The 72,089-nt window shown below is 38.0% G+C and overlaps 4 protein-coding genes and 1 pseudogene across 4 annotated transcripts in view; 3 read left to right on the plus strand and 2 right to left on the minus strand.

The window, feature by feature from the left end:
* The window catches only part of LOC104245561 (uncharacterized), a 6,574-nt gene extending 752 nt beyond the window's left edge, over positions 1-5,822 (plus strand). The window contains exon 2 of the mRNA XM_009801184.2: positions 5,006-5,822. Coding sequence (XP_009799486.1) covers positions 5,006-5,747 — 742 coding nt within the window. The 3' untranslated portion in view covers positions 5,748-5,822. The remainder of the gene's footprint in view (positions 1-5,005) is intronic.
* Positions 5,823-9,274: 3,452 nt separating this feature from the next.
* LOC104245569 (small ribosomal subunit protein mL104 (rPPR9)-like) lies at positions 9,275-11,158 on the plus strand. Its single transcript, XM_009801192.2, has one exon. The coding sequence runs from the start codon at positions 9,361-9,363 to the stop codon at positions 10,930-10,932; it is 1,572 nt and encodes a 523-aa protein (XP_009799494.1). The 5' UTR covers positions 9,275-9,360; the 3' UTR covers positions 10,933-11,158.
* Positions 11,159-11,827: 669 nt separating this feature from the next.
* LOC104245576 (COBRA-like protein 4) lies at positions 11,828-30,819 on the minus strand (annotated as a pseudogene).
* Positions 30,820-34,947: 4,128 nt separating this feature from the next.
* LOC138876341 (uncharacterized) lies at positions 34,948-36,843 on the plus strand. Its single transcript, XM_070155254.1, has 4 exons — positions 34,948-35,126; positions 35,235-35,484; positions 35,530-35,857; positions 36,839-36,843. Exons 1-4 carry the CDS (start codon positions 34,948-34,950, stop codon positions 36,841-36,843), a joined length of 762 nt encoding a protein of 253 aa, XP_070011355.1.
* Positions 36,844-37,012: 169 nt separating this feature from the next.
* On the minus strand, positions 37,013-37,420 carry LOC138876342 (uncharacterized). The gene has a single exon (XM_070155255.1). The coding sequence runs from the start codon at positions 37,418-37,420 to the stop codon at positions 37,013-37,015; it is 408 nt and encodes a 135-aa protein (XP_070011356.1).
* Positions 37,421-72,089: the final 34,669 nt, after the last annotated feature.

A 72,089-nucleotide genomic window follows, 5' to 3' on the forward strand; every position in this document is an offset into this window, starting at 1 on the left:
AGCTGGTTCCAAACCAACAACAACCACCCAGTATAATCACACAAGTGGGGTTGGGGAGGTTAGGTAGTGGGCGACCTTACCCCTAAAGTGAATGAAGAGGGGAGGTTAGGTAGTGGGCGACCTTACCCCTAAAGTGAATGAAGAGAGGTTGATTCCAGTAGAGGGCCCTCTGCACGAGTAAAAATGAGAAAAGATCAGTAGCAACATAGCTGGTTCCAAACCCAATGAAAACAAAACAAGGTTGCAGTAGGTTGACGGCTAGTGGGAAGATAGTTTTTAGTATGATGATCTATAGATATTGAATTAGCCTGAATAAAGAAAATTAGATAGGAGATTGAGATTCATACAACGGACTCCGTCTAGTTTGGTATTGAGGCATAGTTGATTGATGTTGAATTAAATAGATTAGTAACTGACCTCGATTGCTGTTTGTTATTGTAGTAACTATCTTCTCAATCAGAGAGATAATCAGTTTGATTTTTGACTTTATAAGTAACGATTTGGCTTTTCCTGTGAAGAGTTGGTTATAAATATTTCAACTATGTTAGTTTCGGGACTTGCTATTCTGGTTGATTTATTTGTTGGCTGTTTGGTGTCCCTGATGATACTTTAGAGTCCCTTTATCTTCTCTCAAAAGGGTCACTTGACAAGGGTACCTATGGGGTCTAGACCCATACCAGTTGTCGAAACATTTCTAAATATAAGGAACGTGCTGTGTTGCAGAAATGTCCTGATTCCTGAAGTCTAGAACTATTTGGTTCCGTATAATATATCTGGTTATTGAACTTCAGCTTGGTACTTGTAGTTATGTGACAAAATACATAGATAAATGATTCTTTCATGTCAGTCACATCTTTCTCCAGAGATTGCTCTTGTATGACTTGAAACAGGATAGACGATTCTTTCAACAAAGGTTTCAAAGAAAGTGAAAGAAGCAAAGTGGAATAAAGTAGGAACTGACTGTAATAACCCAAGATTTTTAATAAATGTACCTTTAAGTTAACTTCTTAAGTTTATAGTGTTTTACTTTGGATGTTCATGTAGTGGAAGTAAACTTTAGAAGAAAAAAAAAAGTTTCTAAAAAAGTTGCCCATCACTCGTACGCTTCTCTAGGAGTTAGGTCAACAATGAGATCGACCTATACTCTCCTTTTCTTTTATCTTGCACTTTCAGTGTAGGATATATACGCGGATGAATGTTGATAACCTGTTTAAAATTGGAGTCTGGATGATAAATCGATAGGATTTGCTTCATCGTTGACAGGTTTTCCCTAACTTGTATTCTTTCACACATTTCAATTTTCTTCAGTGTCGAATTTTCTGTATAATCTCAACAATACATAACGTTTCATGAAAATTTGAATATATATGTTTTAGTTTGTTCATGTTTCATTGAATTTTAGCTTGCAATCGAGCCATAAGGACGTCTATGTATTTTCTTCCCACATGCATGCTGATATTTATGTTGGGCTTTTGATTCAAGGACAGATTGATTGATGATGAGGCTTAATTGTTTAGTAATTTGTGTAGTTGTGTTAGTAACCCGTGAAACTATGATTATGTTGCTCGAATTCTTCAAAAATGCCATCTGGGTGTGTGTCTGATTTATAGAAATGAGGAGTAATCAGTCAAGGAACTTCTGAATATTATAATATAAATGGAAAGGAAGTATAGAAGATAAATGAAGGAAATGATGAAGTAATGACCTTCATTGTTAATGTCGTGTCCTTCTTGGGTAGGTACAGGTACTATATACTAGATAAGAATATGAAGTATGATGATATGTCCCTTAGAAGAACTTTTATGGGAATGATGAGTGATTTGTGAGATTGTGTAAATTGTTACCTTATTTTGTTTATCATGTACCATCCTTTATATTATTAGATGCCTTTGCCATGGAGGTCCAAACATTGTTGAGGGGAATCTTCTAGAGTCGTCTCAATTGACAAGGGTCCCTCTTACGTCTGCCATACCCCTGTTTTCATGTATTATATTCTACAACATGTACTCCTGCACTAATTGTTGAACCTGCGCGTTCTTGCAAGCCACTGAGTCTTGTTAAACCTAGAGCGCCAGGAAATGATAAGTGAGCTATGATGAATTAACAGAGTTGTACTTATTTTATTAAGCCTGTTCGAGTGAATAATAAGTGTTTGAATTAGATATAATCCAAGTGTTTCTTATCTTCTTGGGAAGTGGCAATCTCTTTATTTGAGATAGGGGTTGGAGGAGGGGTTAATTTAGGACATCTAAGATGATAATTGAGCCTTTAGCTTGGAACCTACCTTTTGAGTGCTTCTGCATTGAACATTATGTTAAATTGGATTGGAACTAGTAGCTAATTTTTCAGTTGTTGCACAAATCCTAATGGGAGATTTATACTAGTAATTTCAGGAACTTTCTGACTTCAATTTATCTGTATCATTTAGGAGGAGCCTTTTGTTGGATGCCCTTGACTTTCTGGTTTCATATGAATTCCATAGTACTGCGGGAGAGCCTTAACTTGAATGTTATTCACTTTCTACTTCTCAGAATCAGTAATAGTGAATTGACTGGTTATATTTCCTTCGTAGAGGATCTTAATAATCAAGCGTCTATAGCTTTTGGGAGAACAACTCGAACAAGTGACTTTCACATTCTGTGTGTCTTAACTCAGATTGCTCAATAAGCCAGCCATATTTACTACACTGCCAAAATGTCAATCTCTGTACATGGTCAACATATGCAGCACACGAACACTAGGCCATTAATCCTAACATGTACAATTATGGACTTGTTATGAGGTTCCTGTATTAGTTACTACCCTGAATGAACATTCAGAAGTGATGATCAATGGTCGCAAATATTTAACATTTTTGCTGAGTCAAGCTAGTGAAAGCTCATGCTTGGTCAGTTCCTTAGTTTCTAGATACCTTTGGTGCTTGAAGCCTCAACCTTCTAGTGGATCCTATTGTTGAGGTGAGCCGCCGCATTATTCGTGGAGGCCGCCGTTTCAGCTCTACCTATCTTATGTCTATTATTTCTTTCGGGTTTGCATGCCCGTCACTTAAACTTCTATTACTCCGTTAGATGCTCCACGGTCTTAGTATGGAATCTGGATTAGAGACTTATTATTTGAGTGTTCTTTAGATTTATAAATAAATTATGATTTTAGTCGAATAATTATTTCCTTTTTAGTAATATTTAATGCATTTGGACTTGTACGTATTTCTCTCAGTGCTTATATAAAAGGTTAAGAGTACAGGAATTGGTTCGCCTGGCGAGTGGTATTAGCTGGGTGCCAGTCACGTCTTGGGGTAGTTTGGGATGTGACATTGACTTCCTATATTATTTTTCTTGAGGAGGAAACAATCAATTTTATTAATGACAAAGACCAAGTCCAAGATAATGCTAGGATGATAAAGAAGATATGAGTGCTTTCCCGAGCCGAGGGTCTCTCCGAATCAGCCTCTCTACCTGCACAAGGTAGGGATAAGGTCTGCGTACTCACTACCCTCCCCAAACCTCACTTGTGGGAATAGGGTATGTCGTTGTCGTTGTTGATAAAGAAGATATACCAATGTCATCCCCTGTCTATTCTTGTAAAGATGATAGGAATTGTATCTATGTATGTGTTCCATATTCTAGATATTCTTGTAGCTAATTGACTTTCTATGTCATTTGGTTATTCTATGATTGAGCTTAAAGTGTAATAAAATGTATGGACCAACTTTTCTGCATATTTTCCCATTAGATTTCTACATATTCATATGATGGCTAACATTAAGCTTATCCAGAAAATCAAAAAAGAAAAAAACAAGGTCAGCATTCTGTTGACCTTCTCTATCTGTGAACTGATTTAAGAATTTTACACGGGTTTGGGAAACAGAGAAATAATAGATTTTTTTGAAAAATAAAAAATAAAAAATAAATCTGATTATTTCTCTGTTTACCAGATTCCCACAGAATCCTTGATTGTTACTTATGTCTTGGCCTTTAATGACTTTTATCCTCTTCTACAAAGGTGGCATAATTGAGACACATTAGAATGATAGTTTGGACTAGATTTGTTCATCCAGATCCTTAACTGGTTTGTGTATATGCTCTCTCACTTTGCTCAATAACTTTTCTTTTATCACTGTATGTTTAAATTCTTGCCACACTTTGACATCGTTTTTTTAATGAAGTAGTTTGACATCATTAATTATAATATTATGTTCTTTATCTAATATGGATGGAGACTTGTTAATTCTCAAGATGCTGCGAGAATGTGTAAATAAAATTTAGAAGAGCTAGAAATTTTATTTGTTATGCCTTTTAATTTCTGGGATAGGACAAGAATTGATGGATGAGGAAGAATACAAATGCGGTGGACATCTCCCAACAGTAATAAGTTTTTATGTTACACTATATCCTGTCAGGCAGTTTATTGGACTATATAATTCCGTCTATCCACGGTGTAAACACTGATAGGAACTGCATACCTTATAGCAATGCCTTTCTGTAATCCCTTTGCATGCATCATCTTGTTACTTTATAATCCATTTTGGTAAAGCAAGTGTTTGCTAATAGATACTGTGGCGTGGTATCAATCCCTTTCTATCAAAATAACTTTTTTGCTTAGTACCTAGGAGTGTCGCCAAGCGGTTAATGAAGTGAGCAAAACCAATGGAGACAAAAGACACTAGGTGATTTCTTCACATCCGCCTGAGTCTTGGTGGCCAAGGTCAACCGCTTGTACAGATGGGAGGTAGCGTAGCAGGTACCTGGTGAAATAATCAAGATACGCAAAAGCTGGCCCTGACGCCACTTTTATAATTATTTTTGTTTTGATTTCTCTAAAAGTTGGTTATGTTTTGAGTTCAAGATGCAATATGGGCATTTTTTTACGATAACTGTCTGCATCATATACTTGTTTAGGGGACAATGTTCCCAATAGTCATGTTTGAATGAGCCATTGCCGACCACCCCCTTTTGTTATGAGAAAATTGAGGCTTGCATACTAACTTGTATTTGCTATTCTACAGGTGTGAATCTATCCTTCAGTCTGGCTATAATTGTTCAGTACGGATCGAGAAGAACAAAAGAAAGGGACGAAATAGACGCAAGAAACCTGGTATTCCCCAGAAGAACTATGTTGTCTATGAGTGCCATTTCTGTTCACATCGTAATCTTAAGAGAGGAACCCCGGGTGGCTATATGAAAGACCTATATCCTGCCAAAACAACAACTTCAAGAGTAGGCCCTACTAAATCAGCAACCCGAAAGTCTGAACAGTTGGATACAGTAGTGTCTAGTATCGATAAGGCAAGAGTTGACCCTACTGAATCAGCAACGCAAAAATCTGAACAGTTGGATACGTTAGAGGCTAATATCGATGAGACAAGAGTTGACCTTACTGAATCAGCAACCCAAAAGTCTGAACAGTTTGTTACTTCAGTGGCTAGTACCAATAGAGATAATTATAATGCAGATGTAACGGTTTCATCTGAAATAGTTGGAGATGATCCTACCGCTAGTCCTGCAACTCCATTGTCGACAGTAACAGTTACTTCTTTGTTGGATTCTAAGAGGAAGAAAAGAAACAGAACAGGGTTCAAGAAGAAAGTTGAACCTCAGGTTGGTTCGTCCGCGACAGATGCTGAGAAAACTGTCTCAATATCCAGTAAGCGAAAGAGGAAGTCTTGGACTAGTTTGAAGGAAATTTCTGAAAGTGAGGGTAGCAGTAGCAGAAAGTTCTCCAACATATCTGTACCATTTGTTCTTTGATTGTAATAACTATATTACTGTTTCTTGAGAACCCCTTTGGTGTTGATATATTAAAGTTTCAACTCTTCTTTTAAACCCGATATATCTATTTCAATTGACATGCATAAATTTCCATTTCTTTTTTTCACGAAGCTGAGTACTTTTCTGCTATTTCTTATAATTTCAAACATTTTTAACATGCTAAAGTTTTTAGGGACTTGAAGCTAATGCCTCATTAACTTTGTTTGGCCTTCAACTGCCCTTGCACAAATTTTTATCTTCACATTCACCAACAACTTGCTGGGCGAGGGTAAAAAAATAAAGAAATAGTTAAAGCAAAACCAATATCATAGAGAACATTATAGCCATCAAGTTGTAATAAAAGGATCCATCCTTGTTGTGTGACAGGCGAAATCCCTTGGCAACTGAGCCATATCAAAGAAATGTGTGATAGATACATCACAACTCACTCCTTTAAGGTTAAGGCACTGACTGCAGTAGGACTTTTACATGATAGATGTTGGTGTCTGATAAGCGATCAGCAATAAAGGGGTAATTAATTGAATGCAAGAATCTGATCGATGATGACACTTAATTCAAGCTCAAAGACCTCAACCAACTCAGTTTATGGATACAAAGGTGTTAATATATTATTACTAAGGTTTGTCCAGAATTTAGTTCAGCTCACTTTTCTTCATCATTAATAAATTGGAAGTAGATTCCTTTTAGGACAACAGGCTCAAGGGAATCAAATTACTAACTATTGTACTAAGCAATCCTGCTTTGGCCAGCATATATAAGACTATGCACTCAGGCAGGTAAAGAAGTTTACAGACGTATATTCTTCCTTCACTTTATATCCTTTAATTAATTAATATTACAAACCGTGGAAGACTGTTTATCATAAAACTAAAGATATCTTGCGACTGAATTTTGAAGCTTAATGCTCAAACACATTAACCTCTGTTTATGCTTGAGACTTTAGCTAATCAAATTTATTTATATGACATTCCATTGAGGCTGACATCGATCGACACAATCAGTGCTACTGCTCGTGTGTTTCTATATATGCACTTAACTTAGAAATTATTAGTCGAAATATGAGATGAGGATTATGAATGACGGTTGGTTTCAAATGGGGCAATTCAACAAGTACATCTCCCATAAACTCACTAGTGAGTATAGTGTAATTAATTAATAGTACTAAATAAACTCCGGCAGCTCCCTTCTCAAAATTACCTGCGTCTTTGCCATATCATGCAAAAAATATCCACCCAATATTCTGGCGTAAAAGGTTCAAATATATCCATCCTTAAAGAATTATAAAATCCAAATATATACCCTAGCATTTGTAATTTGACTTATATAATGCCATTCAATTCATTAAGGTTAACACCTTATTTATTTTAAATAAATACCATTTTAAAAAATTATATTCTATAGATACCTTTTAAGGTTATAACAAAATATTTAATTTTGGTTACCTCCTAGCCCTAAGCCACTAAAAATGCTAATCAGTTACACTATTTTCTTTCTCTCTCTACTTTGATACATCTCATTCTCTTCCCCCATCCCATTAAAATTTCCGATCTTCTCCTTCTTCCACCGAATTTGTGCAAAGCCCACTTCAGAGATGCTGATTTCGACCATGAAATTTCAGGGGATCTCAGGCTTCCTGATCGAGTCTTCCCCAGGCAAAAATCCATTCGCAATCTATCAAAACTCAATTATGAGTCTTTAGCGTCGTTAAGCAATGAATCAATTTCGAAAATTCTGGATTCGGTTGCAACGATTGGGTGCTTTGAGGTAGGTAACCATGGAATTTCACGGGATCTTCCCATTGAGCTCTTTTCTCTTTGGTTACTCTCTTGTATTGACACAACAACCCTTGCTGTTTGTCTCCGAATCCAAGTAAACAAAGAAAAAATGAATTCAAAGATTTGCCACCAGAACGTACTTATGCAGATTTTGTTTTCTGCAATTTAGTGCTTCATTTGGTGATCATGAATTTCCTTGGACAGATTAACGTTCCTAATTTTGAGAGAATGTTGCTTACCCAAATACTCTTGGCTATAAGGATGTTGTTAAGGCAATGAATGAGGGACTTACCGTCACTTTAGCAACAAAAAAAAAACAGGACCTTCAAATGTTGCTACGACGGATTCGCCGGAAATTAGGGTTTGTTCTTGAACAAAGACGACTAAGTTTGGGGCTGAGCAACTTGATTTTCTGTTAATATATTTCAATGTATTTTCATGTATTTCATTGTATTCATTGTCTTTTTTCATTGTATTTAATGTATCTCGTTGTATTCCATGTATTTTATTGTATTCATTGTCTTTTTTTTTCATTGTATTTCAATGTATCCTGCTGTATTCTATGTATTTTATCGTATTCACTGTCTCGCTATATGCCATGAATGTATTCATATATATTTTTTTAATTAATATAATTTATGTACTCAGATGTATTATATAATTTCTCTGAAGATTGCTATATTTTTGGGGTATTTTTCGGTTGAGAATCTTTTTTATAACTGAAAATACAATTTTTGTGTATTATAATTGAGTTTGTTGAGTTATATTAGGAGACTATTATGTTAATTGATTCGCTTTCCATTTTAAAAACAGTGTAATCCCCTATTTTACGCCGTGAATACAGTCGAGTACAATAATCTGTCCAGCTGTAATCCCATGTTTGAGTCAATGAATACAGTCGAATACACTCGAATACAACAACTGATTAGCTGGATTTCTCTCATTCACGCCTATTTTTGCTACTGCATTCATGATTACAATAGCTTAAATACATCAAATACATCTTATAACCACAGAAAAGATATCTATAATCTGTAATATAGCAAATGATATATATAGATGGCTAATTACTACTAAAAGATAGTGCTTTATGAAAATTTCCGAAAAATTAGTCAAAATAGCACGGTATAGCCAGTTTTCGGACTGGTCAATCAAAAATAGCCACCGTTTACGAAGTCAATGAAAAATAGCCACTATTTTGCTGCAACAGAGACCGGTACCGTATAATATATGGGAGTTTGGTGCATCTGTGTATGAACTCCAGCATATTATGCTGGACCAGTATATTTTGCTGACTCCTGTATAATATAAGGGAGACTAGAGCACCGATGCTCCAAACTCCAGTATATTATACTGGACATTTATACTTGCTGGAACTCCCGTATATTATGCTGGAGTTCTAGTGTACTTATGCTGGAACTCCAACATATTATGCTGGAGTTCCAGCATAGTTATCCTGGAACTCCCGTATAATATGCCGGAGTTCAAGCATACTTATGCTGGAACTCCAGTATAATATACGAGCGTATTTTTTGGGTTTTGAACAGTGTTTTCGCTCATATTTATCTTTACATGAAAAGTGGCAAAATTTCAATTACTTTTGAAACTGTGGCTATTTTTGAATGACCAGTTGTAAATCTGGCTATTTTTAAATTTCTCCCGAAAAATTATGGTCACACTGGTACCAATAGGCCCACAAAACTCATAAGAGAAAGCCCAAAACCACCAGCTTAGCTCAGCAGTAGCAGTAGCAGACTCCGCCATAGCCGCCTCCCTTTCTCTTTCTCTTTCTCTCTCACTCACTGCACACAGTGAAAATGCGTAGATTCACGTCCCCGTTAACACGCCTCCACCTTCGAACACTGCTCCGCCGCTCGGCGACTAATCAATCCCACCACCTTCCCTGTTCCCAATTCTCCCTTTCCAAAACCCACCTTTTCACTTCATCACTGCCCCATGACCCATTTCCGTTTTCACTATATTGCACCAGTTTTAAACCCTTTTCATCCCAATCTGAAGATCCTGTAAAGGATCAAGAAGAAGAAACAATTGCTCAGTCTGTATCGTCTGAGCTTGTCAAAGAACTGGACGCCGAATCTCTCTCCATTCCGGAAAGACTCCATCTTTCTTTCTCCCACTTAACTTTAACGCCTTCCCTGATCCTTACCACACTCAATCTTTCCCCAGATGCTGGCAGAACTGTTCTAGGGTTTTTCAAATGGGTTAAATCCGAAGAAAGTTTCAAACTTGATGATGAAATTGTGTCTTTCTTTGTGGATTATTTTGGGAGGAGAAAGGATTTTAAAGCTGCAAATGATGTGCTTACTGATAGCAAAGGGGTAACGGGTTCTAAGACATTTGAGTCCATGATTGATAGACTTGTACGGGCCGGGAGGCCCACTCAGGCAGTGGCATTCTTTGAAAATATGGAGAAAGATTATGGGTTAGTTAGGGATTTGAATTCTTTGAAGTTGCTTGTTTCTAGGTTGTGTGAGCATGGTTTTGCTAGTTATGCTGAGAAAATGGTGAAGAATTTAGCTAATGAATTTTTCCCTGATGAATATGTATGTGATATGTTGATAAGGGGTTGGTGTGTTGATGGGAAACTTGATGAGGCGCAGAGGTTAGCTGGGGAGATGTATAGAGGAGGGTTTGAAATTGGTACTGCAGCATATAATGCAATTCTTGATTGTGTTTGTAAGCTTTGTAGGAAAAAGGATCCATTTCGGCTTCAATCCGAGGCAGAGAATGTGTTGGTGGAAATGGAAGAGAAGGGTGTTCCTAGAGATGTAGAAACCTTTAATGTGTTGATCACTAACTTGTGTAAGATCAGGAAAACAGAGGATGCTATGAATCTGTTTTATAGGATGGGGGAATGGGGTTGTTCTCCAGACGAGACAACGTATCTTACACTTATTAAGAGCTTATACCAGGCTGCAAGGATTGGAGAGGGCGACGAAATGATTGATAGAATGAAATCTGCAGGTTTTGGGGATGCACTTAATAAGAAGGCTTATTATGAACTTTTGAAAATATTATGCGGGATTGAGAGAACTGATCATGCTATGACTGTCTTTGCAAAAATGAAAGAGGATGGTCGCAAACCGGGGTTAAAGACTTATGATTTGTTGATGGGAAAGCTGGTTGCTCATAATCGTGTTGACAAAGCAAATGCCCTTTATAAGGAAGCCGAGAGCAATGGGTTGCCAGTTGAGCCAAAGGCCTATATGGTGCATCCTAGATATGCAAAGAAGAAACCGACATCTGTGAAGAAGGAGAAGAAGCGGGAGACACTGCCGGAGAAAATGGCTAGAAAGAGGAGAAAGCTAAAGAAAATTCGCCTGAGTTTTGTGAAGAAACCTAGGAAAATGCAGCGCCGAGCATATTGATCCCTTCTGTATCTGATCATTTTGAGAGAGTTTTTCAAGTGGTATGCTGAAAGGTTTTTTCCCCCTTTGTTCTGATATAACTAGAGAACATTAGAAATAAAAATTTTGATTCCCAGCAGTGCACGCTCCTTCTTCTTATTTTGCTTTTAGAATTGTAACTGATGAACCAATTTATATTTTTGTATCTCATGAATCCATTTTCAACTAAAAATCCAACTTGCTGTCATATCTCCTTTTGTGTAACAAACAGTAGTGTCATTCTTCTATGCTTCAGATGGACTGGAGTATATATATATTCTCTTGTGACAGATAAATCTAATTTACTTGTGACTAGATTAATTGGCAGTCATTGGTGTTGAATTCGTTGTGCATTTGTCTGTATAGGCGCACATAAATAAGGATTGTCATTGCTTCCAAAAGAGAGAATTTTCTACCCTTGTTTATATCAACCTGGATGCCTTCAGTAAATTTAAAGGCATCAATTTTGCAACTTCATTCCAAGGTTCCCAAATGTGAAGGTGTACTTGTGATTTTGTAGATGCAACTATTGGCTTGCTGTGTTCCAGTTCAATTGCATTGAGATTTAACAGATGAATTGTATATCTTTGAGAATTGTAACCCTTTATGATAATGCATCAGTGCCCTACATCTTGAAAATTTTGATGTACACTATTGAATGATGTTGAGAAAGATTTGGCAGAAAGCAAGAATCTTATACATAAGTGAAATGAAATGCTATCTCCAGATATACGACAAAAATAGACGAGGTGCAATCTCACTGTTCTTTCTACATGTATGCAATATAAAACAACCTAATCAAGCTCTTTCATTGATGGAATACAGTCTAATATTATCAGAAGGGCCAGCAGATTCCGTTGTTGCTTCTGTTCTAGAAATGTTTTTGCCATTACCAGGTTAGGAAAATCATCAAAATCATGCAAATTACAGTGCTTGAAAATGAAAATGGTCGTTTCACAGTAGAGTTGGGCAAAGTTGGGTATGAATCCGGAGGAGGGAGTTTGCATTCAGCTCCATTGAAGTAGACTCTGCGGGGAAATCCCCATCCAGACTTTAGTGTAAATTACTCCTTATCTTTTTGCGTAAGCACCTCAGACTGAACATTCCCTGCAGGTCCAGCTTCCATCAAGAGATCATTGTAAAATTTCATGCCATAGAACATGCCAGTATCATCTGTTTATCAAGCATGACCGTTAAGTTCAGTTCAATTTTTTTTCTGCACGAAATTAAGAATGAGAAAAAAAATATATACTAAATTCACATTTATATGCACTCACTAACGGATTGGTATGGCACGAGAGGCTTGTAATTGAAGCTGAAAACTTGAGTCACATTGTTGAGATTAGGATGCTGTGCCACAAGTGTCCATTGTGTATAGTTCAATCTGTAGTTGAAGTTAGTTATAGCAATCTTGACTCGCCAATAATCCTTGTAATTGATCTTAACGTGCCAATGCACGCGTATTGGGCACATGTGGTGGTTGCATTGCAGCAATGGCTCATTATCCTTTCTTGGAGTGTTTATTCCCTTCCTTTTCAGTTTCTCGGAGTCGCTCTTGCATCATCAGAATCCCAGTAGACTGATTAGCAACTGTTAGTGGAAAATCTCAAAGTTTGCAATTACAAAACTTCAAGATTTGAGAAACAAAATTTATGCATTTCGATTTCAAGTATCTGTACAGTTCCACTGAAAGGGATACCTACATGATGCAGTTGTGTTTATGACTGCAACCACAAGCACAGGTTGGGCAAGGAGTGATGGTGTCGTTGTAGAAAGTTGAGAAAGAAACACAACAACTCGGGTACTTGGACGCCAGAAACTGAGAATAGGTGCATGTTACATTCCAGGTCACTGCAAGTAATTTTTTCATCAACCTGATTGTTTATTTGTTTAACTTCTCCAACTGACACAAAAACAGAGAAAAAAAGGGGAAACTTGCTCAATGCTTGAGTTTTTCGCCTGTGATCTGTAGTGAGGAAAACAGTGGATGGAACTATCTTAGCAGGGCCACAAGTGTAGCCTGGACCTGAAATTCTTGGTCAGTTTCACCGTCTTGTTTGATGTTCCAGCAAGTCCAACACTAAGCTGAAAGGAAGAAACTGACTCGGAAGGATCTTCGCCCCAAGATGCCATAACACCACCTTTGCAGCAATTGCTGAATTGTTGGTTGTAAGTGTAAGCACGTGATTTTTGCCCTATATGAGAATTACTCACAAAAAGTTCAAAAATAAAATGATTTTTTTTGGTGTGCAATTTTGTGATATTTTGGAATAATTATTTGTATTTGTCTGTGCATGTTTATTTGTTAAATTAATAAAAATACAAAAATATGTCGCATTTTGCATGTAGGAGTTAATTCTACAATTGTTAGTAATTAAGTTTGCTTTACAAAAAATGAAAATTACAAAAATAGACATCTTTTGCAATTTTTAGCATTTAATGTCCAATTGTACAATTTTATGCTTAATTATTACTTAATTATGCGTTAATTGTTATTGGGAGTTAATTTGCGCTTTTATAACTTAATTTAGTTCTTAATAATAATTTAAGGATTTTTATAATTTAGTTCTAGAAAAATAAAAGAAGAAAAGAGAGCAAAAATACAAATGTCCAATTGTACAATTTTATGCTTAATTATTACTTAATTATGCGTTAATTATTATTGGGAGTTAATTTGCGCTTTTATAACTTAATTTAGTTCTTAATAATAATTTAAGGATTTTTATAATTTAGTTCTAGAAAAATAAAAGAAGAAAAGAGAGCAAAAATACAAAGAAAAATCGGATTGAGACACTTCTTCAAATTTCAACCCCAGGCCCAAACGATTGTCCAACCTTCCCCACGACCCGGGCCATTTCAAACCGGGTCGACCCAATCCATAACCCAACACCCCCTATCTTGCATTTCAAAAACAAAACAAAACAAAACAAAAAAAAACCCCTAAAACTCATCCCCCCCTCTTGCTCTCTTCTCCTTCTTCTCCAAAAAGAGCTCAAAGCCCCTCCCATGGCTGCCCCTCTCCCGTTCCCTTCATCCCCACGCCACACACACAACCACGTCGACAACACACACACACACAACCACGGCAAAGTAACACACACACACGCGCGGCTTCACCAACATGAACGACCATCCATGAACGACCACGACCTCGTCGCCTTTGCTCCAAAGCCAAGCGGCTTCTGCTGCTCCTGCTGCATCTAGCATGGTCGAGTAGTTGGTTCGAAAAACCGACCCCGTCACTCCAAACGACCAGCCCGTCGTTGCTGCTCCATTCCAGCTACCTCGTCGAGCTGCTACTGCTTCACTGCTCCAGCAGTGTTACTGCTGCTTGCTCCGTCGAGCTCCACCATGAAAACCCACTCTGCTGTTGCTTCATCTTCCCCAGCTCCTCCGTGCTGCTGCTGCTGCTCACGTTTCTGCTTCTGCTCCCCGCTGGTTCTGCTGTTGCTTCATCTTCTTCGTTTCGTCGAGCTCAAGTTGAGTGGTCGAGCTCCCGAGCTCCAGCCATGGACGTGAGGCTTCGCTTCATTTGTCTCCATCCAAATGACCAGCTGCTACTGCTTCTTATTCACTACATACCCCATCGTTGTTGCTTCACGTTTGCTTTACCTCCTTCAGTTGCTTCCTAGGATCGTCTTCATCGTCGTTTGTGCGAGTTTTGGTTGGGGTCGTCAAAACAGTCCATACGAGTTCGTCGTTGGTCAATCATTGTTCGTCGTTTCGATCCGGTTAGTGGGTTTTGAGTTTTATTTTTGTTCGTATTTTGTTTTGATATTCTCGAATCTAAAATCGGTAAATTTTTGTTTTGTTCGTGTTCATTGTTTTGTTAATTTTTCAGTTGTTCATGTGAAATTGTTATTTTAATGTTTGTTAGATTCAAATTGAAATTTAATTAATTATTTCTTCAATTTGTTTCATGTGTTTTATGTATTTTTCAGAAATTGTTAATATTGTTAGATTCAAGTTTAAGTTCATAATTGTTTCTTCTTCGATCTTGTTATTTGTCTAAAAGAATTTAGTTGTAATAGGGAAATATGTTGGTTTAATCATGTGAATCCGTCATGTTTTATTGTTTAAAATAGATTTAATTCATGTTCATCTTTGTTTGAAGTTCATTTTTAATCCAGTGATTTAATGTGAGTTTATGTTTTTGATTTGTTGATTTAGTTTGAATCATGTGTTGTGTTGTTAATATTGTTGTTTCCTTGCTCATCCATTGTTGGTATAAGTTAACCAGGATTGGTTCCTAATATGGTTAATTCATTCACATTAATTTGATGTTGTTCATCATTTAGTTTGAATTGTTGTTGAATTTGTTTAGAAATTGGTCATATTGGCTATATTTTGGTTGAGATTGATTAGGTGAATTGATTATAGCTGATGGGGGGTAGTTTGGTAAAATGCAGTACGTTCAGGGGTAAAATGGTAATTGCAATAAGGTCGGAGGGGTTGTTTGGGAATTGAACATTTTTAATAATTCTTTATGTTAAGCATGGGGGCAAAATATAATGGGGTGTGAGTGATATAATTGTTTAATATAATGGGAGACAAGACATAATGTAGTGGGGGGAATATTGTAATTGTTTATAGTAGGCATGGGGGACAAGATGTAATGAGTTGGATTGATATATTTGTTTAATGTAGTGGGGGATGAGTGGGAAGATAGTGGGTTTGGTAGGAGAAAGTGATGGTTTTATTAATTGATTAAAGTGTTTGGGATGAGATATAAATAGAAAGACTTGAATCAGATTTTAAAAAAGACAGATAATAAGGGAAAGAATACAGAAGAAAATTTGAAGAGAGAGGAAATTCCGAAAAATACTAAGACTTTAGAAAATAAAAAGAAAAACATTCTGGAAATTTAAAAGAAGAATAGTATACACCTGATATACAATCCAAATATTCTGATATACAAATTCAGAAATTAAGGGTTAAACACTAACTAGTCTTTCAAAATCTGAAAAGATTCTCTTTGCTTCTGTCCGTTGTTTGTTGTTGGTGTTTCTGGATTTTGGTCTTGATTTTAAAATCTGTCACTAAGTTTCTCGTTGCTGTTGTTACTGGTTGCTGTGGTTGCTGTTGTTGTATGCTACTAAATTTCTGCTGATCTCCCTTTTCTTTGCTTCCAATATCAGGTACACAACTGACACGCTGATTATTGTAAACTGAAACAGGAAGCATGAATACAAAAACTGAAGAGTTGAAGTTCTAAATTTATTTTAATTATATTCTGAATTTTATTTGTATATATAAATTATTTAGCTTACAAAAATCAGAATCATGTAGCTATTTAATATATATAGTGGAACATCTGACGATAGCTTAACGGATGAACTATCTATATATATTGCCTAAAAATAAATGAATGGTGTAGTAACTCCGTCTAGCTAAAAATCAAACGAATAGACCATTTCGGAACTTATAGGAATATTGTTTAGTTAAATAATATTGGTTAATTTCAGCATGTAAATGGTTTAGGATTAAAATTAGATTGCTAAGTTTTTTTTTAATTCGACAAACTGAGAACATGCCTAGTATAATGTAACTAGGTAGTAACATGTGAATAAGACGGCCCAGATCTAGTTTTATGTCATACACGTTGGGCCTGGGCCCGCATTGGCGACGGACTGCCCTGTTTGTATCATTTTCAGAATTTATGAATCATATTCGAAACCCAACTATAACAACTCAAGCATGTAAATAAATTAAGACCTTTTCTCTTCCATTTCTTAGAGACGAACATAATAGAAAAATATAGTCATCGTAGGCTTATCCTTTCATAAAATGAGATGAGCTTCGCCAAATAAAACAATGAAAATTGCGGGGCCCTCAATAATTGGTCACAAATAAAATACTTAGAATTTAGGAGGGACTGTTTAGTGAATTTCACTGCCTTCCCCAAAGATAATAACGCGTTAGGCTCTTTAGGCGCGACTTAACTAAATTACATTCTTAAATTCGGGTGCGCATTTATGTGACCCAAATTCAAATCTCAACGGAGTCGAAATGTGTTAACAACTACGAGTGCATTGATTGTGACGTGGTTCGAGATACATTTTCGCGACGTTGCAATTCTATAAAAAATAAATGATAATAATAAAAACGGTTTAAACTTAATAAAACACACAAGTCACAACATGTATTTAAATCAGATCTTCAGCCATTATAACAATTTAAGCGACCGTGCTTGAACCACGGGATTCGAGGGTGCCTAACACCTTCCCTCGGGTCAACAAAATTCCTTACTTAGAATTTCTGGTTCGCAGACTTCATTTGGAAAGTCGAAAATTTCCTCGATTTGGGATTCAAGATAAACCGGTGACTTGGGACACCAAAAGCCAAACCTTTCCCAAGTGGCGACTCTGAATTAAATAAATAATCCCATTTCGAATATTGTCACTTAAATTGGAAAAACTCCCTCGCGCATTTTTACCCTTCGGGGCGGGCGCGCAAAAAAGAGGTGTGACAGCTCTGACGACTCTGCAGGGGAATTAACCCAGAACCTTTGGTTCAGGATTCAAGAATTCGAGCTTAGAATAATTGTTATATTGGCTTTATTATCTGATATTTATTACATGTTTTGGCATAACGTGCTAAATGTTGTCTTTTACCGCTTTGATATTATCTGAACTGTATATAAACTGTGCCGAAACCCTTCTCTCTTCACCTCTGGGGATGTGCTTACTGGTTGAGACTCCCTATTCTGTTAGTGTCATACCCTGAAATAAAAAGGAGGCTCGGACAAGTTACGAAGCCGGATGGCCTTTTGGTTCCCGGTAAGTTGCCCCCTCCTCGACTTGAGTTGTCCGCTCGGGTACACAGTTTAGAACATATACCCAGGTTATAAACCTAGTATAACGAAACGTCATGCCGTATCCCTAGTAGGAACGCTTATTTGCATCATGTTGCATTTGACATAGAGGACTCAACATAGGGGTTGGGTCCGTCTAGGACAGGCAACCTGGAATGAAAAGACCATCCTGCTGCATCCCGTTTGTTTTGCGCATTTATTTGCTTCAGATCTGCATGTTGACCGGTTTCTAAAAAAAAAACTTTAAAAAAATAGCAGCGTAGGAGGATAATTACTTATTTTGGAAAAATAAAACCAATGTCCAAGTAGTGTCAAAACCTCGCCGAAATTTTCTTAAAGAAAAAAAAAATGAAAACAAAATTTGTCTTTTAGTTTGATCTATTAAAAAAAAACATATAAAAAAAATTCCTTTTAATCACTTTCAAAATACAAAAAAAAAATATATATTTATTTAAAAGTAAAAAAAAAAAGAAGGGAAAATTCAAAATTCAAAAAAAAAAATGTTGTTTCTTTTGTAGTATCTCTTGTGTAAATTCAGACTAATAGTCCAAATACTTCCTTAAAAGATTTTTCGAAATTTTAAAAAAAAAGGGTAAAAAAAAGGGGTTCAAAGAAAAAATATTTCTTTAGTCTTCATCTCTTTTCAAAAAATAACTAAAAAACAAAACAAAACAAAAATATAAAATATAGAAATCCAAAAAAAAAATAAAATATTTTTCTCCTTTTTCTTAAAAGATTGTATTCAAAAAAAGGGGTTTAGTTTATTTCCCTATTCCTGATCGGACCGAACTACGCGGGTTTGATTCTCACCGGATGTGAGATACGTAGGCAAACCTCATCGGTTCCAACCCCAATTTTCAAAAAATCCAAAAAAAATATTTTTTATTAGTTCCTTCGTTAGAAATCTTTCCTTAGAAAATTCAATAAAGAAGAAGAAGTTTTCAAAACTCAAAAAAAAGGTAGTTTCCTTCTTTCTGAAGTATTTCATACGGAAAAAGAAATAAAAGAAAAAAATAATAAAATCTAAAAGAAAAAATCAAAATCCAAAATACGGGTTCCTTTATTTTGAAGTATTTTTCCCAAAAAAAAAAATCAGAAAAAAGAGAATCATAGAATTAAAAATTAAAAGTCTAAAAATATTTTCATTTTTTCTTCGGAAGTACTTTTGTAAATTCAAAAACAAAACTCGAAAATCCAAAAAAGAGAGAACAAATGAAAATTCAAACAAAAATATTTTTTTTTACTTCTAAAATTATCAAAGTTCCAATCAAAAGAAAAGGAATTTTTAGAAGTCTTTCTTTCAAAAATAAAAATTGAGTCAAATTCAAAAATTCAAAAAAAATAAATATCCTTTTCTTCTTTTAAAGCATTTTTTTTAGAAAAATCCAAAAGAAACAAAAATCCAAAAAAAAAACCTTTATTCTTTTTAAGCATTTTTTTTAAAAAAAAATTCCAAAAAGAAAAAAAAGAGTTTACTTACTCTATTCACGATCGCCCGAACTACGCCGGTTTGATTCTCACCGGGTATGAGATACGTAGGCAACCCTCATCGGGTCCAACCTCCCCTTTTTCATAAATAGCCAAAATGTTAGAGTTTTAATTTCGTCATGAATGAATCGGGTGATGCCGTTTTGTCAAGGATAGCCAAATGTTCCCGAAAGGGACGCCGGAAGGTTGACTTTGCACAAACGGCCATTATTGGTCATTTTCATTTTTCCGACCAAATTGCCCAATGGCCTTAGGATCCTCGTCCCCGAGGCTCTGTGAGTCCGTGTTCCCCATGTTGGTTCATTACTAAAAAAAGAGTCATAAATAAATCAAGTGATTGTTTTTGTCAAAAATAGCCAAATGTTCCCGAAAGGGACGGTGGAAGGCTGGTTTCGGTCATCCTGTAGAGTCTGGATCGATTTGACCCTCACAGCCTTAAAATCTTCATCCCCGAAGTGCTGAAAGGCCGTGTTCGAAAATTGGATCTTTCTTTCTAAAATATAGTCAAATCATTTTTGAGTCAAATCATTTTCGCTTAAATCACCTTAATAAATGTGCAGGATGAGCACAATGCAAAATGAACACTGTTTCTTTATTTTTGCACTTATTTGTCCCGAACTACGAAAGATCTGATTCATGCGGGGTCATGATACGTAGGCAATCTCTATCGGATTCGATCATAGCTATAAAATAAATTGAGTGAAAAAATAAACTGAAAGAAAAGGAGAAAGAAAATTGAGTGAAAAAAAGAAGAAAAATAGTGAAAAAAGAGAGTGACAAAATATATATATATAAAAAAAAGTACAAAAAATAAAAGAGCGGCAAAAACAAGATCAAGAGTGGTTAAAGAGAGGCAGGAATAAAAGAAAAGAGGTACATAGTGAAGAGAGCTAGTTTAAGGCCGGGATGAAACATGCAACCCGTTCAAACACATGGTAGAAATGTTTAACTGTTTAGGTGCATTGCATCCCAACGGTCGATTTCCTATATGTTAAATGTCTCAAAACTAATAAAGTTGAGTGTGTGAGTAAATTAGTCAGGTTCTGTTCAGGTGATTGGTTTTGTTGGCATGCGGTGATGAATATGCAGCCTTGCACGCGGCCACAACATTATACACAAAACTGAGCTCTACCTCCCAGAAATGTCCATCCTTACCAAGCTCCATATAGTCCCCAATCAAATGTTCCTCAGCACAATCCTCACCCAAGAGAGTCTTTCAAAAGGAATCAGTTCACCCCTATTGGTGAATCATACTCAGGTTTGTCCCAAAAGCTAGTCAGGCGAAGTCTGCTGCAGCCAGTGGCCCTAAATCGGCCAAACACCGAGTCCCCCCTCCCCGCATCGATCTGATACTAGATGTGAATACCACTCTAGAGCAGTGGGACACGGTACAAAGGACTGTTGGCCATTGGACCCTCAAAAAGCAGTTGAAGACTTGATTGAAGCTGAAAGAATCGTTCTCCGGGACGAAAAGGTTCCTAATATGATGAACATTCCCCTGCCTACTCTCACAAACGGGCCAATAGACGGAATGATCTGTGAAGCTGAGGAATTTGATCCAGCACTGAAGGCTATTGCAGCCATTGCCGAGATAGAAGAAAAGCCAAAAAAAAACAATTGCCAAAGCCTGAAAGTTCCCCATCAGACGGGAGTTTCGGTAGCCAGTCTTGCTATCCATTCTGCATCTGGATTGTCTCAGGGTGTGATCCAGATGTTTTACTTTATTGTCTTACTTTCCGATATAAACCCTTTTATCTTCAAAAATTAAAAAAAAACAAAACAAAATTAAAAAAAAATCAAATGAAATTGATATTTCATTTTCCCGGAATGTCTCTTTTCTTAAATCTTGTCAATTTTCTCATTCTCTTTTAGTTCTGTTAAATGCAGATTTCAATAATATGACATGCTTGCGGACTTCATGCCCGGATCTTAAAACTCTGTCAGACCTCGAAATAATGAATCAAGAATTGGGTCGCAATGAAGAATAGCTTAAGGAAACAAGACAAAGAGTTGGAACAACTGAAGGAAAATTGGTTCCCGAATGGAAAGGTCCATACATTACAACAAAAGTACTGCCAAAAAGAGTGCGTTGTACTTGGGACACATCGAAGGAAATGTCCTTGAAATAACTGTCAATGCAAATGCAGTCAAAAGGTACTATGTTGGATCCTTTATATAATAAAATCTTTTCCGGTTGAGATGACGAAGGCTTTCATTCTCGCTACCCAAACACTATCAACCCTTTGCAAACCCATTTGAGCTGGTTACTCTTCTTTGATTACCCTCTTTGGAACCTGAAAGTATTATTGAAAATAAAATGAAAAAAAAGAAATTGAAATGAAAAAGAAAAATGAAAAAAAGAAGAAGAAAGAATTGGAAAAATAAGAAAATATATATACAAAAAAAAAGGGAAGAAAATGAAAAAAAAGGAAGGGAAGTGAAAAAAAAAAGCAAATCAGAAAAACGAAAAAAAAAACCAAAAACAAAAGAGCCTGAACTACGTCTGACTTGATTCCGAAAGGATACGTAGGCAACCTCTCCTTGGGGTTCAGTCACACCAAAACAAAAGTCCAAAGTCCCCCAAAAGTGAAATTGGGGCAGAAGTTATAACGGTTCAGCAATGATCCCGCCTAAAAGGTTCCAAAGTTGTAGTTCAATCCAAATTCTTTTCACCCCAAACCTTGTTCAAGTCCTTCTGATCAATCGGCAAAGCGGTTCAAAATGGGAGGATGAAGTTATTTGGGTCTGATACAACAAAATGAGAGGAATAAAATGAGAGAGCCTTATTGGTGAAAACCCACACGGGCATGTAAGGCGACGGTAAGTAGAGGAAATCAAATGAGAGTCTTTTTAGTGAAAACCCACACGGGCACTATAAGGAGATGGTAAGAAATGAGATAAAAAATGCCCGCTCGTGAAAACCCACAAAGGGCGCCCATGATCGAAAATAAGATCCTCACAGCCATCAGCATCAACAAAGTCCTGGCAAGGTTCCTTGGTATTCAAGGCAAAGTGGTGATGAATTTTTGAGAGTCGGACGGTTTACACAGATCAGGCATCTAGTCCAAAAGGCATGTCATGTTCATTGAAGTCCGCATGTACTCCAGATAAGTCCTTCTCTACTTTCCCCGAAAGGGACACTTCTAGTTTTAAACTCATTCTCCATTCAATTATTTGTTTCTCTTTGAATCCTTTTTGGTCTAACACTCTTCCAAAACTAAGACAAAGAAAGGATGGCAAGACTGATTTACAGGGCTTTCATTTGATACACGCTAATGTGCAAAAGGCACCCAGCCTCAGCAGGTGCATCAAGTCGACCCCGACTGGCCATGGCGGCCGATGCTCAGGAATCAACACTCTTGGAAGGAGAAGATAAAATTAAAGCACTTATAAAGGCAATTGAAGTTGAAAGGGTTGAGTTTCACATGGCTAATCGCCTCAGCAAAGTCAAAGAAACCAAGGTACCCCCAAATGCTCTTAAATTGAAGTTGGAAGAAAGAAGACAGAAAAGAAAGGCCTACAAAGAAAAAAAATAATAAAGTTGGAAAGGTTAAGTCCCACGCGATGAGCCATTGCAGTTAGGTTTGAGGATCAAAAAATCCCTGATGCTCCGAAAAAAAAAGAAAAAAAAGAAAAAAAAACAAACAAAATGATTGTCCTGAACTACGTTTGACTTGATTCCGAAAGGATACGTAGGCAGCCTCTCTATGGGGTTCAGTCACACCAAAACAAAAATCCAGTTTTCCCCAAAAAGTTAAACTAGGGCAAACGTTATAATAATTCGGCGATAATCCCGCCTGGACGGTTCCAAAGTTGTAATTCGATCCAAGTTCTTTTGACCCCAAACCTATTGCAAGTCCTTCCGATCAATCGGCAAAAGTTTCTACAAAATCAAAGGACGCAGTTGCTCGGATCCGATGCAGTCAGGATGAGAGAAATAAAATGAGAGAGTCTTATTGGTGAAAACCTACATGCACCATAAGGCGATGGCAAGCAGAGAAATCAAAATGAGAGAGTCTTGTTAGTGAAAACTCATGACGAGCACTATAAGGCGACGGTAAGAAGAGAAATGAGAGAGGTCGGCTAGCGAAAACTCACAAAGGGCGCTGTCGGCCGAAAAGAGGAATTCACCACAGAAGGTTCTGGTAAGGTTCCCTGGTTTGGAAACATAGATCTGTTTGGTTCGTGAGAAAATGTAGGTTCATGAGAGTCAGACATCCAGTCCAAAAAGCAGGTCATGTCAATTCAAAGCCAGCATGCACCTCAGATAAGTCTTTCCTTTCACCGAAAAGGACGATTCTCTATTAAATTCATTTCCTCGCTCTTTGTTTACCTTTCTTTGGATTCCTTTTCGGTTTAACCCTAAGCCCCAAAACATGCTAGAAAGAAAAGGTGGCAGGACCGGTTTCACAGGGCTCTGTCTGGCAAGAGGTGGAGAACATACCCGGCCTCAGTGATGCGTCAGTCCAATCCCGACTGATCGTGACGTTTGATTACCTCAAAATCCCCAAGTAGAGTTTGAGACGGAAGAAACAGAGCCTTACACGCGCAAATCATCGTGAAATCCTGAAATATTGAGTCTTATCAGTTTGAAAAGAGGTCGCCTTGGAAGCCAATCAATGGCGAATTTTCTCAACATAAATGAGGCTTGGGACCAAGAAAAACAATGAAAGCCACAAAACCGACCACAATTTCAAACTAACAATTTTCCTTTGTTTGAAGTTGAAGCAGTTGCAATACAAAACGAACTAAGCAGGAAGCAGGTACAACCCTGCGAGAGGCAGGTGCAGCCAAAAGGAAATGCGCAAGGATTAGAAATGGCTATGTTGCAATAATCAACCCAAAAGGGAAGTCTCCTCCCAATTCTTTCCTACATTTTTTTTTCTTCCTAACCCGATGAATCTTCCCGACATAACCCGTGGACTTTTCCGGCATAACCCGATGATTTCCCCGGCATAACCCGAAGACTCTCTCCCTTTTCCGGCATAACCCGATGACTTCCCCGGCATAACCCGAGGACTTTTTCCCTTTTCCGGCATAACCCGATGACTTCCCCGGCATAACCCGAGGACTTTTTCCCTTTTCCGGCATAACCCGATGACTTCCCCGGCATAACCCGAGGACTTTTTCCGCATAACCCGAGGACCTCTTTCCCTTTTCCGGCATAAACCGATGACTTCCCCGGCATAACCCGAGGACTCTTTCCCTTTCCCAGCATAACCCGTGGACCTCCCTAGCATAACCCAGGGACCTCTTTCCCTTTTCCGGCATAACCCGATGACTTCCCCGGCATAACCCGAGGACTTTTTCCCTTTTTCGGCATAACCCGATGACTTCCCCGGCATAACCCGAGGACTCTTTCCCTTTCCCGGCATAACCCGTGGACCTCCCTGGCATAACCCAGGGACCTCTTTCCCTTTTCCGGCATAACCCGATGACTTCTCCGGCATAACCCGGTGAATCTTCCCGGCATAACCCGATGACTTCCCCGGTATAACCCGATGAATCTTCCCGGCATAACCCGTGGACTTTTTCCGGCATAACCCGATGACTTTCCCGGCATAACCCGTGGACCTCCCTGGCATAACCCAGGGACCTCTTTCCCTCTTCCGGCATAACCCGATGACTTCCCCGGCATAACCCGAGGACCTCTTTCCCTTTTCCGACATAACCCGATGACTTCCCCGGCATAACCCGAGGACTCTTTTCCTTTTCCGGCATAACCCGATAACTTCCCCGGCATAACCCGTGGACTTCCCTGGCATAACCCAGGGTCCTCTTTTCGTGGCATAACCCAGGGACCTCTTTCCCTTTTCCGGCATAACCCGATGACTTCTCCGACATAACCCGATGAATCTTCCCGGCATAACCCGTGGACCTTTTCCGGCATAACCTGATGAATCTTCCCGGCATAACCCGATGAATCTTCCCGGCATAACCCGTGGACCCTTTCCAGCATAACCTGGCAATCCTCCCAATTTAGGGCTCCGATCCCTAAGTTGAGCAAGTTTCCATTTAGCCAGCATTAGAGCTCCACTCCCTGAACTGAGCGTTCTTCTGTTTAGCCAGCCTTAGGGCTTCAATCCCTAAACTGAGTGTTTTTCTGTTAAGCCGACATTAGGGCTCCAATCCCTAAGTTGTGCATTTTTACCTTTTGCGACATTAGGGCTCCAATCCCTGAGTTGCGCTTCGTAGACTAGGGTTTTTTCCAATCCTCGCATCAGTGCTGTAGATTATTACGGCAATTAACTCACGAAATTTTCCTAGTGAAATTGGGGCAGAAAAATTTCGTTCGTTTGTTTTGTTTGTCTCAGCAGGTTTGACCTCGAGGCGCATTGATCGAGATGACCTACGGGATGAGTCTCAATCTTGAATAAAGAAAATAAGAAAAGGACAAAAGGAGAAGATGTCCCCAAATACTGGAACAAACAAACAGCGGGTCGCTCCAAAATTTGATCAAAGTCCCGAGTTCCGCCAATCCCGTCTCATTCAATACCGCAGAAATAAACAGGCGCCTACAGCTTGCGAGCATCAAGATTCGGATCGAAGTCTACAAGCAGAATCAGCTAAGACCCAAGATCAAGTTGCAATGGAATTATAGATAAGGATCTTGTAACTAGCAATTGACACGCATAAGTAGTTAGTTCAATTTCAATTTTCCTTTGGTTGTAATAAGGCGATCAGTAAAGCAACACCAACAACAACAGCAATAACAGCAAGCATCGCAATCCCAGGGTAGTCCCAGCTACCAAAGTTTCCCAAACTACATTGACCTGATTCCTGTTTAGCCCATGATATGTAGGAAACCTTTGAAGCAAAGGTTCGGTTAAATCTTTTTCAAAAAATGCTTCACGCGGAGTACTCGGATGGGCAAAAATTGCTCGCTTTATCTTTGCACGAAAACCCTTCGTGTCTTCGGGCAAAGAGGGGTAGCTGTAAGCACGTGATTTTTGCCTTATATGAGAATTACTCCCAAAAAATTCAAAAATAAAATGATTTTCCTTGGTGTGCAATTTTGTGATATTTTGGAATAATTATTTGTATTTGTCTGTGCATGTTTATTTGTTAAATTAATAAAAATACAAAAATATGTCGCATTTTGCATGTAAGAGTTAATTCTACAATTGTTAGTAATTAAGTTTTCTATACAAAAAATAAAAATTACAAAAATAGGCATCTTTTGCATTGTTAGCATTTAATGTCCAATTGTACAATTTTATGCTTAATTATTACTTAATTATGAGTTAATTGTTATTGGGAGTTAATTTGCGCTTTTATAACTTAATTTAGTTCTTAATAATAATTTAAGGATTTTTATAATTTAGTTCTAGAAAAATAAAAGAAGAAAAGAGAGCAAAAATACAAAGAAATATCGGATTGGGCCACTTCTTCAAATTTCAACCCCAGACCCAAACGATTGTCCAACCTTCCCCACGACCCGGTCCATTTCAAACTGGGTCGACCCAATCCATAACCCAACACCCCCTATCTTCCATTTCAAAAACAAAACAAAACAAAACAAAAAAAAAACCCTAAAAAACCCTAAAACTCATCCCCCCTCTTGCTCTCTTCTCATTCTTCTCCAAAAAGAGCTCAAAGCCCCTCCCATGGCTGCCCCTCTCCCGTTCCCTTCATCCTCACGCCACACATACAACCACGTCAACAACACACACACACACAACCACGACGAAGTAACACACACACACACCCGCGACTTCACCAACATGAACGATCATCCATGAACGACCACGGCCTCGTCGCCTTTGCTCCAAAGCCAAACGACTTCTGCTGCTCCTGCTGCATCTAGCATGGTCGAGTAGTTGGTTCGAAAAACCGACCCCGTCACTCCAAACGACCAGCCCGTCGTTGCTGCTCCATTCCAGCTGCCTCGTCGAGCTGCTACTGCTTCACTGCTCCAGCAGTGTTACTGCTGCTTGCTCCGTCGAGCTCCACCATGAAAACCCACTCTGCTGTTGCTTCATCTTCCCCAGCTCCTCCGTGCTGCTGCTGCTGCTCACGTTTCTGCTTCTGCTCCCCGCTGCTTCTGCTGTTGCTTCATCTTCTTCGTTTCGTCGAGCTCAAGTTGAGTGGTCGAGCTCCCGAGCTCCAGCCATGGGCGTGAGGCTTCGCTTCATTTGTCTCCATCCAAATGACCAGCTGCTACTGCTTCTTATTCACTACATACCCCATCGTTGTTGCTTCACGTTTGCTTCACCTCCTTCAGTTGCTTCCTAGGATCGTCTTCATCGTCGTTTGTGCGAGTTTTGGTTGGGGTCGTCAAAACAGTCCATACGAGTTCGTCGTTGGTCAATCATTGTTCGTCGTTTCGATCCGGTTAGTGGGTTTTGAGTTTTATTTTTGTCCGTATTTCGTTTTGATATTCTCGAATCTAAAATCGGTAAATTTTTGTTTTGTTCGTGTTCATTGTTTTGTTAATTTTTCAGTTGTTCATGTGAAATTGTTAGTTTAATGTTTGTTAGATTCAAATTGAAATTTAATTAATTATTTCTTCAATTTGTTTCATGTGTTTTATGTATTTTTCAGAAATTGTTAATATTGTTAGATTCAAGTTTAAGTTCATAATTGTTTCTTCTTCGATCTTGTTATTTGTCTAAAAGAATTTAGTTGTAATAGGGAAATATGTTAGTTTAATCATGTGAATCCGTCATGTTTTGTTGTTTAAAATAGATTTAATTCATGTTCATCTTTGTTTGAAGTTCATTTTTAATCCAGTGATTTAATGTGAGTTTATGTTTTTGATTTGTTGATTTAGTTTGAATCATGTGTTGTGTTGTTAATATTGTTGTTTCCTTGCTCATCCATTGTTGGTCTAAGTTAACCAGAATTGGTTCCCAATATGGTTAATTCATTCACATTAATTTGATGTTGTTCATCATTTAGTTTGAATTGTTGTTGAATTTGTTTAGAAATTGGTCATATTGGCTATATTTTGGTTGAGATTGATTAGGTGAATTGATTATAGCTGATGGAGGGTAGTTTGGTAAAATGCAGTACGTTCAGGGGTAAAATGGTAATTGCAATAAGGTCGGAGGGATAGTTTGGGAATTGAACATTTTTAATAATTCTTTATGTTAAGCATGGGGGCAAAATATAATGGGGTGTGAGTGATATAATTGTTTAATATAATGGGAGACAAGACATAATGTAGTGGGGGGAATATTGTAATTGTTTATAGTAGGCATGGGGGACAAGATGTAATGAGTTGGATTGATATATTTGTTTAATGTAGTGGGGGATGAGTGGGAAGATAGTGGGTTTGGTAGGAGAAAGTGATGGTTTTATTAATTGATTAAAGTGTTTGGGATGAGATATAAGTAGAAAGACTTGAATCAGATTTTAAAAAAGACAGATAATAAGGGAGAGAATACAGAAGAAAATTTGAAGAGAGAGGAAATTCCGAAAAATACTAAGACTTTAGAAAATAAAAAGAAAAATATTCTGGAAATTTAAAAGAAGAATAGTATACACCTGATATACAATCCAAATATTCTGTTATACGGATTCAGAAATTAAGGGTTAAACACTAACTAGTCTTTCAAAATTTGAAAAGATTCCCTTTGCTTCTGTCCGTTGTTTGTTGTTGGTGTTTCTGGATTTTGGTCTTGATTTTAAAATCTGTCACTAAATTTCTCGTTGCTAGTTGTTACTGGTTGTTGGGGTTGCTGTTGTTGTATGCTACTGAATTTCTGCTGATCTCCCTTTTCTTTGCTTCCAATATCAGGTACACAACTGACACGCTGATTATTGTAAACTGAAACAGGAAGCATGAATACAAAAACTGAAGAGTTGAAGTTCTAAATTTATTTTAATTATATTCTGAATTTTATTTGTATATATAAATTATTTAGCTTACAAAAATCAGAACCATGTAGCTATTTAATATATATAGTGGAACATCTGACGATAGCTTAACGGATGAACTATCTATATATATTGCCTAAAAATAAATGAATGGTGTAGTAACTCCGTCTAGCTAAAAATCAAACGAATAGACCATTTCGGAACTTGTAGGAATATTGTTTAGTTAAATAATATTGGTTAATTTCAGCATGTAAATGGTTTAGGATTAAAATTAGATTGCTAAGTTTTTTTTAATTCGACAAACTGAGAACATGCCTAGTATAATGTAACTAGGTAGTAACATGTGAATAAGACGACCCAGATCTAGTTTTATGTCATACACGTTGGGCCTGGGCCCGCATTGGCGACGGACTGCCCTGTTTCTATCATTTTCAGAATTTATGAATCATATTCGAAACCCAACTATAACAACTCAAGCATGTAAATAAATTAAGACCTTTTCTCTTCCATTTCTTTAAAGATAAATGTAGTAAAGACGTAGTCATTGTAGGGTACCCTTCTAAAATAATGAGACGAGCCTCGCCGAATAAAAAGGCAAATTGCGGGGCCCTCAATAATTGGTCATAATAAATACTTAGAATTTGGGATGGACTGTTTAGTGAATTCCACTGCCTTCCCCAAAGATAATAACGCGTTAGACTTTTTAGGCGCGACTTAATTAAATTACATTCTTAAATTCGGGTGCGCATTTATGTGACCCAAATTCAAATCTCAACGGAGTCGAAATGTGTTAACAACTACGGGTGCATTGATTGTGACGTGGTTCGAGATGCATTTTCACGACGTTGCAATTCTATAAAAAATAAATGATAATAATAAAAACGGTTTAAACTTAATAAAAACACATAAGTCACACCATGTATTTAAATCAGATCTTCAGCCATTATAACAATTTAAGCGACCGTGCTAGAACCACGGGATTCGAGGGTGCCTAACACCTTCCCTCGGGTCAACAGAATTCCTTACTTAGAATTTATGGTTCGCAGACTTCATTTGGAAAGTCGAAAATTTCCTCGATTTGGGATTCAAGATAAACCGGTGACTTGGGACACCAAAAGCCAAACCTTTCCCAAGTGGCGACTCTGAATTAAATAAATAATCTCATTTCGAATATTGTCACTTAAATTGGAAAAACTCCCTCGCGCATTTTTACCCTTCGGGGCGGGCGCGCAAAAAAGGAGGTGTGACAATAAGGAACCCCAGGAAGCAAGTCCAGAATTACAGGGTCCTTCTTGCAACAATGTGGTAAGTTTCCTTTAAACTTGGAGCAGTCACCTTGCTCTGTTGCTTGTGCTCCCACAATTGACCATATCACTTCTTTCTTTGCCCATTTCCATCCTAAAGCCCAACCGGGGCTCATGATGTGCCGATACATTTGGAAACTATTCATTGTTACAACAGCCTGGATTGTTATTACTCATATAATCTTTCGTGTCATGATATCGTTTTAAGAAAATACTTACTACATAGCCATCTGGTGTCCAAGACATGACATCCCATTTTATTGTGATGTTACCAATAAATGCATCTGAAGGTAGAAAAGAATAGTGTGTAATTAGTTACCAAAGGAACAAAAGAGAAAGAAGCTGTAATAATATACAATTTCCTGTCTATGGGTACGTACTGTACCTGCATGAGGCAAGGTAGATGACAAGACGACTGCGAAGAAGCAAAGGTTTGCTAGAGGAAATAAGAGAAGCTGGCATCGATTGGAATAATAAAGACATTCTTTTCTGAGACATCCTTAAAGGAACTTACTTATGTTTTTTCTAAAACTTGGAGTATTAAAAGAGCAGAAGGCAAATTCATGTTGATGTCAGACCTAATGGTTGTTGGGTGTTTTATGCCGTAATATCATTTTCTTACCCCCACTCTATATATAATTCTCTAACCTATGAAGAGTTGTGAAAGGCGGGAGAAAATGGTCATTTCCTAGGTGGGATATATATATATATATCATCACTTCTGTTGTTGTTGTATATCATCACTTCTGATTAGTGACTTCACTGTACGCTACACTGGCCCTTTATGGTAGATGTTACGTCCTAATTGTTCTTGATTATGTATAACCAAATTATTAACCTCCACTCCTTCCCTTAAAAGGCAAAAAACTACTACCCCGTAACAGTGAAAGAATGCTAATTGATGAGAATATTAAGCAATCATTACCTATAACAGTCAACAAGCGAACCCTTGCAGTTGTAAAACGTACTATTCCAAGGACGGAGAATATTTTTCTTATATGTATCCATTTCAACATAATTTAATGTTCTTGAGAGCATTTTACATTGTTAAGATCAGGGTAGCTGACTCAAGGAGGTGTTTCAAATTGAAGAAATCCAAGTGAAGTTGTACGATGAGCTCGAATGCCTAAAAGTTTTTTTTAACTTTGGCGTTCGAAGCCTCTTGAACATTGTTACATAAGTGAACAAAGATGTTGAGGGATGCTGAGCTGTATATGAGCTGGCAAATTAGTTAGTTAGTTAGTGCTAATGTTAGTAATTAAGGAGTCAGTTATATTTGTATATATATATATAAGGATGTACAGTGTGTTGTTAGCTTAGTGAGTGAAAATAACAAATCATTTTCTAGAAGCTTCTTTTTCCTCTGTCTTCATCTTCTCTCTTCTGCATCTCTCTCACCATTGACTGAGCTTGCAATCTCTTAACATGGTATTAAAGATCTGAGAATCGATCGAAATTTCGCTCACAACTCACCTAATTCTCGAAGCTTATTGCATTTCCAATTTCCTTCAAATTTGTGATGAAATGATTGATAGAATGAAATCTACAGGTTTTGGGGATGCACTTGATAAGAAAGCCTATTATGAATTTTTGAAAATATTATGTGGGATTGAGAGAACTAATCATGCTATGACTGTCTTTGCAAAAATGGACAAGATGTAGCTTAAAAGAAAAGATTATCAGATTCCCGGTAACGGAACCAATTTGTTTAACCAAAAATCTGAGTCTTTGGTCAAAGCTAGAAAGAAATTCGGGTTACTGATAATCAGGAGACGAAAATAAAATATTTTTGAGAATGATGGTAAAGCAGTAAATAGTTTTGTATTTCAGTAAGATCTCAATAGTATTTCGTGTCCTTACAGATGTTGAGTCTTTCCCCTTTTATAGTTGATTCTAGGAGAAGATATAATGTCTTTGTCTTAATGAGGCAATTATGAGCAATAAATGATATTTAAAAGAAACGTTACACAATCATTTCTATTTAATTCAGATTCTCTAACGTATTTGACATTTAATGCTGTATTTAAACTCTTTTACGTCATCAGATTCGTATCTTCAACTTCTTCTGATCTTTGATCTTTAAACGACTCAAATAGGTACGAGACTCGTACCTATTTTAGTAACGGTCCACACCTATGTTGCTTTCTTTTCCCCCTATATGTTATCGCCCGTGCCTCTTGGCTATTTATTGCGTTTTGACCTTTTGACCAGTCCACGTGTCATGACACGTCATCTTCAATATTCAGACTCAGTTTTTTCCCAATACAGATAGTCCCCCCACTTTCCATTTATTTATCCATTAAATATTTGGGAAGTGGACCTTCACAAAAAGGGAATTTTTTGTTGTAATCAATGCTATGACAGTACTGACGCCCCAGTTGTCTTTTCTATTTAATGCTCTGCACACGTGTCACCTTCCGATTGGTTTTGTAATTCTGCAGCCTTTTTCCAAGGTTTATTCATCCCTTATATTCACAAAGCGATAGTTGCCTTTATTATAGGCTTTCCATCATTACACTTCTTTGCTTGACGGTTGCTATTATATACATATATATCCTTTTTCCCTTTGTCCTTTTCTTCATAAACCCTTAACAAATCCTTTACTCTTTATTTCTACTCCTTTCTCCTTGAGTTCATCCTTTTCTCTGCAATAGCATCTCCGAATCCTAACCCTAAAAGAATCCCAATTCTTGATAGCTTCCCCAATGCCCCTGTAAGACATAGAAGAGGAAGAGGTGGCAGGCTTCGTAGCCTAGGATCCGTTCGTGGTGGTGCCTCTGGTTCTGTCATGCCTTCTTCTAGCTCCGGTACTATTTCCAGAGGTTCTATCACTAAGAAATCTTCCTCTAAAGGTAAAGAACCTCCTGAGCTTCTTCAAGAGCCTTTAGTTGAGGAAATAGTACCCAACGACCTATCTTTTGAGAATGATAGGAAATCTCTTCGTGAGCAAGTTGTCAATTTAGAGAAAGCTGACACTTTCCCTTCTTTAATCACTGAACCTTTGGTTTCTATTGTTCGAAAAGATTGCAACTGGAGAAGTGATTTTCGTATAGTAATCCCTAATCCAAATCAAAGAATATCTTCTTTTAGGATTGAATTTTCTTTTGTTTATACTTACCCCTTCACTTTGGGATTTATTCCTGCTATTGACCTAGTCATACTTGATTTCTGTCATTTTTTCAAAATTTGTTTGGGACAAATTGGTCCCCTTGTATGGAGAACAATGGCTTGTTTGAGGTATTTATCTGTTAAAGCCGGTGTTGATTTTTCTTTTCCCCACCTTATTCATCTTTACCACCCCAAGTTATTTCGCAATGGAGTTTTTACTCTAACTGCAAGAAGTAAAAGAGTCTTAGTAAGCCCTGAAGATGACAAGGACCGCGGGTGGTACACTCGTTATGTTGCGGTACGCACAGTTGATTTGGTGGGTGAAACAAATATCCCCTTCCCTGAGAAGTGGAACTTTGCACGTAAGTTTTTTTTTACTTACGGTTCTTACCTCTTAAAATTTCAACTTCTTTTCTAATTTCATCCTTTTTTGCTTTTCTATAGCAACCATGGGAGATATGGAACCCGTTCCTAATTTCCGTGGTTGGGTAGATTTAATCATGAAAGTCGTGCCTATGGAGGCGAGAACGTGGAAATCCATTTCCAATTTACATGGTTGGAGAGTGAAAACTCACGGTATGCGTCTCTTTATCATTTTTCGTATGACAAGTCCTTTATTTTTTCTAACTTCTTTTTTTGAAAAAATCCTTCTTTTTGTCAGGATTTGCTATTCGAGGAATGACAACCGAAGTGGCTACTGCCCTTCGAGCCTCTTCTGGTACTTCTCTTTCTGTGGAGAGAACTCAAGCTAGGTTGTCAAAGAGGAAAGTTGTAGAAGAAGATTCTGAGGACGATGAAGACGAAGACACCTCTTTGATAGCTAGACCAAGAGCCAGGAGACGCATAGTTTCCGAGAATGAAGTTGAAGTTACCCCTGTCTGTGCCTCTCTTACTAAACCTGTTCACATTCCCTCTGAAGATGAAACCACTCCGAGGGACACCAACGAATCTATTCATCGTCTCTTCGTTAGTGGTTTTGAAAGTGGAGAACTAGGTCCAGTTTTAGATGAAGTTCCTCTTTCTTCCTCTGTTCCCATTCCTTCTTCTCCTGCTTCTTTACCTATTTCTGCTCCCTTACCTGCTTCGAGTCCTATGACTCCTGTTATTTTCACTTCTTCTACCACTCTTCCTTTTATAGCTCCCCCTTCCTCTGTTCAATATGCAGATGAGGGTTCTAATAGCAGAAGTTTGGCTATGAGGAGTGTTACGCTTGAAGTTCCTGCTAACAACAACCTTTTAAGGAAGTTTGGTGGAGCAGATGACTGGCTTAGGCCTTTGATTGGAGATATTGAGAAGAAGAAGAAGATGGACAACCATAGTTGCTTAACTTTGATGAATGACATTGTTCATTCTACTTTGAAGGTATTCTTCCTTCACTTACTAACAAGTTTTTTTTTTTAAAAAAAATAATCTTATTTCTATGAATTGTCACTGCAGGCTAACCTCATTGGTACATAATTGATGGGAAGCATTTCCCTTCTAGAAAAGAAAGCCCGTGAGTCTGAAAAGTCTATCCACGAGGCTGAGGAAATAGCCAGGGGAGCACAGCTAGAAGCAGCCAATTGGAAAGAGCAGTCTGAGAATGCTCAGGGAACTATAGAAGAATTGCTAGAGAATAGAAATCTCCTGGAGCAACAAAAGTGAGGTCTGACTTTTGAGCTAGCAGTTGCCAAGGCTTCTTCAAGCCAATTTGAGAAAGATAAGGAGCGTCTTGAGTGTTCATTTTCAGAACAACTATCAAATTGTAGTGAAGAGATTAGAGAACTTAAGGTACTCTTGGCCAAGAAAGAAGAGTATGCAGGGGAGTTAGTGCAAAGCTTGACTCAAGCTCAAGCTGATTTAAAAATCTCTTATGATAAGGTACGTACCTTAGAGAGTTCTCATGCCTCCCTTGAAGCATCCTTTGAATCCTCTTTAGCTGAAAATCAAGTGTTAAAGAATGATCTTGCTATGTGGGAAAAGGAGTATGAACTTCTTGAGGAGAATTTTAACATAGAGGTGAGTTGAGCTTTTCTAAACTCTCGTCGTGATGCTTTAATAGAGGCCAGTCAAGAAAATTTTGATTTAAACTCAGAGTTGGCCAAAGTTTTAGAGACCATTGAGAGAACCCAACAACCACTTGACTTTCCCTCTCCGTCAATTGAAGCTCCCGTGGCTGAAGAACCTTTAAACGAAAAAGCCGTTGATATGGCAATTGAAGTTGAAAATGTTGCAATTCCAGCTTCAGAGGGTGAAACTTCTATGACTCAGTTTGTGGAAGTTGAAGCTTCCGTGACTCTTGCTTCCCTCGTTGATCCTAACATTTCAAGCTTAGCTGAAACTGTTCCTGTTGCTGCTTCTTCAGAAGTTGCCACCGTGCCTGTGGCTGAAAGTGAAATTAATATTGCAACTTCTGATTTGTTAACCCCTTCAATTGGATGATGGTTTTATCCCTTAGTTTTTAAGGGATTTTTTGGTGAAAGTCCTCAGTTATCATAATGGGGCACTTGTATAAACTTTTATTGACTAAGTTTCTACTTAGTCTTTTTAATTATATTAAGAAGTTTTGTTAGTACTTCAATGTGTTCTATTCTTGCCTTTTCCTTACTTATTTAGGACTTATAGAATAGTTTAGCATTTTTATCCTTTGAAAATGCTTTATGATTCTTCTCATGACTTATTAACATGAGGTTTATAAAAGAGGACCCTTTTATTTTATCGACACTTAATGAAGAAGACGTCTCAACTTCATAATGGTGTTATAATACGATGAAAGAAATAGGAATACACATGTTTTGTATGAAACAACTTTGACAAGTTTTTATTCATGAACTTTAACAGTTTTTTTGACTATTACATGTATTAAAATACATCTATAACTTTCTCGTAACTGTTTTTCTTGTAACAAATTTTTTTCATAACATAAAATAAACAAGATTTTTCTTCATAACCTGTTTCAGTACATAGTCATGACCCTATCTTTATATATTAGGAAGGGTTTGAGAGGTGACTTTGTTTATAAGTTTGAGAGATGACTCTGTTGTTCTCATGGGAAAAACATTATGATGCATGTCTTGTGTTTGTTGAACACGATGATGAAGAATGTCTTTTTCTCATGAATGCTGAAGACTTCGTAACTTTTTCTCAACACTTGTCTCTTTGTGGCCGACTTTTGTTTGATATTCGTATCTGTTTTTCTACACATATCTGTGTATAATATGTAGTCCCCCAAGTGTTTGAGCGGTGAAGTAGGAAGCCTCGAGCACTTGTTTATTTCTTTCAATTTGGTCATTTTCCTGAAACAGAAAAATATACGGGACTCGGAGGTGCGATTGTAGATGAAGACTGCCTAACTCATGTGTATTTCCATCAGATTAGTTGTAACTCTGGGCTGGGAATTTTAGAATACTCCATTTTGCCTTGCAGGTCGCGACTCATCATTTGGCACGAGTTAGGGTTTTTGCCTAACATCTAAAATCGTTAGTAAAATATTAATAATTCAAAAGAAATTTTTTTAACATGACGATACCTGATCGTGGGTACTTTCTCAGAAGTAATACCTCTTTAAATGGACGACATTCCAATGTGAGGGTAAAACTTTGTCGTCCATTGTCTCCAACTCGTATACTCCTTTTCCCGCAATGTCACGAACTTTGTATGGTCCTTCCCACGTTGTACTTAGCTTTTCTGAATTAGCAGCCTTTGCAGATTGGAACACCTTTTTAAGCACGAAGTCCCCAATTTTGAAAAATCTAAGGCGTGTTTTCCTATTGTAATATCGTTCAATTACTTGCTTTTGTGCTGCCATTCTTATCAATGCAGCTTCTCTTTTTCCTTCAAGCAAATCAAGGTTGACCCGCATCTCTTCATTATTAGATTCCTCCGTTGCCCGAACGTACTGTGTGCTTGGTTCACCTATTTCAACTGGAATTAAGGCTTCCGCACCATAAACCATTGAAAATGGTGTTTCTCCAGTGCTTGTTTTTGTCGTTGTATGATAAGCCCATAATACTCCAGGTAATACCTCAGGCCAATTACCTTTTGAATCCTGTAACCTCTTCTTCAAGTTGTTGATAATGACTTTGTTAGTGGATTCCGCTTGTACATTACCCACTGGATGGTATGGCGTAGACGTTATCCTTTTAATCTGCCAACTTTGAAGAAATTTTGTGATTTGAGCTCCGATGAATTGTGGTCCATTGTCACACACGATCTCCTTTGGTGCTCCAAAACGACATATTATATTTCGCCATATGAAGTCTTTAACTTTCTTCTCTCGTACCTGTTTAAATGCTCCTGCTTCTACCCATTTAGTGAAATAATCTGTGAGTACAAGTAGAAACTTTACCTGACCTTTTGCTTGTGGAAGTGGACCTATGATATCCATTCCCCATTTCATAAAGGGCTACGGGGCTATAACAGGGTGTAGTAACTCAGCTGGTCTGTGCATATTATTGCCATATCTTTGACATTTATCACATTTGGACACGAAACTATTTGCCTCTTCTTCCATCTTAGGCCAATAATATCCTGGTCGAATCAATGTTCTTACCAGCGTCCTTCCCCCTGCGTGATTTCCACAATGTCCTTCGTGCACTTCTCTTATCACATATTCTGTTTGAGAGGGTCCGAGACGCCGTGCTAGTGGTCTACCGAACATCTTTCGATAAAGATTTCCTTGATAAAAACAATATCTAGCTGCTTTTTTGCAAAGCGCATGAGCCTTCCCTTTGTCAATAGGCACAGTTCTGTGCTGTAAAAAAGCAATAATTTCGTTTCTCCAATCCCATGTTAGATGATTAAAATTTACCTCATTCTTATCAGGTTCGAGAACGGAATGAAATAAATGTATGACTGAAGCATTTGCATCGTTTGCTATGTCAGCTGCAGATGCAAGATTAGCTAAAGCATCTGCCTCCACATTCTCATCTCTTGGGATCTGCATTACCTTCCAAGTTTGGAATTGCTTAATTAGTTCCCGTACCTTTTCGAGATATTCGTGCATTCGAGTTTCCCTGGCTGTATAAGTCCCCAGCATTTGATTGACCACGAGTTGAGAATCACTCTTGATTATAATTTTTGTTATGCCGAGTTCTCTTGCCAATTCCAAACCTGCAATTACAGCTTCGTACTCTGCTTCATTGTTAGTTATAGAATGATATTTTATAGCTTGCCTAATAATTTCACCCGTAGGTGGTATGAGAACTATACCTAGACCTGCTCCTTTTATATTAGATGAACCATCAGTGAATAAAACCCAAGTCCACGGGTTTGCACCATTAAAAACTTGTAATTCTTTTTCTGCTTCTAAATGCATCCCCTGACTAAAATCAGCCACGAAATCAGCTAGTACTTGAGATTTTATAGCGGTCCTGGGTTGATAAATGATTCGTATTCACTTAGTTCTATAGCCCATATTGCTAATCTTCCTGACAGTTCGTGTTTATGCAAAATATTTCGAAGCGGAAAAGCAGTAACTACAATAATGGGATGACATTGAAAATAAGGTCTTAATTTTCTAGATACCATGATCAAAGCTAATGCTAACTTTTCTAGCTGTGGGTATCGTGTCTCAGCATCTAATAAGGACTTACTTACATAATAAATAGGAGATTGTTTACCTTGGTCCTCACGGACTAAAACAACACTTACTGCAACTTCAGACACAACCAGATAGATGAGAAGCTTTTCTCCCACCTTTGGTTTTGCCAATAACGGTGGTTTTGACAAATAAGCTTTCAAATTTCTAAGGGCTTGTTGACAATCTTCATTCCATTCAAAATGATCTTGCTTTTTGAGTGCAGAGAAAAACTTAAAACACTTTTCTGAGGATTTGGAAATAAATCTCCCCAAAGCTGCAATTCTTCCCGTTAATCTTTGAACTTCCTTTTTATTAGTAAGGATATCAGGGATTTCTTCTATTGCTTTGATCTGAGAAGGATTTACCTCAATACCACGGTTAGAAACAAGAAAACCCAAAAACTTACCTGATGCAACTCCAAATGCACATTTTTCTGGGTTGAGTTTCATATTAAATTTTCGCAAAATTTCAAATGTAACAGATAGATGAGAAATATGATCATGAGACTGCTGGGTTTTGACGAGCATATCGTCTATATATACCTCTATTGTCTTCCCTAAATGTTCTTGGAACATTTTTGTGACCAACCTTTGATAGGTTGCCCCAACATTTTTGAGACCAAAGAGCATTACTTTATAACAGTAAGTCCCCCTGTCTGTGATGAAAGAAGTTTTTTCTTCATCACTAGGGTCCATTTTAATTTGGTTGTACCCTGAATATGCATCTAAAAAACTTAAAAGTTCATGTCCTGCAGTTGCATCAATTAATTGATCTATATGTGGTAAAGGAAAAGAATCTTTTGGACAAGCTTTATTAAGATCTGTATAATCTACACAGACTCGCCACTTACCATTTTTCTTAGATATAACAATTGTGTTGGCTAACCAATTAGGGTACTTTACCTCGCGGATTGACCCAATTTTTAATAGCTTTTGGACCTCATCTTGAATCACCTAGTTTTTGAAAGCCCCTTGCTTTCTTTTCTTTTGCTTTATTGGTGTAAAGCATGGGTCTTCGTTTAATTTGTGAGTCATCACATCCGGTGGTATCCCTGTCATGTCAGCATGGGACCAAGCAAAACAGTCCACGTTAGATTTTAGAAATTCAATTAACATACCTCGCATGTTTGAGTTTAAATTAGCTCCAACATAAACTTTCCGTTCAGGCCAATGCTCAAATAATATCACAGCCTCGAGTTTTTCGATGGTTGTTTTGATATTTTCATTCTTCTCATGTTCTTGAATTGTATCAGGTCTCGAGTCTAAATCTATTTTCTCTTGCTCAGTTGAGGTTTGATTGCTAGCACCTTCAACTGTTTCCTGTAATTGCTATTTTTCTTTATTTACGGTGCTCTTATCTATTACAGCGTTGATACTCCTAGCTATTTGCTGATCCCCTCGAATTTGACAAATCCCCCACGGTGATGGAAATTTAATAACTTGATGTAGAGTTGATGGAACAACATTCATATCATGGATCCAAGGCCTCCACATGATCATATTGTAGGCCATTTCCATATCAACTACCTGAAATTTAGTTTCTTTAACAACACCTGCAGCAAAAGTTGTTAGAATTTCCTCTCCTTTTGTTACTACACTTGAGTTGTCGAAGCCTGACAAGGTATGCGCCTTGGGTATCATTTTGTCTTCAGCTTACATTTCACGTAATACCCTTAGTAGTATAATATTTACGGAACTCCCTGGATCAATCAAAACTCGTTTTACATTAGTATCATGTACAAGTAAAGATATTACCAGTGCGTTATTATGTGGAGTTATCACTCTTTCGGTATCTGCATCATCGAATGACATCTAAAACCTGCCGTACCCGTTTCCCGTGTGTAATTGTTACTTTAGAAACTTTGTTAGAGGCTGTGTAGGTTATGCCATGAATATCTTCCCCCCCACTTATCACATTCACTGTTCTCTTGGGTGAAGGAGGCTTTGGTGGCTCTTGCCTATTTTTCATATAGGCCTCTTTACCTTTTTCACTAAATAACTCAGTGAGGTACCCTTGCTTCAATAGATGGTCCACTTCACTCTGCAAGAATCTACATTCTGAAGTTTTGTGCCCGTGATCATTGTGGAATTCACACCAATGATCTGGATTGCGTCTATTTGGATTTGACCGCATCTCTTTTGGCCACCGCACCTTATCTCCCATACTTCTCAAAACAGCCACGAGCTCGGAGGTAGTGACATTAAAGTTATATCCGCCGAACCGTGCCTTTAAACTTCTGTCATCATCTCGTGACTCTTGTCTGTTCCGATCATTTCTGAATTTCGATGAAGAACCAGAGTCCCTATTCCTCGATTTTTTATCATATTGCTGGCTATCTTGTTTTGACCGTGGGTCTTTTCCTACGGGTCCCATATATGGTCGTACCTGTTTTTACCTGATCTTTTTTCGGTTTCTGATCTTCTGGAACCACCCCTTTCTTCATGATGAAACTTAGGTACGGTATCTTCTTCAATTCGCAGCTTCGTACTATACCTGTTGTAAACATCATTCCACGTGGTTGCAGGGAATTCTCGAAGGCTTTCTTTGAGTCTTCTCGTGGCTTCAGAACTTTTGTCATTTAAATTACTTGCAAAAGCTATTGCAGCCCAGTTGTCAGGCACACGGGGTAGAGTCATTCTTTCACGCTGGAATCTATCAACAAAGTCTCTGAGCAACTCTGAATCTCCTTGTTTGATTTTGAAAATATCTTCCATTCTTTTCTCAACCTTTTGTGCTCCCGAATGTGCTTTAATAAAAGAATCTGCAAGCTCAGCAAAAGAATTTATAGAATTTTCAGATAAAAGAGAATACCAAGTTAATGCACCCTTGTTGAGTGTTTCTCCAAATTTTTTGACCAGTACTGATTCAATTTCTTGTTTGGTCAAGTCGTTGCCTTTTACGCCTGTTGTAAATGCAGTCATGTGGTCACATGGGTTTGTAGTACCATCATATTTTGGTATATCAGGCATTTTGAATTTTTTCGGAATTGGAAGGGGAGCAACACTTGGCTTCCAAGGTTGTTGTGAGTATTGGTCCATGTCAACTCCTTTTATTACAGGCGGAACTCCAGGAATTTGCTCAATACGTTCATTTTGTTCCTTAATCTGTTTCTGCAAGGTTAGTACTAAATTTTGCAAATAGAAATTATTTGAATTACCTGGTTCCCCTTCCTGTGGTTCACTGGTAGTTCCTCCATTTCCAGAATTAACAAGATTAGAACAGGGATTCTCCAATGTATTATTATTAGGAGTTGGTGTGGGTAGTGCAGCAGGCAGTCGACTAACTAGAGCTTGAAGAGCTTTGCCGACCTGTGCATCAATTAGCTTTTGTAAAACTTCATTTGTACCACCTTCAAAGTGTTCAGATTATTCTTGTTGATCAGCATGAGATTCAGGAGTGCCTTCACGAGATTGACGTGGTGAATTTTGAGGGGAGGTAACCACTTCAATGTCATGTAAATCTCCTTGATTTTGATGGATTTGATTTTCAGGGTTTCCCAAAATGTTTTCATTGTTATTGTTGGTGTTGTTGTTTGACATGGTGATAACAATGGACAAGATGTAGCTTAAAAGAAAAGATTATCAGATTCCCGGTAACGGAACCAATTTGTTTAACCAAAAATCTGAGTCTTTGGTCAAAGCTAGAAAGAAATTCGGGTTACTGATAATCAGGAGACGAAAATAAAATATTTTTGAGAATGATGGTAAAGCAGTAAATAATTTTGTATTTCAGTGAGATCTCAATCGTATTTTTTTTGTCCTTACAGATGTTGAGTCTTTCCCCTTTTATTGTTGATTCTAGGAGAAGATATAATGCCTTTGTCTTAATGAGGCAATTATGAGCAATAAATGATATTTAAAAGAAACGTTACACAATCATTTCTATTTAATTCAGATTCTCTAAGCATGCAACAACAGTAACAATGCAGTCCCACGGTAGTCCCAGCTACCAAAAACTTCCCGAACTACATTGACCTGATTCCTGTTTAGCCCAGGATATGTAGGAAACCTTTGAAGCAAAGGTTCGGTCAAATCTTTTTCAAAAATGCTTCACACGGAGTACTCGGATGGGCAAAAATCGCTCGCTTTATCTTTGCACGAAAACCCTACGTGTCTTCGGGCAAAGAGGGGCAGCTGTAAGCACGTGATTTTTGCCCAATATGAGAATTACTCCCCAAAAATTCAAAAATAAAATAATTTTCCTTGGTGTGCAATTTTGTGATATTTTGTGATATTTTGAATAATTATTTGTATTTGTCTGTGCATGTTTATTTGCTAAATTAATAAAAAATACAAAAATATGTCGCATTTTGCATGTAGGATTTAATTCTACAATTGTTAGTAATTAAATTTGTTTTACAAAAATTAAAAATTACAAAAATAGGCATCGTTTGCATTTTTAGCATTTAATGTCCAAATATACAATTTTATGCTTAATTATTACTTAATTGGGCGTTAATTGTTATTGGGAGTTAATTTGCGCTTTTATAACTTAATTTAGTTCTTAATAATAGTTTAAGTATTTTTATAATTTAGTTTTAGAGAAATAAAAGAAGAAAAGAGAGCGAAAATATAAAGAAAGTCGGAATTGGGCCTCTTCTTCGATTTCAAGTCTCAGGCCCAAAAATGGCTCAATCTTCCCAAACGACCCAGTCCATTTCGAACTGGGTCGACCCAGTCCATAACCCAACATCCTATCATTTTTTTTTATTTTAACAAAACAAAAAAAAAGGGCCAAAAAACCCTAAAACTACTAAGTCATCCGCCACCCCTCCTCATTTTCCTTCTTCTTCCTCAAACTTCAAAACACCCCATCCATGGCTGCCCCCCCTACAAACCCCAGCCCGCAACGTCGACCACCCTCCCCCACGAACACTCCCTCACGTCCAAACGCCAGCAACAAACAGCTCGTCTGCGTCGTCACTTCATCTTCTTCGTCCTTCGTCAAGCTCGAGCTTGAGCTCGCTTCCATGGCAGCTGTTTCCGCGTCGACTTCTGCGTCTGCTCCATCTCCAAACGACCATAGTCCTTAAAACACCCAGCTCCACCATGTCGACGAACAGCTCGTCGACCACTGCTCCGGCGCGTCGTTGCTGCTGACGTTCCAGCAGCTCCGTATTTCTCTGAGACGAACAACTGCTCGTCATCCTCCTCGACGGACAGCTGCTGCCATGGTCGACCAGCTGCTCCTGTGCTGCCCGTGTCCAACTACGACGAGCAGCCATGGCTGCTCCGAACGGATGTTGCCGCTGCTCCTCCTTCCTCCGCCGCTGCTTCTGCTTCTCGACGTCGTGATGCTGCTGCTCTTCGCAGCAGGTGTTGGACGGACTGTTGCTGCTGCTCGCCGCGGCAGTAGCTGCGGGCTGCTTCTTCTTCTTCTTCGTCTTCGTCGTCCTTCGTTCGAGCTTTGGTCGAGGCTCGGACAGATTTGTTTACAATCAAAGTTCGTTGTTGATTCATCTCCGGTTAGTTGTTTTTGAGTTTTATTTTTGTCCATATTTTTGTTTGATATTTTCCGGATCCAAAATCGTTAAAGAATTCAATTCTTGTTTTGTTCGTTGTTCATCGTTGAAATCATTTTTCTAGTTTGTTCATGTTCATGTGCTTTGTTAAAATTAATTTTCAGATTTCAAAATAGAAGTTTAATTAATTGTTTTCATATTCATTTCATGTTTGTATTATTGTTTAAGTAAGTATTTGTTAGTTTGATGTTTGTTAGATTCAAATTGAAATTTAATCAACTATTTCTTCAATTTGTTTCATGAGTTTATGTATTGTTAGAAATTGTTAAGTTCAAGCTTAAGTTCATAATTGTTTATTCGTCGATCTTGTTATTTGTCTAAAAAGAATTTAGTTGTGTTAAAGGAAATATATTGATTTAATCGTTTTAATCCGTCATGTTTGTTGTGTTAAAATAGATTCATTCATGTTCATACTTTGTTTGGATGATCTTGAATCCGAATTTTGTATAGCTTGATTTCTTGTTTATCATTTATGATTATTTCTTGAATTTGTCTCATAATCTTGTTTAAGTTTAATATAAGAATTGTTTGTTGTAATGTTTTTAGAGTAGTTGATTTTAAGTTCAATATTATTGAATTTAGAAATCTAAATATACTTGTTTGTTGTTGTTGTTGAATCCGAAAATAGGATTGTTTGTTGCTAAAATATTGTTCAATCAAATTTTAGTTGTTCTTTGTTGTTCAATTTGTGTTCATGTGATTTGTTGTTGAAATGTTGAAGAAATCATGTTCATGTGATTTGTTGTTGAAATGTTGAAGAAATCATGTTCATGAAATTTGTTGTTTGAACATTGTTAGAAATTAATCATATTGTCTATATTTTGGTTAAGTTTGATTAATTGATGTGTTATAGCTGATGGGTAGTTTGGTAATTTATAGTACTTTCGGGGGTAAAATAGTAATTTGCAATAGGGTCGGAGGGGTAGTTTAGGAATTGTACATTTTGTAATTGTTTATATGAAGCATGGGGGACAAAATGAAATGGGGTGGGTTGTGATATAGTTGTTTAATATAAAGGGGGACAAGACAAAATTTAGTGGGGGAATCTTGTATTTATTTATGTTAGGCATGGGGGACAAAATATAATGGGGTAGTGTGATATGTTTATTTAATATAATGGGGATGAGTGAGAAGATAATGGGTTTGGTAGAGAAAATGAGTTGATTTTAATTGATTAAAAGATTTATGGGATGGGTTATAAGAAGTGTTGAAATCAGAAGAAAGACAGACACAGATACGAGAGAATACAGAGGAGAAAGAACGAATCTGAACAGAAAGAAAATAAGAGAGAGAGAAAAAAAGGCTGAACATTTAGAGAGAGAAAATTCCGAAAAAATATTTAAACTTTCAAAAAAAAAACTAAAAAAAAATCTTTTGCTTTCTTTCATTGTTTGAAATCAGAATTAATTGTTTTTCATCAAAGCTTGAAGCTTTTGTTTTGAGATTAATACTCCACCGGTTTGCAAACTCTGTTCCTGGGTTGTTACTGCTATTGGACTTTTGTTGCTGTGCTGTATTGTTATTACTGCGTGGCTGACTTTCTTCTTCTTATATTGGCAATACCAGGTACACAACTGTAATTTTGGCATTTTGTAAGCTGAAATGAAGAACGAAATGTTAAATTTTTAATTTAGTTTTAATTTTTTTTGTATTTTTTTTGTATTGTATTTAGATTATTCATGTATTATTATTCTGTCAATCACTGTCATTTGACATAATTAGACGTGTTATAGCGATATATTAAATAACGCCTTAACCGGATTATTAGGAAATATATTCAAGACGGATTACTAATTAAAACTGTTTAATAATTAAAATAGAAGAAATAACGTAAAAAATGGCGTTATTGAATCAGTTTGGCAAAAATTGATTAATTCCTTATTCATAAGGTTTTTGTCAACATTAAGTTAATCGGAATCATGTAGTTAATTTCAGTTAAAACATGAATTAGTTTGCAAATCAAGTATTAGGACATGATGTGAATTAAAACAAAGTTAGTTAAGTTTAAATTGTTTAACTTTTAGAAATATGGTTTAGTAATCAAGTTTTTTTTTAATTTTCAGTATTTGTAAATAATTAATTTCAATAAGCTTAAGTCATACTAACAATATGTTTTAATCCAACTATGGGATAATTAGTTTTTTTTTACTTTTTGGGCAATTCCATGTTGTTCGTAATTATCATTTTAGTAATATTACTTTCCATTAATATTTGTTTTGAATTAGTAATTAATATGTTATTTTTAAGTATGTAGAGATTGACTTCATAATTATGGACAAACTTAGTAATAATAAAGATGTAGTCATTAAAGGGTATTCATAAAATAAGGGAGGATCTCGCTAACAAATAAATAAATATAAATAATACAAAAAATTGCAGTCCTCCAATCTTATTTATTTATTTTTTTATATAAGAAAATACCTAGATTTCAAGATGGGCGATTTAGTAAAATTCACGGTCTTACCTAATAATATCATAACGCGTAGTATTTTGGCGCATATTTAATAAGGTTATTTTCTTGAATACGGGTGTACATTTATGTAACCCAAATCACGATCTTGACGAAGTCAAAATGCGTCAACAAATCACGCGTGCACTGGTTGTGGCGTGGCTCGAGATGCGTTTTCACGACGTTGCAATTTTGTATAAAATAAATAATGATAAAAGCGGTTTTTAAAAGTTAAATTTGCACATAAGTTTATAATACGTATTATATCAGATAGTCAAGCCAAATATAACAGTTGAGCGACCGTGCTAGAACCACGGAACTCGGGAATGCCTAACACCTTCTCCCGGGTTAACAGAATTCCTTATCCGGATTTCTGGTTCGCGGACTGTAATACAGAGTCATTCTTTTCCTCGATTCGGGATTAAAATTGGTGACTTGGGACACCCTAAATCTCCCAAGTGGCGACTCTGAAATAAATAAACAAATCCCGTTTCGACTGTCCTTTAATTGGAAAAAACTCCTTGTACCCTCGCGGGGCGGAAAAAGGAGGTGTGACAGCTCTGGCGACTCTGCTGGGGAATTTTATGGTAACCTAGAATCACTGGTTCGGGGTTAGAGATTCGAGCTTAGATAAATTGTTATATTTGGCTTTATCTGATTTTTACATGTTTGAGCCTAATGTGCTAAATGCTGCTTTTACCGCTTTGATATTATTTGACTGTATATATAAACTGTGTCGAACCCTTCTCTCTTCACCTCCGGGGATGTGCTTACTGGTTGAGACTCCTTATTCTGTTAGTGTTATACCCTGAAATAAGAAAGAGATCGGACAAGTTACGAAGCCGGATGGCCTTTTGGTTCCCGGTAAGTTGCCCCCTCCTCGACTCGAGTTGTCTACTCGGGTACACAGTCTAGTACACTGACCCAGGTTTTGAATATAGAATAACGTGACTTCATGCCGGATCCCTAGTAGGAACGCTTATTTGCATCACATTGCATTTGACTTAGGGGACTCAACACAGGGGTTGGGTCCGTCTAGGACTAGCAACCTGAAATGAAAAGACCATTCTGATGCATCCTACTTGCTCTGTACATATATTTGTTTCGAACTTGCATGTTGACCGGTTTCTGAATCTCGGGAATGTTGGAAAATTGAAGGGAAAAAAAAGGGAAAAAGAATATATCAGTTAGGGAGTTAATTGATTATTTTAGAAAAAAAACCAATGACCAATTACTGGCGAAACTGTGCCGAAATTTTGAAAAAAAAAAGAGAGGAAAATATTTTATTTTGTCTTACTAAAAAATATATGAAAAAAAGAGTCTTTTTTTTTTTTTTTGGAAAAATAGATTGTTTTATTGTTTGTTGAAAATGAAAAAAAAATCGTTATTTTCTCTTTTTCAAAAATAGAAAAGGAATATAGATTGTCTTGCCAGGAAAAAATAAAAATGGAAAAGAGTCATGTTTTAAAATAGTTCGGTTAATTTGCCCGAACTACGCGGGTTTGATTCTCACCGGATGTGAGATACGTAGGCAACCCTCATCGGGTCCAACCCCACCTTTTGCTAAAATAGCCAAAAACAAATTAAAAAAAAACATGTCAAGATTTTTAATTTTGTCATAAATAAGTCGGGTGATATCCAACTTCCCCTTTTACAAAAAAAAAATAATAATAGCAAAATATATATGTCAAATTTCTAAGAAGTCGGGTGACGCTGTTTTATGAAGACATAGCCGAATGTTCCCGAAGGGGACGCCGGAAGGCTGACTTTGCATAAACAGCCACTTTTGGGTCATATTTAAGATTTGGTCCAGTTGACCCACACAACCTTAAAAATCTTCGTCCCCGAGACGTTGAAAGGCCGTGTTTGCAATATTGAGTTTCCTAATTTGAAAAACGATAAAAAAAGAGTCATAAATAAGTCAGGTGATGTTGTTATGTCATAAATAGCCAAATATTCCCAAACGGGGCACCGGAGGGCTGACTTTGCATAAACAACCACCTTTGGTCGTATTTTGATTTTTGACCCTCACAACCTTAAAATTTTTGCCCTTGAGGTGCAGGAAGGCCGTGTCGCAATATCGGGTCTTTTATCTAAAAATATTAGAATTAAGAATTGAGTTCTTCATTTGAAATATAGGGTTAATTTTGAGTCGATAATATAGATAGTAGTTTTTGGAGTTAAATAAAAGTTTTCTTTTGCTTAAACGCTTTAATAAATGTGCAGGATGAGCACGACAATAAATGAGCCTTTTTCAATAATGACCAAAATCCCTTTTGAGCTGCAATTGTGGTGGAATGATTTGGGCAAAGAAGGGCAAGACGAAGTGAGAAAATATTTGAAAGACCTTCCGGATTTATTAGACATTCAGCCTCGGGGGGATATCATCAGGGCATTGGTCGCCCATTGGGATTCGGCACATAATGTGTTTCATTTTTCAGACTTTGAACTCACCCCAACAATAGAGGAAATAGCGGGGTACATTGGAAGTGACCAAGCTCCATTGAGATTCAAATACTTGATTGCTCCTAGGGCCATTACCATACATCGATTCCTGGATTCCTTGAAAGTACCCCGGACAGTTCATCACTCAGATTTTGCAAAGGGTTTCTGCAGTTTCCGCTTCGTGTATGATAGATATGGCCATGTGGGCGGGTTCAATAATCCAGACTTTAAGCTTTGCAGCAGAAATAGCCGACAAAAATGGGAGGAACACAGGCGAGTGGCATTTATGGTAGCTTTTTTGGGTCTCGTAATATTCCCAAGGAAAGATGGTAATATTGATTTGAAAGTAGCAGGCGTCGTCAGTACTTTGCAAACCATGGGGAAAAGCACTTTAGCACCTATGATTGTGGCTGATATCTTCAGAGCTCTCACTGCGTGCAAAGCTGGGGGCAAATTTTTTGAGGGATGTAACTTATTGTTACAAATGTGGATGATTGAGCATTTGTGCCCGCGCTCTCAGTTATTGAGTTATGGCTCGGCTGAGAAAACTTGTATAGGGGAATTTTGTACGAGAATCAAAGGGGCTGGTCTACCTGAAGGAGTCACGGCTTGGGCATTATTATTTCGGAACCTCGAGGCTAGCCAGATACAGTGGGTGCTTGGATGGTTGTCTGTCGAGGAAGTCATATATATGCCAGCCGCCCGACCGCATTTTTTGTTAATGGGACTCAAAAGCATACAACTTTATGCACCGTATCGGGTTCTGAGGCAACTCGGTAAATATCAAGTAATACCGAGAGATGAAGATTTAAGTACCCAAGTGGTCGAAATTAGTCCTGACGGTCGATTCCCCGAGGAAGAGGTTCGTCAAATTTGGAGTGAGTGTCAATATCTGATGGCAAACACTTGTGTGTCTGATAGGGTCAGAGGGGAAATTGCTCCAGGGTATCACGAATGGTTCAGAGGTGACGTGGCATATGGGAGACCGGCTAAAAGACCTCATCTCGAAGATTTCGCCAAGTCGTCCCAAGAGCAGTGGGATTGGTTAGCAAAGGAAGAAAGCTATCGAGTTGAGATTGGTAAATTAAAGCAACAAGTCGAGAGTCTGAAATTCGAGAACAGTGTACAGGTTGCCGAGGATCAAGGTGAAAAGAATAGACTAGCCAGAGAAAATGACGCTCTTAAGGCCCAAGTCCGACAGTTGAAGATAACCATCGATAAGCAACCGAGGAGCCGATCCGATGAACAATTGGTAAAAAGATTGGAAAGCGAAGTCAGAGAATGGCGGGATGAGCTAGGAAAAGCTGAAAATGTCATGGCAGAACTTAAAGCACAGTGGGCGACAAGAACCGAAGAGCGTCGCCAATACTTGAATCAGTTGAAAAGGGACCATGAGAAAATTGTTGCCAATTTAAAGAGAAAAGTAGTTGCCCTTGAAGGTAGAGCGGTTAGGCAGGCTAGAGACTTCGAAACTGAAAGCGGACATTGTTACAACTTGTTAGCCCAAATGGAGGCAGAAGTGCAACAGCTGCAAGACCAGCACTTGCAAGACTCCCGAGCTTTAAAGACGTGCAGCGATCAGATAAGACGCTTGCTCATAGAAAAGAAGCAAACAAAAGACAGGATTAGAGCCATTGCTCATGCTATTGTCAGGAGATGTCGGGTTTGTGAAGACATGACCCGTACTACTTTTATCTCAGCAGTGATGATCTATGTGAAGCGAACCATGAATGAGTTAGAGCAGCTTGAAAGGGATTTGGATCCTAGACCCGCGGCGAGGCCGAACGACGCCCCGCGGATACCTAAGTTTGAAGCACTAGAATATGCATAGTCCGTGTCTTTGAGTGTCTACCATGTCGAGTCAGTCTTTTGTACGTCCGGATTGAGTATGTTTGCAGCTTAGAGTTTTTGTTTGCTTTCAGATTGCGTTTGTTAGTTTCTTTCCAAAACAAAAGATGTCGAGTTTGTAAGAGTCTGTTTATTAATGAAAGTTGAGCATTTTATTTCCACCCTTATTTTTACATTTATCTTCATGAACTACGCTTGGTTTGATTCGTGCGGGGTCACGATACGTAGGCAATCTCCATAAGATTCGACCATAACCGAAAAGGAAACAAAAAGAATGAAAAGGAAAATATAAGGAAAACCAAGAAAAATAGAAAGAAAAAAAAGAGCGGAAAAACAAGAGAGAGAAAAGAAAAAGCACAAGAGAGGGATAAGGCGAGGAGAAGAAAAATGAAACAAGGAATGAAATGCCGGGATGACGCATGCAATCGGGCAAACGCATAATAGAAAGGAATAACTGTATAAGTGCATTCATGCCAACGTGTGGTTGTTAAATCTGTTAAGACCTAATCGCTAACAAAGTGGTTGTCTAAATGTGTGATACCAGGCAGGTGGTTAATTGATTGGCAATTCTGGCAACTCATCCATACAACACCCGGTCGAAAGATCAAGTAAAAATGACAGGGCAGGATTCGGAAATCAGCATCGTAGACCCTTCGAATGAGGTTGAGGTAACAGATGTGGGTGCTATGAAAGAAGAGATGAGGAAATTAAAAGCACAAATGGCTGAAATGCATCAGGCATGGTCGCAGGGACACCCAGCACCACTATATCCTGCCAACCGATCTTACATCCCACCGTTGGCTCAAGCTTAGGAGCCTATCCCTCCCCACGCATCTTCAGCTTTCCCTTATCAGGCCCAGGGTTATGGTACCACGTCATACGCTCCCCCAGCTTCACCCTCCAAACAAAACCCTCCACCACCCATGGTTCCCGTCTTTGTGGCACCTCCCCCAGCTCCACTACATAGATCATCCAGTGAGCCGCTATTCCAAGCTCACGACACCCAATATTACCCTCCCGAACCCACTTTCAAAGCGCCTGAGCCATATACCTCCTCTCCCCATTTTGAAATCCCGGGAGAAGTTGAGAAACCGGTTAAGAATGCAGAACAAGAGGAGGTGATTCGTAAAGTCAAAAGCCTGGAGCAATCCTTCAGGAACATGCATGGTTTAGGAAACCAAGTTAGTGTCGCATACAAAGATTTGTGCCCTTTTCCTGATGTACAGTTGCCTGCGGGGTTTAAAATGCCGAAGTTTGACTTATATGAGGGGCACGGTGACCCAGTAGCCCATCTGCGTGGTTTCTGTAGCAAAATGAGAGGGGCTGGGGGAAAGGATGAGTTGTTGATAGCATATTTCGGGCAAAGCCTGAGCGGGTCAGCGCTAGAATGGTACACGAGGCAAGACCCCGGCAGATGGTATACATGGGATGATTTGGCTCAGGCATTCATTGGCCATTTTCAATATAACCTCGAAATAGTCCCTGATCGTCTGTCATTGTTGAAACTAGAAAAGAAGCCTGGGGAAAGTTTTAGAGAGTTTGGTTTCCGCTGGAGGGAACAAGCTGCAAGGGTTGATCCTCCCATGCGGGAGAGTGAGATGGTAGATTACTTCTTGCAAACATTGGAACCTACCTATTTTGGTCATCTAGTGACATCTGTCGGGAAGTCGTTTAATGAAGTGGTAAAGATGGGAGCCATGATTGAAGAAGGATTGAAATCTAACAAGATCTTGAGCTACTCGGCTTTGAAAGCAACCACCCAGGCCATCCAAAGCGGTACTGGTGGTGTGCTGGGAAAGAAGAAGAAAGAAGAAGTTGCTGCAGTTGAAGCTAATGTTTGGTCCAGGCACAATAACCGTCCACTCTACTACAACCAACCCAGACCCCATCACCCAAACTATTAATATACCCCATATGGTCCACCAAAACACTATTATCCACCACCAGAACCACACTTTTCTATTCACCACGCCCAGACCTACACTCAACCCCCAGTGCACTCGCAATGGCGTACACCAAGTCCCCAAAATACACAGCCACACCCACAAAACACCTATCCACCTCCCAGGGCTAACAGACCAGGAACCAGCTTCCGCCCAAACCAAGCTTTTAGAAATGAGAAGGCCCCAAACAAAAAAACATTTACTCCGCTGGGAGAATCTTACACTTCTCTTTTCCACAGATTGAAACAGTTGGGGATGCTGACCCCAGTTGAATCCAAAGCACCAAATCCTCTTCCCAGAAACCTGGACCACTCTGTTAGCTGCGAGTATTGCTCAGGGATGCCGGGGCACGATACTGAAAAATGTTGGAAGTTGAAAAACGCAATCCAAGAGCTCATTGATAATCGCCGTATTGAGGTACAGGCTCCAGAGGCCCCGAACATCAATCAAAATCCGTTACCAGTGCATTATGAGGCCAACATGATCGAACTGATACATAAGGGGGCAGAGCCTAAGAAACTTTCGCAGGTGGTTATGGTGATTCGTTCTACGAAAACCAAAGAAAAGATAGTGAGTGCAAGGCCAGTGGTTCAGTTAAAAGCAATAGAAGACAAGCCAGTGCTAGTAATGGGAAAGGGACCGTTTGTGGCCGAGAAAAAGCAGGAGCCAGTCAAGATAGTGGTACCAAGGTCAGTATCCACGCCCGTGGTGGTTGTGAAGGGAGTCTATGTAGAGCCGGTTGTCATAAAACCGGTAGTCCAGTTACCCATGGTTGATAGCAAAGCCGTACCCTGGAAATATGACAAAGTAGTGGTGACATACAAAGGAAAGGAAATTGAGGAAGAAAGTTGTGAAGCACAGGGACTGACCCGGTCAGGACGTTGTTTCGCCCCTGAAGAGTTGAGAAAAGCTAAGGGCGCAAAAGACAATCCAGTGCCAGTTAAAAAAGCTGTAACGGAAGAGGAAGCAGAAGAGTTTCTGAAAAAGATGAAAGGACAAGATTATTCCATTGTTGAGCAACTGAGAAAAACACCGGCCCAAATCTCGTTGTTGTCATTATTAATTCACTCTGATGAGCATTGCCGAGCTTTAATGAAGATATTGAATGAGGCTCATGTGCCTGACAAAATCTCAGTAAACCATTTAGAGACAATTGCCAACAAGATCTTTGAAGTGAACAGGATAGCATTTTCTGATGATGAATTGCCTATGGAAGGCACAGAACACAACAAGGCTCTCTATTTGACGGTCAAATGTGAAGGTTCAATGGTTACTCGGGCACTAATCGATAATGGGTCGAGCGCTAATATTTGCACGTTATCCACATTGAACAAGTTAAAGATTGATGAGGATAGAATCCGCAAAAATAGCATTTGTGTTCGAGGGTTCGATGGAGGGGGAACAAACACGGTAGGAGATATTGTACTCGAATTGACTATTGGCCCAGTCGAGTTCATGATGGAATTTCAGGTGTTGGATGCTGCAGTATCCTATAATCTTTTGTTGGGTCGACCGTGGATTCATGCGGCAAAAGTCGTGCCCTCCACACTGCACCAAATGATCAAATTCGAGTGGGACAGACAAGAAATTGTGTTACATTGGGAAGATCCCACATGCACCATGAATGATGCCATTGTACCTTTTATAGAGACCGAAGATGATAAGGGGCCATGGGTGTATCAGATCCTCGACACGGTTCCGGTGAGCAGGGTGCCTGAGGGTAAAAGTATGCCATGTCCTAGGGTGTCAGCTGCGACCGTCATGGTAGTGTCAGAAATGTTGAATAACGGGTTTGTGCCCGGGAAGGGTTTGGGGGTTGAACTGCAGGGCATTACTCAACCTGTGTCTTTGCCCAAAAATCTGGACACCTTCGGGTTAGGGTTCAAACCAACAGCGGCAGATGTCAGAAAGGCCCGTAAATTGAAGAAGAAAGCTTGGGTGCTCCCTAAACCAATTCCTCGATTGTCCAGGTCCTTCGTCAGACCGAAGTATTAAGAAACAGTCATTGGCAAAGATGCCAGGTTCGTTAATTGAGGCGGATGGGAATTTGGATAAGGTGTTTGAGAAAATATTTGCTGAAGTAAACATGGTTGAGGCCGGGGAAGGGTCAAGCAGAGCAGACATAGAGTACATCGGACCACGTGCTAACATCAGCAATTGGGAAGCTACTCCTCTTCCAGTTCGGAGGGAGTCGTGGTAGTGGGTTTTGTTTTCCTTTTTGTCACCTGGATTATTCCAGGGTTTGTAATCCAGTTGTTATGTTCCGTCCGTTTGGATGAGTTAAAACCTTGTTGTCTTTACGTTTAATGAAATGCAATTTTCTTCGTCCCTAATTCTCTTTCCATTTTCTTTTCTTTTCTTTGTACAGTTCTTTTTATGCTGATATCAATGACATGACATGCATGAGGAATCTTCGGCCCAGTTTTAAAAGCCAATCTAGTTCAGAAGTAATAATACAAGAGATCGAGTGTGATGATGGGGTGGATTGTAATAATGATGAAGCTTATGAGGAAATTAGTAAAGAATTAAGTCACTTTGAAGAAAAACCCAAACCTAACCTAAATGACACAGAAGCAGTTAATCTAGGGGACCAAGACAATGTACGGGAAACTAAAATAAGTGTTCATTTGGAGCCACAACTCAAGGAGGAGATAATTAAAGTATTGCATGAGTACAAAGACGTTTTTGCATGGTCATATGATGATATGCCGGGTCTAAGCACCGATTTGGTGGTTCATAAATTGCCCACTGATCCAGCACTCCTCCCTGTCAAGCAGAAGTTGAGAAAGTTCAAAACAGACATAAGTGTGAAGATCAAAGAAGAGATCACCAAGCAGTTTGAGGCAAGGGTCATTCAGGTTACACGGTACCCCACTTGGTTAGCCAATGTCGTGCCTGTGCCAAAGAAAGATGGCAAGACCAGGGTGTGCGTCGATTATCGAGACCTTAACAAGGCAAGCCCAAAAGATAATTTCCCACTGCCCAACATCCATATACTGATCGACAATTGTGCCAAACATGATATTGGCTCTTTTGTGGATTGTTATGCGGGTTATCATCAGATTCTAATGGATAAGGAAGATGCAGAAAAGACGGCATTCATCACGCCGTGGGGAACGTATTGTTATCGGGTCATGCCGTTTGGTTTGAAAAATGCTGGGGCAACTTATATGAGGGCCATGACAACTATCTTCCATGATATGATACATAAAGAAATCGAGGTATACGTGGATGATGTGATCGTGAAGTCTAGACAGCAATCCGACCATGTCAGAGATTTGAGAAAATTCTTTCAAAGGCTTCGCAGGTACAATCTTAAGCTCAATCCTGCGAAATGTGCTTTCGGGGTGCCATCTGGGAAGTTGTTGGGATTTATAGTTAGCCGGAGGGGTATTGAATTAGACCCGTCAAAGATCAAAGCTATTCAGGAGTTGCCACCTCCAAGAAACAAAACCGAGGTGATGAGTTTGTTGGGAAGACTGAACTATATCAGCAGGTTCATTGCTCAGCTCACGGCAACGTGTGAACCAATTTTCAAATTGTTAAAGAAAGATGTCGCGGTCAAATGGACTGATGAATGCCAGGAGGCTTTTGATAAGATAAAGGGGTATTTGTCAAACCCACCCGTGTTGGTCCCACCAGAACCAGAGAGGCCTTTGATTCTGTATCTGACAGTTATGGACAGTTCATTCGGCTGTGTACTGGGGCAGCATGATGTTACGGGCAGAAAGGAGCAGGCTATCTACTATCTCAGTAAGAAGTTCACATCTTACGAGGTCAAGTATACTCATCTGGAAAGGACATGTTGTGCCCTAACTTGGGTGGCACAGAAATTGAAACATTACTTGTCATCTTACACCACTTACCTTATATCTCGCTTGGACCCGTTGAAGTATATTTTCCAGAAACCCATGCCCACAGGAAGGCTTGCAAAGTGGCAGATCTTACTTACAGAGTTCGACATTGTCTATGTGACACGGACTGCCATGAAAGCACAGGCATTAGCCGATCACTTGGCTGAGAACCCCGTTGATGAAGATTATGAGCCTTTGAAAACTTATTTCCCTGATGAAGAGATAATGCACATTGAAGAATTAGAACAAGCTGAGAAGTCGGGATGGAAACTTTTCTTTGATGGGGCTGCAAATATGAAGGGTGTGGGAATAGGAGCAGTACTTATTTCGGAAACAGGTCAGCATTACCCCGTTACAGCTCGGCTTCGTTTCTACTGTACAAACAACATGGCAAAATATGAGGCGTGTATATTGGGATTGAGATTAGATGTGGATATGGGTGTACGGGAAGTCTTGGTCATGGGTGACTCGGACTTACTAGTACACCAGATTCAAGGGGAATGGGAAACACGGGATTTGAAGCTTATACCGTATCGACAGTGTCTGCATGAGCTTTGCCAGCGTTTTCAGGCCATAGAATTCAGACACATTCCAAGGATTCATAATGAGGTTGCTGACGCTTTGGCTACTTTGGCGTCAATGTTGCACCATCCAGATAAGGCCTATGTTGATCCATTGCAGATTCAAGTCCGTGATCAGCATGCTTACTGCAATGTGATAGAAGAGGAAATCGATGGAGAGCCATGGTTCCATGATATCAAAGAGTACATCAAAGCGGGAGTATATCCAACGCAAGCCACCGGTGATCAGAAAAGAACAATTCGACGGTTGGCAAGTGGGTTTTTCCTTAGTGGAGGAGTACTGTACAAAAGAACGCCAGAGCTCGATTTGTTGAGATGTATAGATGCACGGCAGGCCACAACTATCATGACTGAGGTGCATTCCGGAGTTTGCGGACCGCATATGAGTGGGTATGTTCTAGCAAAGAAGATTCTCCGAGCAGGTTATTATTGGCTCACGATGGAGCGAGATTGTATCAGTTTTGTGCGTAAGTGTCATCAATGCCAAATACATGGAGATTTGATTCATGCTCCACCATCAGAATTACATACGATGTCCGCGCCATGGCCTTTTGTTGCATGGGGCATGGATGTTATTGGGCCAATTGATCCAGCAGCATCAAATGGGCACAGGTTTATCTTGGTAGCTATAGATTATTTTACCAAATGGGTGGAAGCGAAGACATTCAAGTCTGTGACCAAGAAGGCTGTAGTTGACTTCGTGCATGCAAATATCATCTGTCGGTTTGGGATCCCAAAGGTAATCATCACAGATAATGGGGCTAATCTTAATAGTCATTTGATGAAGGAGACATGTGAGCAGTTTAAGATTGCTCACAGGCACTCTACTCCATACCGTCCCAAGGCAAATGGTGTGGTTGAAGCGGCCAATAAGAACATAAAGAAAATACTCCGGAAGATGGTTGAAGGATCTAGACAATGGCACGAGAAATTGCCTTTTGCATTGTTAGGATATCGCACCACCGTGCGTACCTCGGTAGGGGCGACTCCTTACTCATTGGTATACGGTACCGAGGCAGTAATACCCGCAGAAGTGGAAATCCCATCTCTGCGAATCATTGCAGAGGCTGAGATCGATGATGATGAATGGGTGAAAAGCCGTCTTGAGCAGTTGAGTTTGATCGATGAGAAAAGATTGGCATCAGTGTGTCATGGCCAACTGTACCAACGAAGAATGGCAAGAGCATACAACAAAAAAGTACGTCCAAGGAAATTTGAAGTCGGGCAATCAGTACTGAGGCGGATCTTGCCTCATTGGGCTGAGGCAAAAGGAAAATTTGCCCCAAACTGGCAGGGACCATTTGTAGTAACCAGAGTGTTGTCTAACGGAGCGTTGTATTTGACAGATATGGAAGGAGAATGTGTAGAAATGGCCATCAATTCCGATGCGGTCAAGAGATATTATGTATGATTTCTTTATTTTCTGAATGTATCTGTTCGTATTTGGCATATCTTAAAGATTGAAATGATGAAGGCATTTTGTTCTGCTATCCAAACACTCTTACCCCTTGTCATCCCCTTCAAGCCTTACTTATTTTTCATACACCTCTTTCGGAATCAGCGGCACTATAAGAGAACACATGTGACCAACATAAAGAAAAGAAGGAAAGAAAAAAAAAGAAGAAAAGAAAAAGAAAAAGAAAAGAAGAAAAGGAAAAGAAAGAAAAGTGAAAAAAAGGGAAAGCAGAGAAACATAACAACGTAGTCTCTATGAAGTGAACTACGTTTGACTTGATCCCGAAAGGGTACGTAGACAGCCTTACTCCGAGGTTCAGTCATACCAAATAGAAATCCAAAAATCCCCAAGCAAGAAACTGGGGCAGAAGTGGTGATTGTTATGAAAGTTGGATTCCGAAAGTTGTAATTTGAACCCATTGGAATTGTTTTGAGCCTTTTATACCTTTCTTTCTAACTCAATCCAAAAGCCTACATTACGGTCCAAAGAAAGACCTTATGATCAGTTTTGAGAAATGCCAAGATGAACAGGTAGGAATAACCCACGACAGGGGCAACACTCTGGTTCGAGCAAGAAGAACAAAAATAAATGAGAGAGTCTTATGGGTGAAAACCCTCACGGGCACCGTAAGGCGACGGGAGCTGAGAGAAAAATAAATGAGAGAGTCTTGTTGGTGAAAACCTTTACGGGCACCTCAAGGCGAAGGTGAGATAAGAAATGGAAAACTGAGAAAGGTATGTTGATAGAAACCGTTTCGCGGTACCGCAGGGAAACAAGGTTAAGGTCTGGATAAAAAAAAACAAGTGATGGAAGTTCTGGGCAATGAGGTACGGCAATTGAGAGTTGTTTGGTTGGATAGATTGGGCTGATTAATCCAAAATGCATGTCTTGACCATTGGTACTAGTTGTCTCGCTCAGATAAGTTTCTTTTCCTTCTCTTTTCAAACAGTCATCTGGTTTTGGATTCTTCTTATCCTTAACTCAAGAATCATTGCATTTCATTTTCTTTTGAGGGTTTTATCTAGCTGAGATGTTTCAGTGCCAGTTTTGTTCAATGCAAGCAGAAAGGACTTCAAAGTTCACTACCAGCTTCTAGAATTGTAAAGCACAACGTGGTCAGAGCATGTCAAAAACAACTTGATGTCAAGTGGAATACAGGGAATTAACGGAAGTTTCATCGGTGAAATGATTGGGAAATGTCGTGGGAAAGGCGAAAGCTCAAACAAAAAGGTCAGAAAAGTGAAATAACAGCAGGGGTGTAAAACATTTAGGTCGCCAGAGGTTGGGAAATTTAAAAGTTGGTCAGAAAGTCAAGCGAGTCAGGAGTCCGCCTGGAGAATAGAGACATTCAATTTCAAATTTAGCAATCAGGAGTCCGCCTGGAGAACAGAGACATACTTTTCAAGTTTGACGTCAGGAGTCCGCCTGAAGAACGGAGACATACAGTTTAAATTTCAAAAATCAGGAGTCCGCCTGGAGAATAGAGACATTCAATTTCAAATTTAGCAATCAGGAGTCCGCCTGGAGAACAGAGACATACTTTTCAAGTTTGACGTCAGGAGTCCGCCTGAAGAACGGAGACATACAGTTTAAATTTCAAAAATCAGGAGTCCGCCTGGAGAATAGAGACATTCAATTTCAAATTTAGCAATCAGGAGTCCGCCTGGAGAACAGAGACATACTTTTCAAGTTTGACGTCAGGAGTCCGCCTGAAGAACGGAGACATACAGTTTAAATTTCAAAAATCAGGAGTCCGCCTGGAGAATAGAGACATTCAATTTCAAATTTAGCAATCAGGAGTCCGCCTGGAGAACAGAGACATACTTTTCAAGTTTGATGTCAGGAGTCCGCCTGAAGAACAGAGACATTTATTGGTTGAAATCTCGCCAACCTAAAGAAAGGAGTGGCATTTTTAAAGTTGTTGTTGAAGTTGGGAGCCCGCCTAGATAACAGAGGCATACATTTCAGTCTTTACATTTCAAGTGTTGAAGTTGGGAGCCCGCCGAGATAACAGAGGCATACATTTCAGTCTTTGCATTTCAAGCGTTGAAGTTGGGAGCCCGCCCAGATAACAGAGGCATACATTCAGTCTTTTCATTTCAAGTGTTGAAGTTGGGAGCCCGCCCATAGAACAGAGGAATACATTCCAGTCTTTATATTTCAAGCATTGAAGTTGGGAGCCCGCCCAGATAACAGAGGCATACATTTCAGTCTTTATATTTCAAGCATTGAAGTTGGGAGCCCGCCCAGATAACAGAGGCATACATTTCAGTCTTTACATTTCAAGCATTGAAGTTGGGAGCCCGCCCAGATAACAGAGGCATACATTTCAGTCTTTATATTTCAAGCATTGAAGTTGGGAGCCCGCCCAGATAACAGAGGCATACATTTCAGTCTTTATATTTCAAGCGTTGAAGTTGGGAGCCCGCCCAGATAACAGAGGCATACATTTCAGTCTTTATATTTCAAGCATTGAAGTTGGGAGCCCGCCCAGATAACAGAGGCATACATTCAGTCTTTTCATTTCAAGTGTTGAAGTTGGGAGCCCGCCCATAGAACAGAGGAATACATTTCAGTCTTTATATTTCAAGCGTTGAAGTTGGGAGCCCGCCCAGATAACAGAGGCATATATTTCAGTCTTTAATTTTCAAGTGTTGAAGTTGGGAGCCCGCCCATATAATAGAGGAATACATTCAGTCTTTAATTTCAAGTATTGAAGTTGGGAGCCCGCCCATAGAACAGAGGCATACATTTCAAGATCAAGTCAGAGGACAATAAAACAGAGGGTTACAATAGGAATCCCCAGCAGGAAACAACAAAATTCCCCGGCACCGGGAAACAGAAGGTTGCAACAAGAGGTCACAGTACAAACTCAAGTACATGTGTCAAAAGAAGAAAAGCACCGGAAGAAATGCAAGCAGACAAGGAAGCAAGGCAACAAAAACAAATTGTACTCTAGCCTAGCTTCTTGTTTTCTTTTAAGCATGGTGTAACAAGGAGATCGGTAAGCAGTGGTAATAGCATGCAACAACAGTAACATTGCAGTCCCACGGTAGTCCCAGCTACCAAAACTTCCCGAACTACATTGACCTGATTCCTGTTTAGCCCAGGATATGTAGGAAACCTTTGAAGCAAAGGTTCGGTCAAATCTTTTTCAAAAAAAAAATGCTTCACACGAAGTACTCGGATGGGCAAAAATCGCTCGCTTTATCTTTGCACGAAAACCCTTCGTGTCTTCGGGCAAAGAGGGGCAGCTTAAGCACGTGATTTTTGCCCTATATGAGAATTACTCCCAAAAAATTCAAAAATAAAATGATTTTTCTTTGGTGTGCAATTTTGTGATATTTTGTGATATTTTGAATAATTATTTGTATTTGTCTGTGCGTGTTTATTTGCTAAATTAATAAAAAATACAAAAATATGTCGCATTTTGCATGTAGGATTTAATTCTACAATTGTTAGTAATTAAATTTGTTTTACAAAAATTAAAAATTACAAAAATAGGCATCGTTTGCATTTTTAGCATTTAATGTCCAAATATACAATTTTATGCTTAATTATTGCTTAATTGGGCGTTAATTGTTATTGGAGAGTTAATTTGCGCTTTTATAACTTAATTTAGTTCTTAATAATAGTTTAAGTATTTTTATAATTTAGTTTTAGAGAAATAAAAGAAGAAAAGAGAGCGAAAATATAAAGAAAGTCGGAATTGGGCCTCTTCTTCGATTTCAAGCCTCAGGCCCAAAAAATGGCCCAATCTTCCCAAACGACCCAGTCCATTTCGAACTGGGTCGACCCAGTACATAACCCAACATCCTATCATTTTTTATTTTTTTTAACAAAAAAAAAAGGCCAAAAAACCCTAAAACTACTAAGTCATCCGCCACCCCCCTCATTTACTTCTTCTTCCTCAAACTCCAAAACACCCCATCCATGGCTGCCCCCCCTACAAACCCCAGCCCGCAACGTCGACCACCCTCCCCCACGAACACTCCCTCACGTCCAAACGCCACCAACAAATAGCTCATCTACGTCGTCACTTCCTCTTCTTCGTCCTTCGTCAAGCTCGAGCTTGAGCTCGCTTCCATGGCAGCTGTTTCCGCGTCGACTTCTGCGTCTGCTCCATCTCCAAACAACCATAGTCCTTAAAACACCCAGCTCCACCATGTCGACGAACAGCTCGTCGACCACTGCTCCGGCGCGTCGTTGCTGCTGCCGTTCCAGCAGCTCCGTCTTTCTCTGAGACAAACAGCTGCTCGTCATCCTCCTCGATGGACAGCTGCTACCATGGTCGACCAGCTGCTCCTGTGCTGCCCGTGTCCAGCTGCGACGAGCAGCCATGGCTGCTCCGAACGGATGTTGCCGCTGCTCCTCCTTCCTCTGCCGCTGCTTCTGCTTCTCGACGTCGTGCTGCTGCTGCTCTTCGCAGCAGGTGTTGGACGGACTGTTGCTGCTGCTTGCCGCGGCAGTTGCTGCTACTTGCCGCGGCAGTAGCTGCGGGCTGCTTCTACTTCTTCTTCGTCTTCGTCGTCCTTCGTTCGAGCTTTGGTCGAGGCTCGGACAGATTTGTTTACAATCAAAGTTCGTCGTTGATTCATCTTCGGTTAGTTGTTTTTGAGTTTTATTTTTGTCCATATTTTTGTTTGATATTTTCCGGATCCAAAATCGTTAAAGAATTCAATTCTTGTTTTGTTCGTTGTTCATCGTTGAAATCATTTTTCTAGTTTGTTCATGTTCATGTGCTTTGTTAAAATTAATTTTCAGATTTCAAAATAGAAGTTTAATTAATTGTTTTCATATTCATTTCATGTTTGTATTATTGTTTAAGTGAATATTTGTTAGTTTGATGTTTGTTAGATTCAAATTGAAATTTAATTAACTATTTCTTCAATTTGTTTCATGTGTTTATGTATTGTTAGAAATTGTTAATATTGTTAAGTTCAAGCTTAAGGTCATAATTGTTTATTCGTCGATCTTGTTATTTGTCTAAAAAGAATTTAGTTGTGTTAAAGGAAATATATTGATTTAATCGTTTTAATCCGTCATGTTTGTTGTGTTAAAATAGATTCATTCATGTTCATACTTTGTTTGGATGATCTTGAATCCGAATTTTGTATAGCTTGATTTCTTGTTTATCATTTATGATTATTTCTTGAATTTGTCTCATAATCTTGTTTAAGTTTAATATAAGAATTGTTTGTTGTAATGTTTTTAGAGTAGTTGATTTTAAGTTCAATATTATTGAATTTAGAAATCTAAATATACTTGTTTGTTGTTGTTGTTGAATCCGAAAATAGGATTGTTTGTTGCTAAAATATTGTTCAATCAAATTTTAGTTGTTCTTTGTTGTTCAATTTGTGTTCATGTGATTTGTTGTTGAAATGTTGAAGAAATCATGTTCATGTGATTTGTTGTTGAAATGTTGAAGAAATCATGTTCATGAAATTTGTTGTTTGAACATTGTTAGAAATTAATCATATTGTCTATATTTTGGTTAAGTTTGATTAATTGATGTGTTATAGCTGATGGGTAGTTTGGTAATTTATAGTACTTTCGGGGGTAAAATAGTAATTTGCAATAGGGTCGGAGGGGTAGTTTAGGAATTGTACATTTTGTAATTGTTTATATGAAGCATGGGGGACAAAATGAAATGGGGTGGGTTGTGATATAGTTGTTTAATATAAAGGGGGGACAAGACAAAATTTAGTGGGGGGAATCTTGTATTTATTTATGTTAGGCATGGGGGACAAAATATAATGGGGTGGTGTGATATATTTATTTAATATAATGGGGATGAGTGAGAAGATAATGGGTTTGGTAGAGAAAATGGGTTGATTTTAATTGATTAAAAGATTTATGGGATGGGTTATAAGAAGTGTTGAAATCAGAAGAAAGACAGACACAGATACGAGAGAATACAGAGGAGAAAGAACGAATCTGAACAGAAAGAAAATAAGAGAGAGAAAAAAAAGGCTGAACATTTAGAGAGAGAAAATTCCGAAAAAATATTTAAACTTTCAAAAAAAAAACTAAAAAAAAATCTTTTGCTTTCTTTCATTGTTTGAAATCAGAATTAATTGTTTTTCATCAAAGCTTGAAGCTTTTGTTTTGAGATTAATACTCCACCGGTTTGCAAACTCTGTTCCTGGGTTGTTACTGCTATTGGACTTTTGTTGCTGTGCTGTATTGTTATTACTGCGTGGCTGACTTTCTTCTTCTTATATTGGCAATACCAGGTACACAACTGTAATTTTGGCATTTTGTAAGCTGAAATGAAGAACGGAATGTTAAATTTTTAATTTAGTTTTAATTTTTTTTGTATTGTATTTAGATTATTCATGTATTATTATTCTGTCAATCACTGTCATTTGGCATAATTAGACATGTTATAGCGATATATTAAATAACGCCTTAACCGGATTATTAGGAAATATATTCAAGACGGATTACTAATTAAAACTGTTTAATAATCAAAATAGAAGAAATAACGTAAAAATGGCGTTATTGAATCAGTTTGGCAAAAATTGATTAATTCCTTATTCATAAGGTTTTTGTCAACATTAAGTTAATCGGAATCATGTAGTTAATTTCAGTTAAAACATGAATTAGTTTGCAAATCAAGTATTAGGACATGATGTGAATTAAAACAAAGTTAGTTAAGTTTAAATTGTTTAACTTTTAGAAATATGGTTTAGTAATCAAGTTTTTTTTTAATTTTCAGTATTTGTAAATAATTAATTTCAATAAGCTTAAGTCATACTAACAATATGTTTTAATCCAACTATGGGATAATTAGTTTTTTTACTTTTTGGGAAATTCCATGTTGTTCGTAATTATCATTTTAGTAATATTACTTTCCATTAATATTTGTTTTGAATTAGTAATTAACATGTAATTTTTAAGTATGTAGAGATTGACTTCATAATTATGGACAAACTTAGTAATAATAAATATGTAGTCATTAAAGGGTATTCATAAAATAAGGGAGGATCTCGCTAACAAATAAATAAATATAAATAATACAAAAAATTGCAGTCCTCCAATCTTATTTATTTATTTTTTTATATAAGAAAATACCTAGATTTCAAGATGGGCGATTTAGTAAAATTCACGGTCTTACCTAATAATATCATAACGCGTAGTATTTTGGCGCATATTTAATAAGGTTATTTTCTTGAATACGGGTGTACATTTATGTAACCCAAATCACGATCTTGACGAAGTCAAAATGCGTCAACAAATCACGCGTGCACTGGTTGTGGCGTGGCTCGAGATGCGTTTTCACGACGTTGCAATTTTGTATAAAATAAATAATGATAAAAGCGGTTTTTAAAAGTTAAATTTGCACATAAGTTTATAATACGTATTATATCAGATAGTCAAGCCAAATATAACAGTTGAGCGACCGTGCTAGAACCACGGAACTCGGGAATGCCTAACACCTTCTCCCGGGTTAACAGAATTCCTTATCCAGATTTCTGGTTCGCGGACTGTAATACAGAGTCATTCTTTTCCTCGATTCGGGATTAAAATTGGTGACTTGGGACACCCTAAATATCCCAAGTGACGACTCTAAAATAAATAAACAAATCCTATTTCGACTGTCCTTTAATTGGAAAAAACTCCTTGTACCCTCGCGGGGCGAAAAAAGGAGGTGTGACAGTGTTGACAAAGCAAATGCCCTTTACAAGGAAACTGAGAACACTGGATTGCCAGTTGAGCCAAAGGCCTATATGGTGCATCCTAGCTATGCAAAGAAGAAACCTACAGCTGTGAAGAAGGAGAAGAAGCGAGAGACACCACCTCAGAAAATGGCTAGAAAGAGGACAAAGCTAAAGAAACTTCGCCTGAGTTTTGTGAAGAAACCTAGGAAAATGCAGCGCCAAGCATATAGATCCCTTTTGTATCTGATGATTTTGAGAGAGTGTTTCAAGTGGTATGCTGAAAGGTTTTCCCCCCTTTGTTTTGATATAACTAGGCAACATTGGAAATAAAATCTTTGATTCGCAGCTGGGCACACTCTTTTTTTTTTGCTTTTAAAATATGTAACTGATGAACCAATTTATATTCTTGTATCTCATGAATCCATTGTGAACTAAAGATCCAACTTGCTGTAATATGTTCTTTACGTAACAAATAGTAGTTTTCTATGCTTCAGATGGACTTGAGTAAATATATTCTCTAGTGACGGATAAATCTAAATTACTTGTGACTAGATTAATTGGCAATCGTTGGTGTTGAATTCGTTGTGCATTTGTCTATATAGGCGCACATATTTTGTACTGGTTTATTGAAGTCGGATGCAAGAACAACATGTTCAAATAATCATTGGAATTTTCTCATTTTCGGTGCCCTTTAGTCTAAACTCTAAGTGATTTCTAGCATGTCTCGCACATACTTTTTTCCCCTTCTCCTGGCAATTAGCTTGTTAATTTACCTACTTTGAAGTATAATACATATCCCAGTGTGGTGCTGCATCTTTGGGTAAGATATTTAGATGTGCCATGTTAAGTTAGATTCTTATTTACCCTAAATATTGTTGTACGAGTTAGAGGGAACTAATGATTTGCATAGTATTCTCTGTATTTGGTAATTCTTTAAAAAAAATTATGTCATTTGTTCTTGCTATGTAAGATTGCTCGATATTCCTGCCAATCAACATGGTTGAGGTTTCCGTAGAATTATAGACATTTAGTTATATTAGCAGAATTTGCCCTTACAAAGAAGACATGTGGATTCTGAATCAAAATAGATGATATAATAAGTATCATCTTCACATCTAAGTGAATTACCTTATCAGGGTTAGTGTTGCACTTTACGGCCATAAACCTAATAATAGTTTCTTAGGTCGTATTTGACGTCCAGGACAAATATTAGGCGATCCGGGTCCGGATCCTCCCGAGCCCACGACGGAAGGCGTTGGCTATAGCACACGAAAATTTGGGACTCGAGCAGATTTTCAGTTTTATAGCCGTAAAGTGCCAAAAAATGTAATTTGGTCAGGGCGGGTTGGTAACAATGGTTTCTTAGGTCGTATTTGACGTCCAAGACAAATATTAAGCGATCTGGGTCCGGATCCTCCCGGTCCCACGGTGGAAGGCGTGAGCTATAGCATACAAAAATTTGGGAGTCGCGCGGATTTCCAGTTTTATGGCCCTAAAGTGCCAAAAATGGTAATGGAAACAGTGAATGATGAAGACTGAATGGATGAAAAATATTCAATATGATGTGGTAGAATAGTGAAAATACTGCAAATTATTTGTGGATGGACCATGGAAAATGAACAGGGCATTAGGAGGGTTTGTCTTGCTCGGCAAATATGAAGTTTGCTGACTTAAATATGGAATTTGCACATAAATATCTGCATTTTGGATATATGTGACTAAAATTTCAGCGATATTATAACTTTGAGCGATCATCTGCTGCTATTACAAAGTAGTTAAGGACAAATCCTAGCGGAAATAAAAACACTTCAGTGATTTCTTCCCCATCTATCCAAACTTTGGTGGATAAAGTTACTTGGTACCTGATATTTGTGAGAGATGACAGATTTCCTATGGAATTAGTCGAGGTGGGCGCAAGCTGACACCACAGTTATGAAAAAAGAAGATGATGATAATGTCCACTTAGGTCACATTTCAGCTAGATTGGTAGCATTGTGGAGGATGTACTGAACTTGGCTGTAATATTTTCTGGTGTTACTTTTTTATGACATATAACTTGATTTATCAAATTGAAGCTTGCTTTCGCGCCAACGAGAATGAGGGCTTCACCTGATCATCCTAAACCCACTAATGAGCAAGAGAAAAATGAAGAGGTTTTTTCTTATTAAAGATAATAAGAGAACCAAAAAAAAGAGCAAAGAGCTATTAGAAAAAATAACCGAATATGAGGACGAAATAATTAGGCCTTGATAGTATAGTCACTGTCCTTAAGGAATTTAAGCCTCCCAATTTCGTTGCTGCAGGGATTATGGCAGAATTCATCCAGGATTCTACAAAGCCTCTGAAATTCGAGTACCGACAATTAACTCGAATTTCCACTTGAACAAATTGATGAATTGAAGATAGCAGAAAAAGAAGAAAATAAAAACTGTTGCTTTTCTGATGATTTTTGTTTGGGAGAAGAAAGGGGTATTTATAAATCCTTTAGGTGTCTGTTAGGATTAACAGACTCAACCTTTGCCAATAGACACCTTTTAAAAATCAAAAGTCACCTTTTTCAAAATTAAAAAAACGTTTTAATAATTAAAATGTTTTTTATTAATTAAAAAAATTAATAGGTGACTAAAAGAAATAAATTTCGGGATATTTGGTTATTTTCATCCTTTGAAATTGAAATCGTTAAAACACCACAAAATTTTGACTTCAAAAAAGTTGCATCAACAACAATCACTGGTCTACAATGATTCTAACCAGCTATTGATGATCCATATGCAAAAAACATATAAAGAAACCTGAAAATACAATATAACAGAAGGTTAAAAATACAGGACACCAAATTAAGGACAGGTAGTCCTTAACTTAGAGTTACAAGTTCAAAAGTTAAGGACAGGTAGTCCTTAACTTAGAGTTACAAGTTCAAAATTTAAGAACATGTAGTCCTGAACTTAGAGTTAAAAGTTAAAAAGTTAAGGACTTCTTGTCTTTAACTTAGAACTAAAGCACAGAAATTAAGGACAGGTTGTTCTTAACTTAGAGTTACAAGCACAAAATTTAAGGACATGTAGTCTTGAACTTAGAGTTCCAAGTTCAAAAAATAAGGACATGTAGTCCTGAACGTAGAGTTTAAAGTTCAAAAGTTAAGGACAGGTAGTCCTAAAGTTCAAGTTACAAGCTCACAAATTAAGGACACTTGGTCCTTAACTTAGAGTTACAAGCACAGATATTAAGAACATGTAGCCCTTAACTTAGAGTTATACGAACAGAAATTAAGGACACCATGTCCTTAACATTTTCACTGCACACATCAAAGTTAAGGACACCATGTCTTTAACTTTCTCACTACATATATCAAATATAAGGACACCATGTCCTAAAGTTTATAAAACAGAATAATAAACTCTTTTTGATTGTTTACCTATTGTCGTCTAACTTTATGTTAGTATATGTTCCCGGGTTTTTACTTTTCATCATATACAAGTATGAAGACAATAATTCATAATTCTCTTCAGGAGTTCCTTTTATTAAAGCTGCAGCACATCGAATAGCACGCCACGTCTTATGATAACCAATGTCTAGTCCATGCAATTTTTGCATTTCTGCCATGACAAAGGCTGGTGTAACTTCAAACCTTGGGCCTCGAAGATTGTCAATAATGTAACCACTAATCAACTTTGAAGTTGCATGTCTTTGATCAGCTTTCATAGTGTTAACTGAGCTGTCATAATTTTTCTCAATCTTTACAATCTTGAATCTTAAATTCTGAAAGCACACACATACCACTCACACCTATCATCATTGCATTTCAACGAATATCTTGTTGAGCTTGATCTAACAACCTTGAATTCAAAATGTCCTTTAATTGCTATAATCAAAAAATGGTTAATTATACTCTTCTTTTTGTCAAATATTGATCCCACTTTTTTCATCCAACGAAGCATTTTCTCTAAATATCGTAGTTGGGGATTCTTTTTGTTTCGAATTTGAGCTTCGTCTAGTTAGTTGAGTAGAGGGTTTTTCAGCAACTTCTTCTATTACCGGTGCACCCTCTAAGACTTGAATACCCAAAGTTTTTTTATTGTCAATCTCTATAATGCTTTGTCCTTCCACTTGAATAGAATCAAATGTTTGAAGCACCTCTTCAGTTATTGGTTGAGCTTCAAACACATCTATTTCCATTGTTGGCATTTGTCTTGATTGTCATGTTGAGTTTCTATATTGACATGTTCAAAGGTGCTTGTAGAACCAAAAACTCTTTTCGAAACATCAACAATGAAATGACAGCCCTTGAAGAGTGAATGACCTTTTAGTAACTCTAGACATGTGTGAAGATCTAAAAATTTGGATACAAACATTCCCTTGCTTGTTCCTAGGTTGATATTAAACCATATCATTGCTTCAAACTTGTCTTTATCCAATTCAATAACTTCAAAGACCTGTTTAATGAAATTTTCAAATCGAATTGCCTCAGGTAGTGGAACAAGCTTTGTTTGATGATCAAGATACTTATAGTCTGCAGTCCATCTACCATTAAAAGCAACTATAATACATATCGTTTCCATCCTGCAAGTCAAGAAAATGGGAAATTCAGGACATATTTATACATCAATCGTGAAGTTAAGGACACAGTGTCCTAAACTTTATCAATACAACTTGCAAAACACATGACACTATGCCCCTAATATTTAGAACAGTCATGAAGTTAAGGTACTATATATCCTGAATATTTACACAGTAGTCATGAAGTTAAGGACACTATGTCCTTAATATTTAGAACAACTGCAAAAAAGTTAAGGATATCATGTCCTTAACTTTATCAATACAATTTGCAAATATAGGACATTATGTCCTTAATATTCAGAACAACAACAAAAAAGTTAAGGACACCATGTCCTTAACTTTTTCAATACAATTTGCAAAAACAAGACCCTATGTCCTTAATATTCAGAACAATAGCAAAAATGTTAAGGACATCGTGTCCTTAAATTTTTTAATACAATTTGCAAAGACAGGACACTATCTCCTTAATATTCAGAACAACAACAAAAAATTTAAATATATCGTGTCCTTAACTTTTTCAATACTATTTGCAAAAATAGGACACAATGTCCTTAATATTCAGAATAACAGTTATGTTAAGGACACCAAATTCTTAACATTATGTCCTCAATATTTTTAGAATAATCACAGAGTTAAGGACGCGATATCTTTAGTGTTATCAATCCAGAAAAGGAAAAAAAATCAAATTCCCAGTAACGAATTAAAAATCCGCACAAACACAAAAA

The sequence above is a fragment of the Nicotiana sylvestris genome, chromosome 8, assembly GCF_000393655.2.
Source record: "Nicotiana sylvestris chromosome 8, ASM39365v2, whole genome shotgun sequence".
NCBI classification, from domain to species: Eukaryota; Viridiplantae; Streptophyta; class Magnoliopsida; order Solanales; family Solanaceae; genus Nicotiana; species Nicotiana sylvestris.

Coding starts and splice junctions, on each gene's coding strand:
- LOC104245569 (XM_009801192.2), top strand. CDS start 9,361: ATGCGTAGATTCACGTCCCCGTTAACACGCCTCCACCTTCGAACACTG.
- LOC138876341 (XM_070155254.1), top strand. CDS start 34,948: ATGGGAAGCATTTCCCTTCTAGAAAAGAAAGCCCGTGAGTCTGAAAAG. Junction 35,127..35,234: donor AATCTCCTGGAGCAACAAAA/GTGAGGTCTGAC, acceptor ATCAAATTGTAG/TGAAGAGATTAGAGAACTTA. Junction 35,485..35,529: donor AGGAGAATTTTAACATAGAG/GTGAGTTGAGCT, acceptor GCTTTAATAGAG/GCCAGTCAAGAAAATTTTGA.
- LOC138876342 (XM_070155255.1), bottom strand. CDS start 37,420: ATGGTTTATGGTGCGGAAGCCTTAATTCCAGTTGAAATAGGTGAACCA.